Raw genomic sequence first — 72,089 nt, 5'->3', positions numbered from 1 at the left:
TTAGAAACAATCATTTTAAAAAAAAAAAAAAAAAAAAAAGTTGAATCTTTAGCTGTTAAAAGGCTTTTAAAAGGTTCAATGGCACCCCAGTCGTAGAAACACCCATCCATGCAGTGACATACAGTACAGATGATGACACAGTACTGTTCAGTAAGATCAGACACGATCTTAGACATCAAACGATGTCTATTAAGGAATCTGATCCAGTACGGAAGATAGATAGTGTGTTCTGATTGGCTGAGAGCAGTCCTAACTATAACGCACGCCACGGAAAGGAGCGTACCAGAGGATATTTAAATACATGGGTTCCACGCGAGGTTTTTTCACACGGCGTGTTTGATAATTGATGAAACATAAACAGTTCTTGGTAGGGCACTCAGACTTTTGGAACCTACAGTAAAGTCCCCTAGAGTTATGATGGCCATTAATAGGTTCAGCGTTTTGCCCGGAGCTCTGAGACACTATCCGCTTTCATTATTGGTGTCAGCTCAATTATAGCTCACACCCGAGTGTTTTTCGACCATCTAATAGCATCAATCGACAGGAGTGGCTGACGAGACACCACCCCACACACACACACACACACACACACGTTGGACAGCGGTATGCGTAATGGAGGCGGCATTTGGGGCAGCTGATGTAGCCGAGCCCATTTTCATCAAATATTAATGAAATGGAAGCATACACTCGGGCCGAGCGAACGAGAGAGAGAGAGAGAGAGAGAGAGAGAGAAGTGTGGAATGTGTTTGGAAGTGCTGTGTCTTGATGGCCGTAATTAGGATCTCTCTCCCCAATTAAAAATTCAGCAGCCCCAGTTTATTTGAGAGCATCAGTCTTGCTGCTGCATTTATTTCCTTTTTACAAAGTATTTTCTTTTTACGACGCTAATTGAACCAGGCTTTTTAGTCCCTCGTTCCCGCTCTCCCTCCCACCCACCCTCACTTTCTCTCCATTCCCATCTCTCGCTTTTTTTCCCCCACCATGGCCGTGACGGTCCGAGCCGCAGAGCGAGACGCTGTGCCGTGCCGTGCTGTTCTGCTCGTTTCGCACACACTTGGTTTCTCTTTCATCTTTTGTGTCTTTGCTTTCCTCTCTCGCTTTTGTGTTTGGAGGTTTTGAAGGAAAAAGTCGCCCGTGCGCTGTCTGAGCCTGGTGGTCTTGTAGCCTTGTTCTTCTGAAGATGCTGTGTACGTTGTTTCATGTTCCTTTCGGGGATTCAGCATCCTCACAGTGATGAGAAAACATGGAATTCTTTTTTTTATTATTATTTTATTTGACACAAATTGCTTCACAGGCCACGAGGGAAGTGGGAAAATAAGGCATAAGAAATTGGGCCATAAGTTCTTGAGCTGCTAGAACAGCTTTAGAGCGCTTTGAGATTCTACACGAGTCTCTGGAATGGTTCTGGAGTGGTTCTTCCAAAAGATCTTCTTCCTTAGGTGATCATTTGGGTTGACATCTGGTGAATGTGCAGGCCATAGCATATAAATTTACATCATTTTCATCCTGCACAAACCATTCAGTGAGTCCTTGTGCCCTGTAGAAGGGGGCGGAGTCATCCTGGAACAGACCACTCCCATTAGGATAAAGGAAGTTAGTCTGAAGAACTAAGGAGACACACGGACACAAACCAGGCCAGTAAAATGTCCCGTTCCCCGGGATAGGCTCCAGGCTCCAGTTTGGGGTTACCTTTTAATGCTTAACCATTTGTGATTAGTTTACGGCTATAAATACGATCATTTTTGGTGATAAAAAAGACAAAAACAAGTGGTGGTATTTTGTTTCATATTAGCACTTCACATTAGCACTTAGCGCAATGCACTCTGGACAAATGAGACGTGTTTTGCGCAGAAAAAAAAAATGCAAAGCTTTTTAACTTGCACCTTTAAGACATGTCGTCACTTCACCAATCAGAGCAGAGTTAATAAAATGAAAAATCTACTCAAGTCTTTCTTGATGAGCTTAGCATTACGCTAAATAATCGACGTAAATGTATGTGATTAGCCACAGCAGAGGATCTACTATGGATGGTTCACGCTTAATAAAACCTCGTCGCTGCTGTTTTTCATGCATTGATCGGTTCTACTCAAAAAAGTGCTCGGTCCGATCTGAAATACACAACTGGGTCTGTATCTGGGCCACAATCTGGCAGGTGATGACCCCTGATCTACAGTATAAGAGAGCCACAGCGGGGGGGGTTTCCTTTAATATGTCAATAAGTGGTCTCTAACTTTCTCTAATAACAATTGCTAATAACTAATAAAAAAAATTGGAATAAATGTGTCCTGTATGGACTCTGACGACGGACTGAGTGCTCTTTAACAGCTGCTTAGCCTGAAATCGTGCTTGCTAGGATTCATCCATGACTCCTGTTTATCCAGCACAACTATACTCACTGTCAGAGGTTTACGCATCATCCTCATTCGAGTCGACGGACCAGCTGACTGCATGCCGTGCCACCTCTTTTTTATGGAATCGTTCATCATCGGTATATCCGAGTCAGGATATTTTGCATTAAATCTTGTGTGTACATTATAAAATTAGGACGTCCTCCTGTTTTGGATCTTTTTTTTTCTTTCTTTTTTGATGAAACGCAAAGGCCGACACAGCCACTGGTCGATGATACGATGTCGAAGGGGTGAAAAGGTCAACCTGTAATGGTTGGACGCAAAATGTAAAAAAAAAAAAAAGTTTGTGTGTGAAATTTCAGTGAAAATGCGACTGGGCCTTTAAAGGTGCAGAGAGAGAGAGAGAGAGAGAGAGAGAGAGAGAGAGAGAGAGTCTGTCTCATCTTCTGTCTGTGTAGAATGTAAGAAGGACTGAAATGCAGTTATTAGCCTCTTCAAGTCCCCTCTGTGGCCAGAATCATATCTCTATATCCCTTGCTTACTTTGTCTCTCTCTCTCTCTCTCTCTCTCTCTCTCTCTCTCTCCCTCTCTCTCTCTCCCCCGAGTGTAACTGTATCTGTGTGTAACAGGAGATTCAGTCTCTGTTCTCCTTTGCTGTCACACTCCTCTTATCTCACACTGCACCATCTCACATCTCTGTGTGTGTGTGTGTGTGTGTGTGTGTGTGTGCATCTGTGCATCTGTGTCAGTGTATATGAGTGTATAAATACTTTTCTGTTTGTGTGCTTTCATTCATTCACATGAATGTGTGTGTGGCAGGAGTTAATCGTTTGACAACACTGGTAATCGCAATACAGAAATACACAATGATGCACGCACACACACACACACACACACACACACACACACTCAAATAGGTTCAGTTCTTTCAACTATGACTGCTTTCATATGCCTCTCTCGCTCTTTCTCACACACACACACACATACACAGACACACACAGAGAATAGAAGCATGTCAGACGGCACAGGTTCAGTGAGACAGAGGACGGGAGCACCTCTTTGATGTCATTCAGCCAACAACAACAAAAAAAAACAACACACACACACACACACACACACACACACACATATATATAAGGCAGATGGAGGTGTGTGTTGTTATGCACTGTAGTGTCTCTCTAACTCTCCATCTTTAAAAGCCTACCTTTAGCTCGGCTGCTATCAGAGCTAGCGTGTCGGCGTCATCTTCACCGTTGAGGTCGCTATCAAAGTGAACACTTTGTTTAATTTCATACTTTGTTTAAGAAAGTTAAAGTTGCTAACAACTCAGCTAGCTGTTCATTATTTAAATTTTTGCAAGTGTTTATATTTTCCTTGGTGTAATGCTAAGCAGCTAGCTATACATTCATTCATGGAGTTATTAATTATAGCTAGCTGCTTATGTTTAGTTAGATATCATGATGTAACGATAATTATTGTTTAATAGCAGTCTAACCCAAACTATCTGTGCTGTTATCCAACGGTTATTCATTTTTATTTGTTTCACGACTGAGTTAGTAGCTGTCATTTCAGTGGTGTGAGATTTGGGTTTGGGTGGTGTGAGGTTTGGGTTTGGGTGGTGTGAGGTTTGGGTGGTGTGGGGTTTGGGTTAGGGTGGTGTGAGGTTTGGGTTTGGGTGGTGCGAGGTTTGGGTTTGGGTGGTGCGAGATTTGGGTTTGGGTGGTGTGAGGTTTGGGTTTGGGTGGTGTGAGATTTGGGTTTGGGTGGTGTGAGGTTTGGGTGGTGTGGGGTTTGGGTTTGGGTGGTGCGAGGTTTGGGTTTGGGTGGTGTGAGGTTTGGGTGGTGTGGGGTTTGGGTTTGGGTGGTGCGAGGTTTGGGTTTGGGTGGTGTGAGGTTTGGGTTTGGGTGGTGTGAGGTTTGGGTTAGGGTGGTGTGAGGTTTGGGTTTGGGTGGTGCGAGGTTTGGGTTTGGGTGGTGTGAGATTTGGGTTTGGGTGGTGTGAGGTTTGGGTGATGTGGGGTTTGGGTTTGGGTGGTGCGAGGTTTGGGTTTGGGTGGTGTGAGATTTGGGTTTGGGTGGTGTGAGGTTTGGGTTTGGGTGGTGTGAGGTTTGGGTGGTGTGGGGTTTGGGTTAGGGTGGTGTGAGGTTTGGGTTTGGGTGGTGTGAGATTTGGGTTTGGGTGGTGTGAGGTTTGGGTTTGGGTGGTGTGAGGTTTGGGTTTGGGTGGTGTGAGATTTGGGTTTGGGTGGTGTGAGGTTTGGGTTTGGGTGGTGTGAGGTTTGGGTTTGGGTGGTGTGAGATTTGGGTTTGGGTGGTGTGAGGTTTGGGTTTGGGTGGTGTGAGGTTTGGGTTTGGGTGGTGTGAGGTTTGGGTTAGGGTGGTGTGAGGTTTGGGTTTGGGTGGTGCGAGGTTTGGGTTTGGGTGGTGTGAGGTTTGGGTTTGGGTGGTGTGAGGTTTGGGTTAGGGTGGTGTGAGGTTTGGGTTTGGGTGGTGCGAGGTTTGGGTTTGGGTGGTGCGAGATTTGGGTTTGGGTGGTGTGAGGTTTGGGTTTGGGTGGTGTGAGGTTTGGGTTAGGGTGGTGTGAGGTTTGGGTTTGGGTGGTGCGAGGTTTGGGTTTGGGTGGTGTGAGAGAGTGAGACAGGTTTAGATTAGAGATGCACCGATATTAAATTTCTCAGCCGATACCGATAACCGATACCGATAGTTCTGCCTTTTATGCCTTCTTTTAAATTAAAAATAATTCATTCCACAATTCTGAAGGAAATGCAAATAAAAACAAGAAGAGGCATTATCTTTACACGCAGCACGAAATCGAGGTGTTTTCCCGCCCTCTTTTGATTGACAGGATATAATCTGCTCTGATCATTGGATGTTTTTAAACTATCCGCTGATGGCGTGAAAAATTGCCTTTATCGGCCGATACATTGGTGGATCTCTAGTTTAGATGGCAAGACAGAGAGAGTGAGACTGGTTTGGTGATGTAAGAGAGTGTGACAGGTTTAGATGGTGAGACAGAGAGAGTGAGACTGGTTTGGTGATGTAAGAGAGTGTGACAGGTTTAGATGGTGAGACAGAGAGAGTGAGACTGGTTTGGTGATGTAAGAGAGTGTGACAGGTTTAGATGGTGAGACAGAGAGAGTGAGACTGGTTTGGTGATGTAAGAGAGTGTGACAGGTTTAGATGGTGAGACAGAGAGAGTGAGACTGGTTTGATAAGAGTGAGAGAGTGAGACAGGTTTCACTGGTAGTACAGAGAGAGTGAGATCGATTTAGATGGTAGTACAGAGAGAGTGAGATTAGTTTGATGGTGGGAGAGAGTGAGACAGGTTAGATGGCAGGAAAGAGAGAGTGAGACTGGTTTGGTGGTTTGAAAGAGTGACAGCACATGTCGATACCACACACACACAAACACACACACACACATTTTAACTTTATTGAAGTAAAGTTAATAACATAACATGAGTGTGTGACCATTCGAGACTAATTAAAGTCATCACACAGAAGTGTGTGTGTGTGTGTGTGTGTGTGTGTGTGTGTGTGTCCATCACTGCTGTCTTTATTGGTCAATTAACCAAACAGTCTCACTCAATATGGCCGCCTTACTACAGTATAAAAGTGTGATTTCTCTCTCTCTCTCTCTCTCTCTCTCCCTCTCTCTCTCTCTCTCCCCACAGTTCATCATCAGGTAATTAGTATTTTCATTAACTCCACTCACTGATGGCTCTGATCTTTTCATTTTCCCTCCATGAGTCCTCAGTATGGAGAGGCTTCCATAATTAATGTGATTAATGCTGTGAACAGGGGTCTGGGAGATATTTATCTTTCTCTGTCTGTCTGTCTGTCTGTCTGTCTGTCTGTCTCTCTCTCTCTCTCTCTCTCTCTCCCTAATGACTATTGTATATCTGACACACACAAAAACCAATCTATTGTATATTTAAAATTTCAGACGGCCATGATATTTTATATACAGTAATGATAATGCTTTGGGAAAAAAAAAACATTCTTCATCTCCACACTCATCAGGCATTATTTAAGGACAGCTAACACATATTTTGGTTCCGTTCTCTAAACAGGAAGTAGGAATAAATCTTAGATCGTTAAGGCTGCGGTTCACTCTGAAGTGATCATGACTATCATGTTCATCAGGAATAGATGGACTAAGTAACTCCACCACTGTCACCAGCTTCAGGTAGGAGCTGCTGTTCACTTTTTATGGCATTTTGGCAGACGGCCTTATCCAGAGCGACTTACATTTATCTCATTTATAAACTTTGGTTTAATCTAGATTTAAGATTAATCCTTATTGGTGCAACCCAATAAGCGCTAAAAAATCATGAAAGCTGCATTTGCTGGAGCGCAGCACTTTCAGCTGCTTATATTTATAAGTTAATCGCAGCAAATATAATGTTTCTTTCTTGGACTTGGACTATTATTAAACCTACCTGTTGTCACAGCCACTTATTGTCTCACTCTCTCTGTCTGCGATTTAAACCTGTCTCACTCTCTCTGTCTTACCATCTAAACCTGTCTCACTCTCTCACACTACCAAACCAGTCTCGCTCTCGCCGTACTACCATCGAAACCTGTCTCACTCTAACACTATCAAACCAGTCTCACTCTCGCCGTACTACCATCGAAACCTGTCTCACTCTAACACTATCAAACCAATCTCATTCTCTTTGTCTTCTCACTCTCTCACACCACCAAACCAGTCTCACGCTCTCTATCTCACCATCTAAACCTGTCTCACTCTCTCACACTACCAAACCAGTCTCTCTTGCCGTACTGCCATCGAAACCTGTCTCACTCTAACACTATCAAACCAATCTCATTCTCTTTGTCTTCTCACTCTCTCACACCACCAAACCAGTCTCACGCTCTCTGTCTCACCATCTAAACCTGTCTCACTCTCTCACACTATCAAACCAGTCTCTCTTGCCGTACTACCATCAAAACCTGTCTCACTCTCTCACACTATCAAACCAATCTCACTCTCTTTGTCTCACTCTCTCACACCACCAAACCAGTCTCACTCTCGCCGTAACTCAGGAGCAAAATGTCCACCGATCGATTGACTATTTTAGAATCATTTCGACTATTTCAGTACTTCCCTAAACATGGCTTCTGTGATGTCTGCATGTCCCCGTGTGAAGTTCCCTGAACAATCCCTCCAGGATTTCATGTTTCCTGCGACCACAGAAATTAGCGCAAAATCCAGCAAGGAGACGTCATCAAAACACTCATTCAGCCGAAGCCCTCTTCAATTCACATGCGTCGAACATGAGCACAGCTAAACGGTCTCATTTACCGACAAACATCGCCGTAAAACCCCGCGCAAAACAATTTCCTACAATGAAATTCCCACCTGACCCAAAGTCTAACTGGCAACAAAGCAATATGAGGACAGAAACATAGATCGAGCAGTACGTACGGTATAACGTGTAAGAAAAAGCGTAAAGGAGGTAGTAAAACACACGTGTATATTCTAATCGTCCTCCATGTTAAACACCGACAGTGCAGCACGGGTACCAATGAGCAAACATCAACCTTTCTCATAGTCACCATAGTCACAGACCCCTCTGTGAGCGTCTGCACTGATATGTAAAGATCATATTACCGCCGTCTTGCTGAATTCATCTGGCATCAAACACACCCATAGTTTTTTGAAAGGTTGAATCAATTCACTCTGAAACGGAGCCTGATGGAGTCCGATCAGCGTCGGTCCCGCTGCAGAATTCGATGCCGCGTAGAGATCAAGCAGAAACACACACCACAAACTACAAAGCCCTATCGAGCACGGCAGGAGGCCAAAGCTATGCACATAAACGATTTTTATCATTAATAACGCCCCATTGATTATTGTTATACTGCTTAAAGGTGAGTAGCAGTGGCTCAGAAAACAGCAGGGGACCAAGCACACAAGCTCGCACGGGTTTCTTCGCCGAGGTGCGATTTACATTTTGGAAAGTGCACCGGTTCCTCTGGGGGAAGTGTATCATTTTCAATCAATGCTGACCCTGGACTTTTGTTGTGCTGGAGAAAGCAAAAAAAAAAAAAAAACGATCCAAGTGCACCACTTTCATGGTTAAACCCGGAGAAAGCTAGGTGCGTTTTTAAAAGCACAGCTCAGAGGCAGTCAGATCATTTAAAGACTGCTCGGAACGTTCAAGCTTACAGTACAGTCTGAAAAATATTACAGTAGCGACACGACCCATGCGTCGGCTCCTATATCCTGCTACTGGAATACACAGGAAAACACAAGCTTGCATATTTGCAGTCTCTCTCTCTCACACACACACACACACTTGCAGCTTCCCTGCAGCTATTGCTACTCTTAGGCAGCTAAATTCTGTAGCTTTTGGAATAAAACGTCTTTGTCAGCAAAGTAAGCAGACAGAGCGCCGCTCATTTACAGCCGAGCGGAGCGAAAGTCGTCCAGCAGGAGCCTCGGCGGAATGAGAGGAAGGAAGGAAGGATGGATAGATGCACTCGTTTATTTCAGGGGGGAAAAACAGCACCCAAAAACATCATGTTATCCCAGAGCTGCTGATAAACTGTATCAAATGAAAACACCATGAACACGCAGAAACAAAGGACTGTAAGGGTTTGAGTTGCTTCCTAGTGGGTTTACAGGATTGCTGAAACAAAAGGAAAAGACGCTGACTGGGGATAAGTGTGTGTCTGATATTATTAGCCTTATATTTCCAGTTGACACATCTTTTAAGCTTTCAAAGCATGCATAGTGCACAGTGTTCACTGTGTGTGAGTGTGTGTGTGTGTGTGTGTGTGTGTGTGTGTGTGTTTGCCCCATTTCATGACAGCCAAGCTTTTCAAAAACAGCAAGCGAACAAAAATAAGAAGCAAAACAAAAGACGGCTCCATATTCGCTGCTCGAGTCATGAAGAATGGTGTAGTTCTTGCTTTACGTGTCAGCCAGCTGAAACTTTTAAACTATGGCATTTACAGCCTGCGCTGAACAAATATCCACTGTTCCACTGTCTTCTTGCAGGTTCTAGCAAATGGATTTAGGTAATGAACTGAAGTTTGGGAGAAAGAAAGACCCTGGGTGGGTTGCACCAATAAGGATTAAGCTTAAATCTAGATTAAATCAAGGTTTAGTTTAATAATTCTGTTGCACCAAACTTTAAACCTTGTTTAAAATAAGCAGTCTTTTAAACATTTAAGCCATCACGTTAATCCTGGATTTAATTTCACAATAAACCTGGATTAACTATAATCTTGTTGCGCCATCGCTTCAAACGCAGATTTTTTGATTTTTGATTTCAATTTTTTTCATTGTCTCCGCCTGTATCGTTTATGCGAATGGGCGGTTAATAACGGCAATTGGTTTCTTTCTTTCATTCAAAGTTTAAAGTTCACGATCCCTTTGTAGTCACTCCAGTGGAAGTGAAAGAGTTACATCGTTGCTGTTTATCCGCGATGCACTGCCGCAATGTCGTCAATGGTGAATCCATCATGAGGGAGAAAATGAATCGTAGACGGAGGTTTTATTTGTTAATCTGTGTTTAAAATTAAGTGGTGCAACACAATTCGATTTATAATAAAGCCCAGATCAACAAATCCTAGGTTAGCTCTAAACTGTGCTTAATTTAATCCTTATTGGTGCAACCCACCCAAGGGCGTAACCATGGTGTGGACACTGGGGGGGGGGGGGGGGGTCCAACGAACTCGGCGGGAGGATATGCAAGTGAATGTAACGTTAATGGTTAAAAACTGGAACTGACGTTAGCCTAGCCTACTTCGTGGATGTGCAAATATCAAAAGTTAATTGACGTTCTTAAGAACAAACCAAGCCATGGTATGATGCCTTCTATACTAAGCTAAGGTTACCTACTATTTAGGTATCTAGTTACTTCCTGTCGGAATAAAAGCTCGTATGTTCTGATGCACTTTTCTACGCTTGGCTGCTGTCTCTATTTCTCACAGACTGAGCGGCTAAAATATATCAACGAACTTGCGTTGAGTATGGGCGCAACCAAGTGTACAATTGGAGGGGGGGCACACACCTATTTTACTTAACAAACAGAAATATATTAAAAAGGAATAGATATAAATAAATAGAATAGATGAGGAAAAGACAGATCCATTGGCAGGGTTCATTAAAGGGGGACATATAGAAAATATTTTCTACTGTATATTGGGGGGACAGATTGGTATTTCCTCAACATTGGGGGGACTACGACCCCCCCCAAAGAATGCATGATTACGCCCATGAACCCACCCCATGTCTGAAGCTCCACCGCCGGCTTCCTGGTTATTTATTCCCGTTTCTCTCTTTCCACTTGTGAGCTCTCACATCCATTAACTCCAAAGTGATGCCCTTTTTTACACTCCGCAATCACTCCTGGCATTTAATTAAGGGTGTGGTCTGAAAACCAGATGGATGCGTAGATGGTTAGACAGATGGAGAGAAAGACTGATGGGAGAGACATGACATTGAAAGATGTCCCATCGAAAGAGAGAGACATGGAAATACAGATGAAGGAAAAAGTCATGTGAGCAGGTGGTTTTTACTTTCATGCAAGCGAGCAATTTGATTCAGTATGAAGTTCATGGGAGAAACAAACAGCACAGCCATTAACATGAGAGTTAAGTATTATGTATAAGTATAACATCCTGTATAATGCATTTACATGGTTCATTCATTCATCTTTGGTAACTGCCTGATAAGGGTCAATGAAATGGTGAGGTAAATTAGAAACTGTACAGAATTTAGCAGAGTTTTTTTTTTTTTTTTTTGCCATAAATGCTTGGTTTTACTGCAGCTTTTTTCAAAAATTGTGGAGTTTTTTTGTGCTTGTTCTGCGGAACTCGAATTGGCGAAATTGTTTTGCACTTGTCTTTCTCAGTGATGTTTGTTGGTAAACGAGACCTTTTAGCTGTACTCATGTTTGACGCACGTGACTCGAAGACAGCTTTGGCTAAATGCGCGTCGTGATGACATCACATGACGCGTCTTGGCCCAAATCTGCGGAAAATCTGAGGTAATTTAGAAAAATCACAAGCTCCTCCTGATATTGTGTATTATTATTATTATTATTATTATTATTATGATTGCGGAGGAATATTAATTTCTGTTATCACAAAATCGCGAAATCCTGGATGGACTGATTACACTACTATTATGTTTACATTTTGGGAAATGGAGCCAACTAAATTCCTTTGAGAAAAAAAAAAAAATCATGGGTACAAACAAAAAATAACATTACAACTAACAAACTTAAACTTTGTTGTTGTTGAGACCAATCATGAACCCGAGTGATGTAGCTGAGGAACTGTCACAGCTAGACAGACAGATGCAAATGCAGATAGTGGCATTGTTTTACACCCCTACTTTGGATAGTTCACTAATGAGGTTTTACCGAGAAATTTGTAAACAGCCAAGTTAGCAGTGTGTGTTTAACCTGCTGCATAAGCCTGTCATCCTAACAGTAAAGCTTTTCAAAAACAGGCAAAATGAGACGGAAAACAAAAGACGCGGAAAAGACGGAAAGAGCAAACGACGGCTCAAATTCGCTGCTTGATTCATAAAGAACAAAGTGGAACGGAGGCAACGCCAGGAAATAAAGTGAAACTGTAATGAGACTGAAGATGAGAGCAAAGTGGAGAACAAGGAGTGGGGGAGAGGAGACGAGAGAAAGCGAATGTTCAAGTGATTTGTCTCTTCGCAGTCAAGCGAACAGCAGGCCCAGTTCTCTCATAAAGATAATGCAGGATGGCACATTAAAGAGGGCAGAATTAGCTGGACTGGCCAGAACACTAGCTCCCTCGCACACTCCTCTCAACACACACTCGGCTCGCTGCATAAATTATGGATGATAATTATCGCAGGGTGGGTTACTGCCTGCGATAACAATATATCCTTAAGCAGAGGAAGAGAAGAGAAAGCTCAGGCTTTTCGCTAAAATGTCACCGGAGTGTTTTTACCTCAGCCCGAGAGAAGGCTTGTTGAAAATTATACAGCTCTCGCATCGTATTACAGAAGAGATGGAAATGGAAAGGCTCTTCTAATGAGAGGGGAGTAGGTGACATACATAAGGCGTAGCTGAGTGGTTTTCAGTGCTCGTCTATGTTGTGTGTATGTACCGTTTAAGTGCCAGAGGAGTTTCATGTAAGATCAAGTCTTTACAGCGTGGACCAGCTGAGAAGAGGGATTTTTGCCCACTGATTAACTGACAGACTGACATCGATACAGTTCACCCAAGAATTCTGGAGCAGCGATCAAGAAGACTCCGACAAGAAGACTTACAAAGAACCATATTGTTTTTTTTTTTTTTCCATCCTTATTCCGACAAATATCTCATCGTAAAGCATGTAATTAGTCCCATGTCCAGTGCTAAATTGGATTGTTCACCAGTCGGACACTTGAGATTTGAACTCACAATCTCCATACAAATCGATGAACACTTCTCTCAATATTGTGCAATTCTGGAGCTCCTCGTTCATGTATACACTCACTTCTGCACACCTCTCTCTGATGTTTTGAAGCAAGATATAGACCCGGCAATTACAGCCAGTGTTATTGCAGAGTTTATTTAAACCCTTGTATACACTGGAAAAAAAAGTTCATCGAATTTACTTGATTGAAATGTGTATATCGGCTCGACGTGATCGAAATGAGTTACGTTTACACGTACCGTTTGTTTTAGTGCATATCACCATGAAAATAGCCAGAGTAGCTGGCATGGCGTTAAATCACAAACAAATTAATAAGTGTTAGTACATCCAGCATTATCTGATCACATATGTCCAAAGCCATGAATAATATCCTACTCAGTACTCTTACTGGTGCAAGAATCAGCTGTTACTACTGTTACCATGTAGTAACCATGTTACCACTGCACTATTCTAGCACACACTTTGGTCAGGTCAATTTACTATAATTTACAGTACTATAGTTCTTTATTCCTGTCAGCAGCAACATCCTTACAAGATTTTAGAATGTAAAACGGTTCACGTTAATACTATGTGAATCGATCGCACTCGCTCTACATAATTCAATCTAGTAATTAGAAATTTGTTTAAATTAAGTTCAGTACAAGCATTGAAATCACATGTTGATGAGAAACTTAATATTTTTTATGAAAACTCTACGTAATATGTTCTCTTAAGTCTGACTGAGCACATATTCCTTTTTTTTTTTTTTTGCAGCGTACCCTTGTATATTTACTGATTGGCTATAGGAAATGTCAGTCTTATGGTTCCTGGTCTGGTTTATTGACCAAAAGTACAAAACTCAATAACAAAAGCTGTAAATGTGGCTTGCAAGACTATGGTTGGCTGGGTCTGGGTTGGAAAAAGGTTGGACTGTTTTACATTGAGCCTTTGATGGAGATGATGGGGGCTGGTTCGGCCTGTGTTGGGTTGGATTCAGTCGGTTTGGATTTGGTTTGGATTGAGTTGGTTTGGACAATGTTGATGCCGAAGCCTGAACTGCTCAGTTTTATCCTGTCTCAATTCTGCATCACTCTGGATAAAAGTATCTGCTAAATGAGCAAATGTAGTCAGTTTGGAGTGAGTGGGTTTGGCCTGTGTCGGTTTGGATTGAGAGGGTTTGGCCTGTGTCAGTTTGGATTGAGAGGGTTTGGCCTGTGTTGGTTTGGATTGAGTGGGTTTGGCCTGTGTCGGTTTGGATTGAGAGGGTTTGGCCTGTGTCGGTTTGGATTGAGAGGGTTTGGCCTGTGTCAGTTTGGATTGAGAGGGTTTGGCCTGTGTTGGTTTGGATTGAGTGGGTTTGGCCTGTGTCTGTTTGGATTGAGAGGGTTTGGCCTGTGTCGGTTTGGATTGAGTGGGTTTGGCCTGTGTCGGTTTGGATTGAGAGGGTTTGGCCTGTGTCGGTTTGGATTGAGAGGGTTTGGCCTGTGTCGGTTTGGATTGAGAGGGTTTGGCCTTGTCGGTTTGGATTAAGTGGGTTCGGCCTGTGTCGGGTTTGGATTGAGAGGGTTTGGCCTGTGTCGGTTTGGATTGAGAGGGTTTGGCCTGTGTCGGTTTGGATTGAGTGGGTTTGGCCTGTGTCGGTTTGGATTGAGAGGGTTTGGCCTGTGTCGGTTTGGATTGAGTGGGTTTGGCCTGTGTCGGTTTGGATTGAGAGGGTTTGGCCTGTGTCGGTTTGGATTGAGTGAGTGGGTTTGGCCTGTGTCGGTTTGGATTGAGTGGGTTTGGCCTGTGTTAGTTTTGATTGAGAGGGTTTGGCCTGTGTCGGTTCGGATTGAGAGGGTTTGGCCTGTGTTTCTTTGAATTGAGTGGGTTTGGCCTGTGTTGGTGTGGCTTGAGAGGGTTTGGCCTGTGTGGGTTGGGCTGAGAGGGTTTGGCCTGTGTTAGTTTGGCCTGTGTTGGTTTGCACAGAGATGGGTTGGATTGAGAGATGTTGGATTGAGAATGTTTGGCCTGTGTAGGTTTGGATTGAGTGGGTTTGGTCTGTGTTGGTTTGGATTGAGTGGGTTTGGCCTCTGTCGGTTTGGATTGAGTTGGTTTCGCCTGTGTTAGATTGGATTGAGTGGGCTTGGCCTATGTCAGTTTGGATTGAGTGGGCTTGGCCTGTGTTAGTTTAGATTGAGTGGGTTTGGCCTATGTCGGTTTGGATTGAGTGGGTTTGGCCTGTGTTGGTTTGGATTGAGTGGGTTTGGCCTCTGTTGGTTTGGATTGAGTGGGTTTGGCCTGTGTCGGGTTTGGATTGAGTGGGTTTGGCCTGTGTTGGTTTGGATTGAGAGGGTTTGGCCTGTGTTGGTTTGGATTGAGTGGGTTTGGCCTGTGTGGGTTTGGATTGAGTGGGTTTGGCCTATGACAATTTGGATTGAGATGGTTTGGCCTGTTTTGGTTTGGATTAAGTGAGTTGGGCCTGTGTCACTTTCGAGTGAGAGGGTTTGGCCTCTGTTGGTTTGGATTGAGTGGGTTTGGCCTGTGTTGGTTTGGATTGAGAGGGTTTGGCCTGTGTCGGGTTTGGATTGAGAGGTTTTGGCCTGTGTTAGTTTGGATTGAGTGAGTCTGGCCTGTGTCAGGTTGGATTGAGTGGGTTTGGCCTGTGTTGGTTTGGACTGAGAGAGTTTGGAATGAGTAAATTTGAGCAGATTTGGTTTGAGCTAGATTAGGCACCTTTAGCTTGGTTGTTGTGGATCTGATGGATAGCTTCCATGTCAATCATCTCTGTTCTCCTGTCACAGTCACAGTCAGACCCACCTACTGATCCAAAGCTTCATCTACACACAGCTCACACTCATACATGCAGTTTCTCTCAACCTACTCACAGACATAGAATATATTTCAGTGTGCATGCACACAAACATAGAAACAGAACAGCATGCACAACAGTGAGAGTTCTGTTTGACTTTTTGCCAGGAGATTTTGCCAGGAGGATAAAACAAAAATCTTTTTTATAGGTTCACAGCCTTCTCCAGCTCAACCAGCAGTAATGTGTGTGTGTGTGTGTGTGTGTGTGTGTGTGTGTGTGCGTGTGTGTGTGTGTGTTTGAGAGAGAGAGAGAGAGAGAGAGAGAGAGAGCTCAATGAGAGCGTCCAACCTGTCAGAATGGAAGGCCTAAAGGATTGACAAGTGCTTGTTATGTTGCCTCTTCTTTCACAGACCCTGGTTTTCTGCTCGATGGAGCTGATTTCCACTGTGTTATGGGGCTCTGAGAGCATCCCAGTCACACTGGATTTCTTTTCTCCTGCCCAAATCAATCCATGGTTTAAACAAGCAAACAAAAACAAAACATTACAGTCTTTCAGTCCCTGTTGTTTCACTATCCCTGATGATGTGTCCGAGTCTGAGCTCATTGTGGAATCAGGGAATCGATTGTGGAATTAGTTCTTGGGAGCAGAAAAATAAAGCAGGCAGCAAATCTAGTCCTTCATAACTATTTCTGTATTTTTTCTATTTATCTATTATTTATCCATATGAGGAGATTTTGTGCAGTGTACCTGTTCAAAACATTCCCATGCGGCAACAGAGAGAACAAGTATACACAGGAAACGATAGGTGTCAATACTCGACAATGCTTTTGTTTGTGTATGTTTGCTTGATTCTATCTCGTGCGATTTGTCTGTTTAGGTTAAATTATCATATCACATCACTTGATATCAAGATACCAATATGTTTTTATGAGGCGTGGCACGTGTCATGATGTTTATACTGCAAAAAAAAAAAAAAAAAAATGACATCTTAGCAAGTGAAAATATCTTGCGTAAAGGTGAATGTCCATGATTATTTATTATATTATGAAACAAACTCATTTTTAATGATCTTAATGCTTCATGTTTACATGTACATGCTGAAAAGGATTCTTAAGCCTATTTTTAGTTATTTTTGCTAATTCTAAGATTGAAATTGTCTTGTTCAGACAGTTGGCAGATAATTTTGGCTAATTTCAAGCATTTATTAATAGCATAATGGTATAATAATAATAATAATAATAATAATAATAATAATCTACCAATAGAACAATAAAAAAGAAATTATATTCAAAGCTTGAAATAAAAAAAGTCTACAAACAGACTAAATAATCTTATAATTGTTTTATAAATTCGACTACGTTCAAGATATTTTCATTCGATATCATTTTTGCATCTTAGATACAAGAGCCCGAGCGTTTAAAATAAATAAATAAATTAATTATTTTCAATTTTTTTTTTTTTTTTTTTTTTTTTAATATCTAATATGTAAGGAATAAAGCATTGGGGGTGGAGTTATATTAAAATAATCAGCAGTGAAGCGGTGGGGTGTGGCTCAACATGAAGGGAGCTACGGTTATGATTGTCCTAGAACAGCACTTCCTGATGTGTTTTATTCCTCATATACCACAGCAATTTGCCAAGTGTTCATTTTTTAAAAATTTATTAATGGACAAAATGTTGTAGCCTACTTTTTAAATAAACATCACCACTTCAGTGATTACAACGATTACAGGTTGGGCCGAGATTACTCCTAATCCGATTTGTAATTGGCAAGATTGTCAGATAACAGATCCTTTGGAGTGGTTTAAAACATGTATAGTTTGTGTGTGTGTGTGTGTGTGCGCGCGCGTGTGTGTGAGTTGAGTGTGTGAGGAGTGTAAAGGACTTCTCCTATCGAGAACAAAGTGTGTGTGATGAACAGAAACCCCCTTAAGTCCTCCTCTGCTCTACTTAATCCCTCTATTAGAGACTCTTTCATCACACACACTTCAGGAGTGTCAGGCTGACAGAGGCCTTCTTAAACCACTGCACCACACACACACACACACACACACACCTATTCTCTCTCAGTCACTCAGCCTCCTTTGCAATCTCTCTCCTCACACACACACACACACACACACACACATTCTAATGTCTCGTTCTGTCCTTCATTCTCTATCCATTTGTTTCCTTCGTTACTATCACACACTCCCATTCTCTCCCCATTCTCTCTTCCCTCTATCTCTCTCACACACATACACTCCATCTTTTCTTTTTTTCCTCCTAGTTCTCATTCCATGTCTCTCTCTCTCTCTCTCTCTCTCTCTCTCACACACACACACACACACACACACACACTGAGATGGCTGTCTCCTTTGCTCTGCTGCAGCAGTGTGTGATGCGTCTGTGCGCTGTAGTGCACATGCTTGAGTTCAGTGTGAGTGTCAGTGCTGTGCTCCACCAGTTCGTAGAGAGAGATAGAGAGATATAGAACCAAATGAAAATCCCAAAGTGTGTCAGTGTAGAAGCAGCTCCCATAAAACACACATCACACATCATGTCATAAGTGGATAAATATGTTGTTGGGTTTTTTTTTTTTACATGTTTTGAATTGACACATGGCTCATCTTTACATGTTATAGTTCACACATTTACTCGTGACGTGCATTTGGTTTATTTACAGGTGATTTTTTTTTTTTTGCACACGATTCATTTATTTTCACAGATTCGTTTTGCACATGAAGGCCACGTGGTTTCATTTCTCAGATGTGATTTTTTCTGATGAAAAAGCAAGGAAGGGAGGAAGGAAGGAAAAATAGATAGAAAAATACATAGAACTTTACATAGAAAGAAAGAAAGAAAGAAAGAAAGAAAGAACGAAAATATATATTTTTTTAAATAAAAGCAAAAGAATGAAAGAAAGGAATAGAAAAAGATAAGAAAAGCAATAGACAGATAAAGATCGCAAAACCTAAATAACTAAAACCCGATGAAAGGAAGAATGAAAGAAAGAACACATCCATAAAAAGCTTCTTTAGAAAGCCAAAAAGATTTCTTCTGTGGCATGTAAAAAGTGTGTGAGTTTAATTAGGATTCTGTAATAAACTGAGATGAGAATTTTGACAGCTACAAGATGAGGTGGCCTTCTGTACACAGGTAACAATTCCTGAATCCGTAAAAATTTCTGAATCTGTAACATTTCCTGAATCTGTATCACTTCCTGAAGCTTCAACACTTCCTCAATCTGTAACACTTCCTGAATCCGTATCATTTCCTGAATGTGTAAAACTTCCTGAAGCTGTATCACTTCCTGAAGCTGTATCACTTCCTGAATCTGTAACATTTCCTGAATCTGTATCACTTCCTGAAGCTTCAACACTTCCTGAATCCGTAACATTTCCTGAATCTGTAACACTTCCTGAATCTGTAACCCTTCTCAAATCTGTAACACTTCCTGAATTCGTAACATTTCCTGAATGTGTAAAACTTCCTGAAGCTGTATCACTTCCTGAAGCTGTATCACTTCCTGAATCTGTAACACTTCCTGAATCCGTAACATTTCCTGAATCTGTAAAACTTCCTGAAGCCGTATCACTTCCTGAATATCTAACACTTCTCAAATTTGTAACACTTCCTGAATCCGTAACATTTCCTGAATCTGTAAAACTTCCTGAATCTGTAAAACTTCCTGAAGCTGTATCACTTCCTGAATCTGTAACACTTCCTGAATCCGTAACATTTCCTAAATCTGTAAAACTTCCTGAAGCCGTATCACTTCCTAAATCTCTAACACTTCCTGAATTTGTAACATTTCCTGAAGCTGTAACACTTCCTGAATCAGTGACATTTCCTGAATTTGTAACACTTCCTAAAGCTGTAACACTTCCTGAATCAGTGCAACTTTTTTGTTATGAGAATTTTGACTGCTACAAGATGAGGTACCTTTTTGTACACAGCTAACAATTCCCGAATCTGTAACTTTTCCTGAATCTGTAACCTTTCCTGATGCTACTTCCTGAAGCTGGGTTCACAGGACAAGTACTGACTGGAAAAGTTTTGAGTTTTTTCACTCATACCTAGCCAAAAAATATGACTCTGTGATATGAAGCTGATATGAAGCTGTGAGAGAGACAGCCATGTCCACCATGGTCCTCCACAACCCTCCAAATTTTCAAACCCTCCAGATTTTTTCTCACTCCATGGCTCAGAGGGCAAGAAAGCGCCATAATCGGGAGGGAGAATTAGCAAAGTGTTAAATAATACGCCTGGCTGATATGTCATTACCCATAAACTTGACCTGCGCTGACCTTTTCTCTTCTCCCTGTGGGACTGGAGAGCTTGTGCTCGAGTGGTTTCATGAAAAACTCATCATCTGTTCATCACACAGATCAAACAGCGCAGCCGGCTGCAATTATCGGAGCGGGTAGATCGGACGAGCCTCGGACGGACCAGGCGTCCGAAGATAATAATCTGGAGATTAGAAAAGAAAACTTGTGAATGACACACCCCCCTCAATTCCAGTTCACCGGTTTGATCTCGAAAGCTGAAGTGATGTTGTAATTTTATTTGTAATTGCTCATGACTTCTTTGGCCGAGGCAGCAAATCCATTTCTAGCTCGGAGCATTCAAGGAAGAAAAAGTGTGTGTGTGTTGGGGGGGGGGGGGGGACGACGCAAATCAAGAAAAAATAAATCAGTTTCCTGAATGAGTGTTGTGATTAATTTGTTTTTTGTTTTTTTTTCCTGCCGTTATCAAAAGAACCGGTATTCAATCAGATTTCTTCTGTTCTGCTCACGGCGATCTTACAGCACTGTTCATAAATCGTAGAAGTACAAAGAGTTTTTCCTCACAGAGATGTATTTGCATTGCTGATATCTTCTCCTTCAGATTCCGATTGAATGGTGCGTCCCGTAATTAAACGGAACGCGATGAAGACACGACGCGGTCCCTCTTATAGAAACAGCGTATTGAAGTCAACAAGTGAACTGTTCTGTGGGTCAAACCAATTTCCTTTGCTTTTCCTCTCTTTACCAATAAAATGTCAGTGAGAGAAGTTACAGAGCACTCCGAGAAGTTCTCCCTGAGAAACAGAAACTGTGCTCCATTCTAGACGTCCAGGTCTCACTGGGGAGTTTAACTGAAACGAAACAGGCATTGTGTCCAGGACGCTCTGTACTGCCATAAGTAACGAATAAAACACTTGGTGTCATGCGGTTATAGGAAAACAATCAATGGCAGGGTGGTGTGATGCGACATGATACGATGCTAAGAGTTACCGTCACCGTACCAAAGTGGATTCTTTTCCAATAAGTTTGTCCTGAAGTATTTTATTCCTCTTATACCACAGCACGTCGTCAACGATGACTTATTTTTTTTTCCATTTATTTATTACATTTTGTGGAACTCCTTATCACTTCCTATACTTATTCTTGTCACTTATTCCTCGTCATCACTTGCTATATTATTAGCACAATGCTTAAGCAGCTATAACGTCATAACAGTTGTTCCCTCGTCGACTTTCACGGTTTTTTTCTCTCTCTCTCTCTCTCTCTTTGGAAATAAATAATAGAATAGAATAGAATAGAATAGAATAGAATAAATAAATAAAAACTAGCTTGTCATTTTATCAAGAAACGACAAAGCACAAAGTACTCCGTCGTGGAGATGTTCCGTGACGGAAAACTTCACCGCGACTGTTACAAAGCGCTCACGCTGGAGACTCCTTCCATCATACACGTTAAAGAAATGTCTCCTTACAGAAAAATTCATATTCAAATTCATGTATATGTCTGACCAAGCAGATTTAGTAGTTGTGAGATGACTTTCATTACCCAAGGATGGATCCTAAACTAGCATCAGCTATTAGTTCTGCTGCTGTATGCAAACAGAATGCTGGTTACTGAATAATATACCCCCAGCTATGGCTAACTATCAAGGAGCTGGTAAATGATTAACGTGATGACATGAAGTAAGGTTGCGTTTTGCGATTTCGCGCTAGTTCAATTTAACCAAGGAATGATTTCTGACAATGTACAAAGAAGAAATGTGTGGTGGCCTGGAGAAAACTCATCGCACTGTAAAAGTTTGAACTTTAATCCTATAAATACTGGACTTTCCTGAACTGGAATATCTCTCTCTCTCTCTCTCTCTCTCTCTCTCTCTCTCTTTTGCATCTACAGCTAGTATTTGAATGTCTGGTTACCTCCGAAAGTGAAAAAGGTCTATTCATTCTAACAAACTGAATTGATTAAGCTTATGTCCGTTTTGGGGCGAGGGAGGGGGAAGGGGGGTTGCATGGTGGCTTTGTGGTTAGGACATTTGCCTCATATCTCTGGGATTGGGGGCTTGATTCCCGCCTCCGCCCTGCTTGCACCGAGCTTGCACGTTCTCCTCGTGCTTTGGGGGTTTCCTCCAGGCACTCCGGTTTCCTCCCGCAGTCCAAAGACATGTGCTGTAGGTTGATTGGCATCTCTAAATTGTCTGAGAATTGTGTGTGAATGTGTGTGTGATTGTGCCCTGTGATGGTTTGGGACCCCGTCCACGGTGTCCAATTTCCATGGGATAGGTTCCATGCTCCCCGTGACCCTCAGTAGGTTAAATGATGCAGAAGATGGATGGATGGATGGATGGATGTACATTTTGGCTTTGGCACATACTGTAGCTGTCCAACAAATTGATCAAAGAGTGACATTCTCTATAAGAAGAAACCACACTTAGCTAGCAATGTTTTAGACATTTTTATACAGACTGTCTGTTTGACCACCTTGTTTGTTCAATTTTTCATGTCATTTTTGATGAAATATATTTACGCTTTCTTAAAATTGACGCGTCAAATGATGTTATAACTAGAAACGCTCCCTGCAGTCCCTCGTTTTTGTTCTAGATGTATCATCTTCTTCAGCTGCCAGAATTCAACCACAGTGGCATCTGACCTTTTTTTTTTATCTCAGACGCCGTACAAGACAAGACACTTTATAAGCAACTACTTGTCCTCCATGATTGTCAGAACTTTCTTTGCTTACCCTGAGAATTATTCATGCCCTACACTTCAGCCAAAACGAAAAGGCCAGCCATCTTTAAACTAGAACGACTTCTATCTTTATCTATCCAAAAAAAAAAAAAAAAAAAAAAAAATGGCTGCCTACCTAGGGAACTGCCTTCCAGTTGGGGCATAGCGATTGCTTAATGACTCTGTCTACATCATTACAAAAACACTCACACTCAACCAGGTAACACTGACATGGATCCCGCAGAGAGTGGGGATTAAAAAATACAAGAGGAGAAGGATGGATGATTTATTATCAAGCACAAATGCGACTCTAAAATGATTATAGCCGGCAGGCCGTGCATCACTCAGGTGGACGGAGGCGAAATAAATAGCCGCCGTGAGACGTTTAATACAGCACTGAATAGAATAACAGTTCTGAATGTCCACAAAGTGGACCGGAATGAGATTAGGATGTCCCCGATGGGCCTGAATGAAAAGCGTAATGGATTGTGGAACTGCTCGGACACGATAACACTTCTCAGACCCGCGGACGCCAATCGATGGAGGACAAATATTACATATTACCTCAACTTACAGATAGTTACTTTATAAAGGATCCTATTTTCGCCATTTTTGTGCTTGAAGATGGAAGAAGTGTTCAATTTCGGTTATAAAAATAAGCAATCGATATTTCTCTGGACGGCTCCTGTAATCCACACCAAACTGCTGGGTGTTATAGCCCAATACGGAGGTTCCCTACCGGCCAGGGCCAGATGGACCATGGGAAATCTCTGGAGGCCCAGACATGTATAATACAGCCGGGCTACAATAGAGGCAATAAAAACGACTCCCGAGGGAGAGTGAGTTAGAGTTTCGACTCCACAGACCTAGCTATGTCTGTACTGACGGACGTCCGAGAGGAAGTTTGCGTCCTAGCGCTGAATGTGACTTAGCAATGCTTTAATAGAGCAGCACAGTTATTTTTAAAATCTGTATTCTCTTCATCTCAGTGCCATGAACGAGCCCCATAAGGTCTGAATTTCAGATAAATGATTTATGATTTCTGTTAGATACATTTCTAAAAGTTGGTCCATGTCATAGAGCCAGAAGGTTCACACTTTTTTATGGCATGATGACAATGAAGAGCAGTATTAAATATTATAAACTATCCTTATAGTTATATAACTATATTATATAGTTGTAAAAAATTTTATTATGTAATTATTACAGTTGTGTGACTAATTTACATTTAAATGCCCTTTATTTTACATTTAATTTAAAAAAAAATCATAATTTATTAATGAATTATATTAATTACATTTATTCATGGGCAGATGTTTTTATTCAACGTGGCTTATAATTGATATTAAAAGACAATAACTGACTGGATATGAAATGGATATGAAATGATGGCTTTCACGGTAAGTTTATCTCTTAATTTCGATGGAAAGTGTTTCAAATGTATTTCAAAATTTGTTGGAGGTGCATTTCAAACAGTGTGACTGGTTTGGGTTCAGTGGGATGAGAATTTGTTTGTTTGTTTGTTTGTTTGTTTGTTTGTTGAATGCATTTTTGAGAACCACCAAATTTAGAAAAAGAAACCAGTTCACAGCAGAATTGTGGTGCTTTGAATCGTCCATTTGATGAACTTGCAAAAGGGTAAGGTGAGTGTGTTTCTTTCTGTCTGTCTTTTGAGACACACACACACACACACACACACACAGAATACACACTTGGCCGGCATCACCATTGTCACCCTGGTTTGATTCCATGGAGGTCGTTAAAGGGTGAGAGGGAGGGATCTGATAATGTGTGAATAATGTTAGGGGCGTGTGTGTGTGTGTGTGTGTGTGTGTGTGTGTGTGTGTGTGTGTGAGTGAGAGAGAGAGAAGGACTGGGGTGGTGGAGTGTCTGCTGGCAGCCCTCATCAATATTTTATTTGCCACTCAGACAAATGAAACACGAGCCACCCGGAACAAGGGGACCTTGTGACACTTCAAAGTGAAACCCCCTACAGGCGGCTGCGCTATTGAAGCGCCGGGCCTCATTAACCCTTAAACAGGCCTGGCATGAGGCACCTAATTACCCCAGCACCAGCTAACTGCCCCCTCACACACACCCCGACCCACACCCCTCCCATTCCGCCCTCATCTGGGGCGGTAAGACATTTCCGGGCTCTTCTGAGTGTGAGGCTTAATTGAAAAACCAGATCGCACCTCTTTGCTGTAATTAACCGCCGTGTGACGCCCCTCATTAATATCATTATGAACCTATGGATGGGGGGGCCAATGGGGCAACATGTAAGAGAAGGTAGTGTGTATAAGAATTGCGATGGCGGATTTTAATTACAGAGTCCCAAGTACAATTTGTGCAAACTTGCAATTTGTGCAGACTTGTCCTGTGCTTTGTTAACGGCTCAGCGAGTTAATTATGGAAATGAACTCCGCCCCCCCCCAAGCAGCCTGGCAGCTCATTAATGGGATTAAAAGTGTAGAAGATAGATTTCTGGTTTCAGTGCACCCTCATCTATTTCCCCTTACTTGAATCCCCATTTTTTCTCCTCTTTTACCTGTCACTGCTTCCTGTTTATTGACCCACCCTCCCTGGTTTTCCCTTTATCTACTTCCTGTTTATTTTTGGAGCCCGTGATTTTATGTGCAAGCATTCAAATACTTTGGAACTTCATCATTTTCTAACAACAACAAAAAAAGCACAACTGTCCCAGGAGTTCAGAATCACATCCGACGAAGCATCAAGGTGCGTTCAATGGACTCAACCAGTTGCCGTCAGACGTCACATAATTAGTTGACTGGAGTTGACCTGTGCATAATTAAAGACGTTCATTCAATATACATAAATACACATGTTCGAGGAAGGCCCCGGAGTTTGTTAGAGAACACACCTGAACAAACAGCATCAAGAAGACCAAGGTGCTATCAAAGCAATTCCGGGACAAAGTGCCCGAAAAGTATCATTTTGGTTATAAACAATATCCCAAGCTATGAACATTCCAATGAGCAGCATTAAATCCATGATTAAAAATAGAAAGAATATAGCACAGGTATGACTAGAGGAGGCCTTTCTCAAAATTTCAAAGAGAAGCAAAAATGACATGGTTGTAACTCTTAGCAGCATGATGCTACCGCCATCATGCTTCACTGTACTGATGGTACGGATGGGCGTTATGCAAACATTTAAGAATTGTGCAAGCTGATTGTTTCAACCACTTTAATATTATGGGCTATTCTGTGTAGATTAATGACATATAATCCCAATTAAATCCATTTCAGTTTTTATTTTCATTTTTATTTTAAGAGGGTTAATACTTATGCAAGGTGCTGTAGATACACACTGATGGACTGTAGTAACTAATAAAGTGGCAACTCACTAACCACCTTTTGGGCAATAATATCATATTTAATAACAAAATTATATATATTTTTTCTCATGTTATTATTCACCATTCTGGACTGTCCAGGGAAGTTAAGGTAAACGGACAAGCCTAAAAGATTATTATTATTATTATTATTTTCCCTCCATATATTCACAGTCTTGTTGCTGTGTTTGAGTCGATTTGCTGTCCAGCCCTACCTCTGGGAAATTTGTACAAACAAGCTTGCCAGTTTATTAGGTATACCAAACTTGTAATGTTTTAATCGGCTAACTAAGGAACGGCTAAACTGACAAGTGTATAAATGGATGACACTCTTCCACTCAAAATGTCTCACAAACAAAGCTAGATCAAAACAAACACAGAGGACGACAGACAAACGTGGTCAACTGTATTTCACACATCACATCAAGATAGCTGTTTTCACCCAAGACATTCAGCATGCCGTACCATCCCCTTCACTGGGCAGCTGTGGATCAGGTGGTAGAGTGGGTTGTCCACTAATCGTAGGGTTGGCGGTTCGATTCCCGGCCCACGTGACTCCACATGCCGACGTGTCCTTGGCCAAGACACTGAACCCCAAGTTGCTCCCGCTGGCAAGTTAGCGCCGTGCATGGCAGCTCTTCTACCATTGGTGTGTGTGTGAATGAGACACAAGACACTTTGGAAAAAGCCCTATATAAGTGCAGACTAAGAATGGATTTTATTAACCACCATTATAAAATCGGGACACCATTTGCAAACATAAAGGCAGGGGGGCATAGTGGTGTATTGGTTAGTATATTTGCCTTGCAACTTTGGAGTTTGGGGTTCAAATCCCACCTCTGCCCCTCAGTGGAAGTTTTCTACAGGGCAGTGGTTAAGACGTCAGATTTCTGACCGTAAGATCCAAATCCCAACATTACCAAGCTCCATTAAGCAGTCTCTCAATTAACCCTCAACTGCTCAAATATATAAACGAATATTAGCAAAATCAGTGCCAAAATCAGCCCAGTTATCCTGTAATGATCCAGGCGTTAACAAACTCTAACTATAACCTTCAGTCAATGAGGAAAGAATGTAATAAGGACCAATAGTGCATTTCCAGCATATGTGTGCAATACTCTCCGTACAGTGATGACTGTAAAGGCCGGAGTCCAAAGTGAGCCTCGCAGAGCAAATTAGAAAAACAATCTCCAATGCGGATTCATTTTTTCCCACATTAATATTTGATCGAGCGAGATTACAGCGGCCGCTCGTTTGCATTCAAATAGAGGCGCGATGCTTTGTTCCTTTCCACGAGCTTTATTAACCGAGACACCGCACGGGCTAACAACACACGACACCGACATCTGCATCGATTTTTAAACCTTCAGTTTGTCCTCTATTAATACGGGGATACCATTTCAGCCCGTCTGAGACCACTGAGAGGAACGAAATGTCTTATTTCTTCATGAGCGTTCTTCATTAATTAGTTCATTAGTATGGGCGTAAAACAATGTTTTTATTGGTTGAAAGCTGTCATGTTTGAAACCTTTTCGTGTGAGGACACTTTTTGTGCTCCAAGTTTTTTTAAATGAAACGCATTTTGATAAAAATGTGAGTTGTTTGGGTTTTTTTTTTTTTTAAACTTCATGCTATCTGGCGTGAAAGTGCTATACAAAATTTAATAGATTTTACATTCATGTAATCATTTTTCACACAGGGAAACTATAGATCTGGCTCAGTGGTGAAACACACACCGTGTTTATGTGCTCTGATCTGTACAGGATGGGTTTAATCATCTTCTGTTCATGATGTACACACACACACTCTAATCTCATGGAATGACTACACTGGCGGTGTGTAATGAGGTTACGAGTCCGAGTGGGTCGCACCTTCATCCCGCTCTGATGATCTGTTTAAACAGAGTTTATTCGAAGAGCCGTGACAAGGACGAACCAATTTCGCACACCATTTTCTGTGCAAATTTGTCCAGTCACGTCCGCGATATTGAGTGTGATCCTTACAGGTCAAGGTTAAACGTTTTCACCTTCAACAATCATCACCAAAAACCTGATAATCTCATCTGATTGAGGTTGAACGGACGGTTCATTAAATTCAACTACAGCACCGTCGAGTCCGAAACGCAGCGCTAACAACCAGTTCCAACAATTATCAAAGTCTCATAGCACAGCGTTGCTGAATGCTCCATTCTGATTGGTCAGTAGGTGTTGATTCATTCACCATAACAGCAGTTCTGACAGTAGTTTTAATACATTATCATTTCTGTATTTCCAGCTTACTTATGGACATGTATAGTGGATGGTCGAGTTAAATTATTATTATTTTTTTTTAAACACGAGAGTAAATGTTGATATGTAGAAGTTTTATCGGAGGAGATTTTTATTTAACTTTTATTTTTGGAAGGAGCCTCCAGTGTCGATGCTTTGGAGGTAAAGATGTCGCTTTGTAAGTTTTCCGTGAGAAAACAACGTCCAAAGTTTGTAGCTAGTATAGCATAAGTCGTAACAGGAACTAACTTGTTTCATTGACGTTCGACGACGTCAAACTTAACTATAAACGGTTCAAATATACAGTACGACATGTCGTTCTTTCACGAATGAAAGCACTCCATCACATGATATTATTTTTAAAATAAAATATCCACTTCGGACGCTTCACACCATCTCGGCGTGGATTCATTTCCTATAACAACACATGCCCAAGTGTTTCATTCCTGTTTTATTTAATAAACGTAATTGTATAACAGGCTAAAACCCAAGGCTGTGTAGAATTACACAAATAATTATGTATAAGGCTCTGCATTATCATCATTACTTTTAATTTATTCAACAGTTCTGTGTGTTTTGGGTGGTTTTCATGCCAAACCAATAAATCAGATATAATAACCAGTGTTAACCAGTGAAAGAGGTAATTAAGCAATTAATTAGGGTTTATAATCTTGAGGAATTGTCTTAATATTTAATTATGCAATGCCGCATTAATTAGGTCATTACACAAATAGGCAGGATGGCTAATTCATTGTTTATAAGGGTTTTCCAGTGCAGCTAATCATTTAAACTCAACAAATCAACCACTGGTTATTCCCATGAATATGACTGGAGCTTAGGTTTGTTTTAGCTTTAGCTTGGCATTCAGTTCCTTGTGTTTTACCTCCCGAAATATATTTGCATAATGACGTTACTTCGCATACAACGAGCTAATTAGTTGCTACACAAAATGGCTTCCTGTTCTTTCTCGCCAAGAACTGGGTGGGAAAAAAAAAAAGTTTAGAGACAATGGTCCTAATAAAAATGGAAAATGCTCGCATTTAAAGAGTGGGTTTCCTTTCTTTCTTTCTTTCTTTCTTTCTTCACTATTATCTGGGATTGGCTGAATCTCTTTTAAAATCTGAAACCATTCTTAAGACCTTTTTACTATATAGTTAAATATTTTGAATGTGTCATTCAAAGGTAAAACAAATAATAATATAATGAAACACCACACGAACATGTTTTCAGTTATTTCAGTAATTATTCCGTTTATTTCAGTTACACTAAAACCCCGAACAGTGAAATTTTGACTTTGTTCCGTTTCTTTGGTCAAAACATCCATGTTTGTGCATTTAGACTTCAGCAGATAGCTGACAGCAACAACTTAGAAAACAATAAGCATTGCTGTTGCTATAGCTACCGGTGGCCCACGTGGGTACTGTAGTAATACAGGTATAGACGAGCAGGTAAAGAACCTGTGAAATTAGACAGAACCATACAGGTAGAACATTGCTCCGCCAATCAGGTGGTGTGGGCCGGATACACTGGGATATAATTGTTATTTAAACACATTTAATATGAAGATATCCCATAATGCACCTGGCAGCTGGAGAGTTAGTGTAAGTAAGGCGCAGAAAGGCGTGTGTGTGTGTGTGTGTGTGTGTGTGTGTGTGTGTTTGTGTTGGAGTGTGTATTAGTGAAGGAAGGCGTATGCTTATGTGAAGCACATGTGTGTGATCAGAGAAGACCCATATGTTCATTAACTACGATCATGGCCAGACACACACACTCAGGAAATGTGTAGCTGCAGGGTGAATGGGGGCAGGACACTCAGCTTTACCCTATGTCTCTTTCTGTTCTCTCTGTCTCTTTCTGTTCTCTCTCTCTCTCTCTCTCTCTCTCTCTCTCTCTCTCTCTCTTTCCCCCCCTTTCCATAGCCTGCAGCTCTCTCCATCAGCACATTGATTTCCATGTAAGTCTAATTACTGCTCATAATCTATTCATTCTATTCATACACAGACACACACGCACACACACACACACACACACACACACCTACAAACACATGCACACACACATACACATATACAAGCAGGCATGTATGTCCACACATACACTCACACTCATACTCCTACATAATAAACTCACAGATCATTCGTTTTATATCAGGTTTGAATTTTCACACGAGGGGTTTTAGCTTTAACGTTATGCTTTGGAGGTATTTTGGTTATGAAGTATCAGGAAGTGTGTATGTGTGTGTTTATGATCCACTGCTTTGCGATACATCAAGAGACATTTAGATTATGATGTAATGTACTGAGGGGTTTGGTTATGATGTAATGTACTGAGGGGTTTGGTTATGATGTAATGTACTGAGGGGTTTGGTTATGACGTAATGTACTGAGGGGTTTGGTTATGATGTAATGTACTGAGGGGTTTGGTTATGATGTAATGTACTGAGGGGTTTGGTTATGATGTAATGTACTGAGGGGTTTTGGTAATGATGTAATGTACTGGGAGGGGTTTGGTTATGACGTAATGTACTGAGGGGTTTGGTTATGATGTAATGTACTGGGAGGAGTTTTGGTAATGATGTATTGTACTGGGAGGGGTTTTGGTAATGATGTAATGTACTGGGAGGAGTTTTGGTAATGATGTATTGTACTGGGAGGGGTTTGGTTATGATGTAATGTACTGAGGGGTTTGGTTATGATGTAATGTACTGAGGAGTTTTGGTTATGATGTAATGTACTGGGAGGGGTTTGGTTATGATGTAATGTACTGAGGAGTTTTGGTTATGATGTAATGTACTGGGAGGGGTTTGGTTATGATGTAATGTACTGAGGGGTTTGGTTATGATGTAATGTACTGAGGGGTTTGGTTATGATGTAATGTACTGAGGAGTTTTGGTTATGATGTAATGTACTGAGGGGTTTGGTTATGATGTAATGTACTGAGGAGTTTTGGTTATGATGTAATGTACTGGGAGGGGTTTGGTTATGATGTAATGTACTGAGGGGTTTGGTTATGATGTAATGTACTGAGGGGTTTGGTTATGATGTAATGTACTGAGGAGTTTTGGTTATGATGTAATGTACTGAGGGGTTTGGTTATGATGTAATGTACTGGGAGGGGTTTGGTTATGATGTAATGTACTGGGAGGGGTTTTGGTTATGATGTAATGTACTGGGAGGGGTTTGGTTATGATGTAATGTACTGGGAGGGGTTTTGGTAATGATGTAATGTACTGAGAGGGGTTTGGTTATGATGTAATGTACTGGGAAGGGTTTGGTTAGGATGTAATGTACTGGGAGGGGTTTTGGTAATGATGTAATGTACTGAGAGGGGTTTGGTTATGACGTAATATATTGGGAGGGATGTTGAGAGTCAAAGCTTGCTTTGGAGCAATGGATGTATTTCCCCTTTTATAATTTCATACCATCCAGAGTGGTTTGAGTGATGTTTGGATGTATGTTTCTTTAGCATTCCCACCCACCCTACCACTTAATCATACACACATACACACAGAGATCTAGATCTGTCATATATGACCATGTCTTCCTGTCTGTCCTTTATTCAAATCAAACCATTATTCTCATATCTCTGTCTACTTTTCTCTCTTTGTCTTCCTCTGTGTGTGTGTGTGTGTGTGTGTGTGTGCGTGCGTATGTGTGCGTGTGCATGTGTATGGCTTATTGAATGGTTGCAGTTGTGGAATCATGTTCCGGGTTGTTGTTGCGTTGAAAATTGGATGATATGGAGTACACACACACACACACTCACTCACACACACACACCCTGGATCACATAGCCTGGTTAATGTATTATTTAGCAGTCATTCACACTGCTGCTATTGATCACCTGCATTCAGCACCTGTAGGAGCAAGTGGCTTACAGCTACAACTATTCCATATACTTTATGCTTTTTAAACATGTTCCTGTATGTCTTTTTGGAACTTCAAAGGAATACTATTAGAGATACTACTCATAGTTATTAAATTGTCAGTCTACGTGTTGTGTACTGAAAGGAAAAGACACTGAAAAGTGATATACCATGCCAGACAATGTCAGTGCTAAAAAAGATAGAAATGTATAGCATTGTATAGTTTACTATAGTGCTTTTAACAATGATTAATACTACTTGGTACTACTGGAAAGGGACATATGCAAGCAAAAACATCAAATGTCATGATTTCCTGACACACAGTATGTTCAGAATATTGATATTTATGCCACAGTGCTGTAACAACTTGCTAACAACATACATGGTGGATGTCCCATCATCTAAAACCTAATAATCAATGGATTAAATATTATATGACCTTTTTAAATGAGGGGACATTTATGTAACATTTACGGGAAATAGTGTCAGTCCTTGTGTAACAGTCAGAGGTAGAGCTGAATCTTCAGGTTTTCAGACACAGCAAAGTCTTCAGGACATTGCAGTTGATGGTTTTAAAGCAGTGCTGTTGTTGTTTTTTTGTCTTATTAACTTCAAGAGAGAGATAAAAGCGAGGTGGTGAGGGAACGTCTGTTTATAGCGGCGATAATGTAAGTAAGAACAGGAACAAAAAATGTCTGTGGACATTTCACAACACTCAATAGTTGGGATGTTGCTATGGCATTAGAGGAATAAAACACTACCGGACACGCTGTTATAGGTAAATAATCAACTTCTGGATGGTAACAGTGACTCTGCATCATATCTATTTAATTACATTTATCCATAAACAACAGAGGAACAAGTTCATAATGTGATAGAAATGGTCAAGAAAGAAAGACTATCAAAGCTTTATTTCTCTGTGCTATAGAATTAAAGCTGACACGACTCGATTTGGTGACACCAAGCAGCGAAAGAAGGATGGATGTATAGAGAGACGGACAGACAGACAGACGTGCTGCTGATTGGTCAGCTGCAGTAACGACCAGTTGAACTTCAACATTCCTGTCATTCCTTCTGTGTATTTTAATATTAAAAGGTTTCTCAGCATGGACACACAGCACAACTTTTTTTTTTTTTTTTTTTTACACTAAAACATCATGTCAAAGAGTGCGTAAATAGAAGAGTATAGAAGTGTGCGATTTGAGAGACAGATTAGGATTCATCGTGCGTCAGACCTCCGATTCCTGGAGTTCACCTTTAATGAGCTTTAATCATCTTCTCTCCGTGTCAGCATGACACTCGACACCGGGGGCTCAGAGGCAACGAACTGGGGAGACAGAAAAAGCAAAGAGCAACTCTTATATCCCTTTTTTTAATCATCGCACTCACTTCAAAAAGCTAGTAATAACTTAGTAATAGAGTAGCAGGATTTCATAAATAGATCGAGAATAGAAAGAGAGCGCTGTCTGAATTGGTTCTAATGTATAATTAAAACATTACACTTTGGGTCCTCTCTTCTACTCGAGTCGGCGGAAGAAAGAGATTCCGCTTCAGTACGGACTTACGACTGTTTTTGTCCGTTTTCACAGATAACAGCATGTCATCCGGAGTCGGAAACAACGTGTGCAGTTTATACAGTACTAACTTGGTACTATAAGAGTGAGTAATATGGAAAAATATGGAAAACATATCATAGTTGACGTAATCCACAGTATGTATAGGTAAGGGATAATCCACGTCTAGGTGTGCTTTAGACGATTTTAATGCACGACGTGGAGGAAAAGTGCTACCCGGAGTGCATTTGAATCGCGTAACGCAGACCTAACCGTGGATTAGCACGCTTATCCCGTGGTCAATTGCTAGCACTGACAAGTTAAAACCGTCATTGATGTTGGCAGTGCAAAATTTGACTGAAAGGATAAAAATAACGGTTAACTTTCATTAGTTATTTTATTTTCGTTAGATCTAGACTTCTATCCATCCATCCATCCATCTTCTATACCGCTTTATCCTTTTCAGGGTCACGGGGGAACCTGGAGCCTATCCCAGGGAGCATCGGGCACAAGGCGGGGTACACCCTGGACAGGGTGCCAATCCATCACAGGGCACACAATCATACACACTCACACACCCATTCATACACTACGGACACTTTAGACACGCCAATCAGCCTACCATGCACATCTTTGGACCGATGGAGTACCCAGAGGAAACCCCCGCAGCACGGGGAGAACATGCAAACTCCACCCACACAGGGACACGGTGGGAATCGAACCCCCGACCCTGAAGGTGTGAGGCGAACGTGCTAACCACTAATCTAGACTTCTACTCACTTTAAATTATACACAGAGATAAGTGCGATAAGATTACATTTATTTGAATGGATTACGGTAAATATTAGCGAGAGAGAGAGAGAGAGAGAGAGAGATTGTGTGTGTGTGAATTACCTGCGTCTGTGCCGCATCTCTACTAATAATGACGCTGTGAGTTTAACCACTGTATGTAACTATGGTTACAGTTGTTTATAGGCAGCGGATTAATTTAGAACGGTGATTAAAATGATTGGAACGACCTGTGCTTTATACAGTTTGAACGCACACCTTCCAGCCAATTAGAATTGAGTATTCAGACAGACCGTGGTAAAATATTTATACAACAGCACTGTATCAAATCTGCTTCTTTTTTTTCTTTTTTCTTTTTTTTTTTGTAAAAGCAGTTCTGAAAGTAGTTCCGGCTGTAATTCAAATCACTTGTTAATTTTAATGCTGTTTGTTATCGTTTCTATAGTAACAACTCATTCACACACAGAGACTTGTATGGTGTATTCTACAATAGTAATCCATGATTAATAATAAGCAGAATTTTTTTTTTTATTTTAAATGTTCTGTTATTTAACAAAGAAAATCTTTGGTGTAGTGAAGCTTTCTCTAATGAGTTATTTTGACATTTATGGACGCAGTCTGTAGGGGAGTTTACACTTCCTGGTTCGTCTGTTTATAGCTGCTATAGAATAAGTGATAATAGGAACCTGTCACAACATTAAATATGACTATAAAGAATAAAGAGATAAATAGTATGGTAGGTCTTTCTATAATGAATTAACAAGGGTAATCATTGAAAATTGCGGTGGTCTAAGAGGAACTGAACACTTCAGGGTGTGCTGTTATGGGAAAACAATCAACTTCAGGGTGGTAAGTTAAAACTTTGGTAAGAAAAGTGGCAGTAATTCACATTCAGTTAATTGGACAGTGTGGCAGCCTCGTTATTTCAATTATTATTTCAATTAATTATTATAATACCCCGTTGTTTCAGTGAGGTAACCATAGCGACAGTAGTAATGACAGCAGATTATACTCACATGCTATCGTAAATAGAAAAAAGACACGTGCCTCATATTGTCTCATATTTAAAATTATGTGAGGACGGTTGATTGTTGTCTACCGTGGGAAAGACTTTTCAGTCTCTTTGCATGAAACCTGCAATTAATTTATCACAAAGTCAATATCATATCATCATATCATCATAACTTCACACGCCTAGCACGTCTTAGGTTTGTGGAAGTGTTCGTTTAAAGTTGGGCACTAGATATCAGAAGGTTGTGGGTTCAAATCTCAGGACTGCCAGTGAATTTAGTGCAGAGTGATGTAATCCTGCTTGAGGAATATGAATGGAGGAGTGCTGGGAGGTCTAAAGGGTCAGACAGACAGAAATCCTATTGCACCTGTTAGCTCACACACACACACACACACGCCCGCACGCGCACATACAAACAAGCTGTCAGAGTGTTGGTCTGATGAGAGAAGGAGGAAATGACCAAGAATGAAGTTGAGTGGAGAGTTTCACCCTGTTGCAAAGGTTGCGTGTGTGTGAGAGAGAGAGAGAGAGAGGTGGACAGAGAGTGAGCTGTGGAAAGATGTACATAGAGAAAGATCCTGTAATTGAATCTTGTAGATGTTATTACACTCTTGATCCAGGACACACACACACAAAGGAGTCAGAGTAAGTCACATGATCATGTGTTATGAAGTCATCAATGTAATTCCATGCTTTTGCTGATGAGATTTATTTTCAGAAATGTCACATCGTCTGTGAGAGCTCTTTGATTATTTCTCCCTCTCTCTCAAAAGAAACTTTTGCTCTAGAAAGATCACAAAGGCAGGTGGTCCCTAGACTGTGTGTTCTTATTTCCTATGTCTCTAGTTTACAAGTGTTCACTAGTTTACAGGTGTTCATTAGTTTACAGGGGTTCCCTAGTTTATAGGTGTTCATAGGTTTACAAGTGTCGATTAGTTTACATGGGTTCACTAGTTTACAAGTGTTCACTAGTTTACAGATGTTCATTAGTTTACAAGTGTTCACTAGTTTACAGATGTTCCCTAGTTTACAGAAGTTCATTAGTTTACAGGGGTTCCCCAGTTTACAAGTGTTCATTAGTTTGCAAGGGTTCCCTAGTTTCCAACTGTTCACTAGTTTACAGGTGTTCATAGGTTTACAAGTGTTCACTAGTTTACAAGTGTTCATTAGTTTACAGGTGTTCATAGGTTTACAGGGGTTCCCTCGTTTACAAGTGTTCACTAGTTTACTGGTGTTCACTAGTTTACAGGTGTTCACTAGTTTACAAGTGTTCACTAGTTTACAGGTGTTCACTAGTTTACAGGGTTCCCTCGTTTACAAGTGTTCACTAGTTTACAAGTGTTCATTAGTTTACAGGTGTTCATAGGTTTACAGGGGTTCCCTAGTTTACAAGTGTTCACTAATTTACAGGTGTTCATAGGTTTACAAGTGTCCATTAGTTTACAGGTGTTCACTAGTTTACAGGGGTTCCCTCGTTTACAAGTGTTCACTAGTTTACAGGTGTTCATAGGTTTACAAGTGTCCATTAGTTTACAGGTGTTCACTAGTTTACAGGGGTTCCCTCGTTTACAAGTGTCCATTAGTTTACAGGTGTTCACTAGTTTACAGGTGTTCCTTAGTTTACAAGTGTTCAGTAGTTTACAGCGGATTCCTAGTTTACAAGTGTTCACTAATTTACAGATGATCCCTAGTTTATAGGTGTTCCCTAATTTATAGGTGTTCCTTAGTTTACAAGTGTTCACTAATTTACAGATGATCCTTAGTTTACAGGTGTTCACTAGTTTACAGGTGTTCACTAGTTTACAGTGTCCCTATTGTACATGTTCTCGAGTATACAAGTGTCCCCTACTTTACAGGTGTTCCCTGGTTTGCAGGTGTTCTCTAGTTTATTTTAAATGTTCAGTGGTTTAGAGATGTCCCTTAGTTTACAGGTGTTCTCTAGTTTACATAGTTTACAGGTATTCAAAAGTATTCGGTGTCTCTATTTTGCAGGTGTTCCCTAGTTGACAACTGTTCACTATTCCTCAGTGTCCATATTTTACAAATGTTCTCTAGTTTACAGGTGGTCCTTAGTTTACAAATATTTACTAGTATTCAGTGTCACTATTTTGCAAGTGTTGACTAGTTTACAAGTATTCCCTCATTTACAGATGTTCATTGATTTACAGTGTCCCTGTTTTACGTGTCCCCTAGTGTTCGGTGTCCATGTTTCACAAGCGGGCCCTAGTCTACAGGTGTTCATTGGTTTTCAGTGTTCTTAGTTAACAAGTTTTCACTAGATTCAGTGTCCATAGTATCCTTAGTTTAGGGAACACTAGTAAAATATGGACACTGAATGCTAGGGTTTCCTAGTTCCGTTGTTTCCTAGTTCCGTTGTTTCCTGGTTTTCAATAACCATAATTTACTTGTCCTTCAATTCCAGGTGTTTCCTAGTTGTTGATGTCTTACCTTGCAACATGTATGTACTTGATCTTCATTAAGATTTTTTGGATAGTTAAAGATTCATTGCCTCCAAAGGGCCTTCTACATGGAGCCTGTTCTGAAAAACCCTGACTTACAGGGTTCTGTTTGAAACCTCTAATGTTTCCCCCACACGAAGAACATCTGAAGAACCTTTAAGGGCGATGCGAGGTGCGAGATGTGAAGGATGTGAGATGATGTATTTAGCAGGATGTGTTTGGAGCCTGAAGTTGCTTCATTAGTGCAAATGTTATTACCAGGTTTTCACACAGTATCAGGGTTTTACACTCATTGACACTGGGTAAAGGAGGAAGTGACCATAAATGTGTATCCATGACTAAACCCATAAACCCATGTCCTGATATAAAACCCTAAATCTCTCTCTCTCTCTCTCTCTCTCTCTCTCTCTCTCTTTCTGTACCTGTCTGTCTCTCAGGCAGTAGATGAGTTGAGCTAACCCATCTGACCACACTGTTTCCTGTCTCCGCTGCACCACACGCCTCATGAAATATTTAATGTGCTCCACACTGACCTCTCTTTCTCTCTCCTCTCTCCCTCCCTCACTCTAGTCTTCCTTCTCCCTTTTCCACTCATCCATTCCTGTCAAGTTCACTCCACTTCTTTTCCTCTGTGTTTTGCTTCTCTTGCTCACTCATTCTCTCTCTCTCTCTCTCTCTCTCTCTCTCCCTCTCTCTCTCCCTCTCTCATTTTTCATTGATTCATGTCCACCCCATTCATTCTCTTTTTTCCATTCACATCAAGTCCACTGTGATGTCCTTTCTTCATCACTCCTGTTTTCCTGATTCATCCCTCATCTACTCTCTACTCTCTTCCTGTTTTAATTCCTCCACCTCATAATTTCTCTCCTCTGTTTTCCTGTGAAGTTCAGTCCACTCCTCTTTCTTCTATCATTACTGCTTTCCTCTGTTGTCTCTCTCTCTCTCTCAATCTCTCTCTCTCTCTCTCTCTCTCTCTCTCTCTCTCTTGTTTCATTCCATCATCTTTTTCTCAACATCCTCGACTTCACTTCCACATTTCTCCTTTCTACATTCTTCCTCCTCTATTTTTCTTCTCCTCTCCCATGCCGTTATACCTCCTCCGTCTTTCCTCTCCTCCCCCTCTGTTTTTTTGCGTGAGGCTCTGAATTGGAGCGGATCTGCGCCGCTGTCCTGTTTAATCAACACTGATGAATATTTGATGGTGTGGTGAGAGCAGGCCAGCCTTTCTCATTATCACACACTGAGAGAGAGAGAGAGAGAGAGAGAGAGAGAGAGAGAGAGGCAGATGCAGAAAGATGGGGGTATACACACTTTTGCTAGCTACACTTGCATACGTACACATATGTACACTAGGGGTGTGATATGACAAAAATCTATAAAATGATAGACACGAAACACATTTTCACAATATTATATTTATCAGTATAATTAGTTTTGCTTAAAACAGCAGCACTGTTTTATGAAAAGTGCTCTGATGTTTACAGTGACATCATCATGTGGGAGGAGCTAAGTTTCTTCTGATTACCTAGAAAATCATTCATATATGTTGTTTCAATAATGATTACTTTAGCCTTTTAGAGTGAATTGTAGCTATATCCCTTTGAAGGACAGACAGTATATATATATACTGTCAACTGCCCAACAGTGGCAGCTTGGTGGTGTTGGAGGTTGAACCCCCAACCCTCTGATCAGTAACCCCAGAGCCTTGAGCCACCATTGCCCAATCATTGGTTGGGATGGATGGATGGATGGATGATGAGTGGATGGATGGCTGTATAGATGGATGAATGATTGTGTGGATGCACACATAGATATTTGGATGGATGGGTGGATGGATGGATGGATGGATAGATGGATGGATGAATAGGCGGGTGGGTGGGCGGTCAGATAAATGCATTAATGGATGGAAGGTAGATAGATGGGTAGATAAATGTATCAATGATGGATGGATGGAAGGATGGAATGGTGGGTGGGTGAATAAATGTGCTCATGGATGGATGGATGGATGGATGGAAGAGTGAGTTGATAAATACATCAACAGATGGATGCATGGATGGAAGGTTAATAGATGGATGGAGCACACATGGATGGATGGAAGGATGATGTATGGTTGGCTGAATGAAGCATACATTGATAGATGGATGGATGGATGATTGATTGAACACAAAAATATCTTCATATAGAAAAATATCATTCATACACTAATTAATATATGAATGATGGCTGGATGGATGGACGGATGGATGGACGGATGGATGATTGGATCAGTAGTCATATGGGAATGTGCAACAATAAAATGGATGGATGGATGGAAGGATGGCTGGATGTATGGATGGAAGGACGATGTATGGATGGATGAAACATACATGGATGGAAGGATGGATTGAACCCAAACATATCTTCATACAGAAACAATATACACACATACTATACTCACAAAATCATATATACAGGAACAAAGCCAAACACACATAAAAGTACACACACACACACCTCTTCATGTGTTTGAAGGCTGTGTATAAATCCCCTGAATCTGATCTCTACACTCACTCAGACTCAGCACAAGCTGTGCTGCAGATGAGTTTGTGATGATGTGTGATGTCAGAGATGATGTTTAGGATCTGGCTCATACATTATGTATCACATTATCACCCTCTTCCCCAGTGCTTGTTGACTCTCAGATCGATAAGCTGTTCAGTGGGAGAAATGATCAGCTGACGATGTTTCCCACGGCAACGCTGATGTAATATCATTTACACGCAGCTTGTGTGTTTGCTTTAGGAACAAGTTCATGCTAACGTTATGTAAGAATGATGTCATTATGCCACAGCAGTCTGCGTGTACATGAGCCACTGAAGAAATACATATAGGTGTGACGATGAGGTGTCCACATATTTTTGGCAATCTAAACCGTAGTATAAACTAAGTGTGTACTTCCAATAGCCAATGCAAAGCAGAAAATCTAATCCAGGAATACAAGCAAAAATTAGATCTGAAATTGTATTAATTTGATATATTTTTTCCAAATTAAAGGTTTTAAATGTATAAGGAATAAAACACTTGTTGCTTAGGAAACGATTTTTTATAACCCTGAAGTTGATTATTTTCCTATAAGAGCACATATAACTTTATTCCTCATATACCATGGCAATTTTCCAACAATTAATTTTTTTTAATTAAAGAACGACACTTTATATCCATTCATAGTTTTATATAATATTGCTGTGGACCATCTGAAAAAGAAGCTACTTCCCATTATCACTTATATTACAGCATCTATAAACAGTCGTTCTCTCACCAGCTTCTCTTCTTTTCTCTCTCTTGACGTTAATAAGACAAAAAAAATTCTAAATGCAGCTTGTCATGTTACAGAGAAACCACAAAGCGTAAACTCCTCTGTCCTGAACGCTTGCTCATATCGGAAAACTTACTGACAGTCAGTGCGTTTACATGGACAACGATAATCCGATATGAACCCGATTAAGACGATACTCTGATTAAGAAACTAGCACGTAAACAGCGATTATTGATGACCTTAATCTGATTAAACTCATACTCGAAGTAAACACAAATGGAATTAAGACGTGTGGAGTGTTCCTGTTTTAGTCGCATAATCGACGTGCGTTACAGACATGTACACACCTTAATCACACTATTAACATCTTCTGGGAGTTTTCACCGCATTGTGCGACAGGACACGTACACACACGGCAGCGCTCAACCGTTTGACGGCCAACAAGAGAGCACGGCTGCGTCCGAATAGTATATAGTAGGTTAAATACACGTATCTCGGCTACTATATAGTAGGTAAGTACGCGGTTTGGGACGCAGCCCACGGCTTCAAGCGGTCGTCTATTTGAACGTACGGCACGACAAATAATTAACCGCACTTGAAGCGTTCGTAAAATTAAAAATAAAAACACCCAAAACTGTATACGGTTCCATAACGAAGACCAACTGTACGTCGATACGTGAAATTCTGTAGGGACGTCGGACGGCGTGGCGCGGTGACGTAATGACATGTGCCGTTAATCGCTCCATGTACTATAACATGTAAAACAGGAACATGAAAGGAGTATTCTAAAAGCGATTCATGTAAACACCTTAATCAGAATATTGTCTTATTCAGAATAAGCTCAATAATTAGATTACTGCTGTCCATGTAAACGTAGTCAATGTTACAAAGCACTGACACTATAGACTTATTCAATAAATGTTGAAGAAATATCTCCTTACAGAAAAGCTCACCATATTAACACGTATTGCACGTGTATTTTTAATCTGTTTATATCGAGAGTCCTCCGTACAAGTCCTTGTATATGCTGTTACTATAGAAACAATAACATATTACAATAAGCACATTAATATAAACCTGTGATTTGATTCGCAGCCGGAACTACTCTCAGAGATAGAGCATGAATCAACATCTTCTGCTTAATAATAATAATAATAATAATAATAATAATAATAATAATAATAAAGAATTACAGCAAATGAAACAAAACACAGTGCACCGTCTTTCAAAACAGTTACAATTTATTTTATTTTATTTATTGAGTTGAATGCTGCCATTCATTACCGTTATGTTGACCAGATGTAAATGGTAAATGTGGCTGTCCTGCATCGTCCTCCAGTAATCCTCCAACGACTTCTACCGAAACATTTCTGGTTTTTTTCATGGTGGTATGAGTGACAGCTCATGAACTCCTGGGGGAAAAAATACAACCAGCTACATTTGCACTGTTAAACGTTAAAATGAACACAAAATGACTTGCGGGTTTGTGGTGTGTGACCACAGGCTGCTGCTCACGTCTTTGAGTCTCTATTAGTTTTATAATAGCCAGCTAACTGTTAGCAATAAAGTTTTATGAATATGAGTTAAATCCACTTAGAAATCTTGAACAGGGTAGTTCACACACACACACACACACACACACGTGGCAGAGACGTCCATTTTTTTCCATATCTGGGCTCAAACACAAGCCCACGTTCCCATATATGGCCACACACACACACACACACACACAACGTTCATGTTAGAGCCCAGGATGTACAGTAAATTGTCCATGTGCACCGCCTTTGTGATTTCCTTTCAGCTAATATGACTCTGTGACACACATCCACCTGATACACCGCAGTCTCTCGTCTTCATCAGACTCCTCGAGCACAAACAAAATCATTCAGCAGTTTCCACAGAAAACCGTGTGTCCGGTTTTGTTTGGTTATTTCCGCCATGAAGACGAACGCCGCACTGACTGACTCCAATCTCTCTCTTGTTTTACCCCCACTTTGCTCCATGTTTCGTGTGGTTTATAACTGCGTCTGTGTCCCGGAGCTGCTTGGGTAAAGATCTCAGTGCTTTGGGGAGAAGAAGGCACGAGCGATGGAGACCGCAGGCGGAATGAGGATAATGATGAGGGGCGAGCGTGTTCAATAGGGAGGTCAAAGAGACACGACGCCCAGGGCCTTCAGAGAGCTAAAGAGACAGAACAAATGAGAGGAAGGGGTTTGGCATTTATCTAGCCGAATACACACACACACACACACACACACACACACACACTGACGGCTGACGGGCTGCAGGGAGGGGAATGATGCACAGGCACCTGCTGTAACAACACACTGCTTCTACGATGGTCTCTATTCATTTCTTTTAAAATAGTTAGTTTTTATGTGGGGGGGCGGGGGTGGGGGCGGGGCTTGGGGGTTGCGCTTGATCTCTTTGTATGTTGGATTGTGTTGGTTAAATAACCTGATCTGCGAATGACAAGATCGTTCAGTGAACTTTTATCACAGGTTTAAATGAAGGCGCTGGTTCGGATATGTTATTGTTTCCATAGCAACAACTCAATCGCAGAGACTTCTATGGCAGACGCTTCATTCTGCGTGTTGATGATCGTTGATATAGTGAAGCTTTCTGTTAAAGAGACCTCTACATAGCATTTATGGAAGGAGTCTCCAGTATCAGTGCTTCGTAACAGTCCGTAGGTTTTCCAATGTTTCTCGGTAACATGAATACTTCAAGAGAGAGAGAAAAGAAAGGTGAAGGAACGGCAAAACAGTAAGCAATAACAGGACCATGAATCAGTCTTGTGGATGTTCCTTAGCATTAAACGTAACTATACGTGGTTAAAAGTTGTCGTTCAGTTAATAATAAATGTAATTGTTGACAAGTTGCTGTGCGATAAGAGGAATGAAACACTCTGGGGTCGTGCCGTTATTAGAAAACAATCAACTCTGCATTGCATCAGGCCTCATCATGCCAACGTATCTTGGATTCCAATAACAGCGCATCTTTAAGTGTTTTATTCCTCACACACTGACCTTATAACAACAAAAGCATGTCATTCTGCTAAAGTCCCATTTAAGTCATTAATGTCTTGATGAAAAGAGCATTTTTCAGACTAGCATGCTATTTTTAAGGCTTAAGCTCGAACATATAGACTGGGCTTAACACACACATCCCACTAATCCGGCACGTTTTCAGGGTTTTATAGGTCATATTATAAATGCACCCCATGTGCTTGCATCTGCATGGGCCATTTTGAAGGGCACTTTAAAGATCTTAACCTTCATTTCACTCTAGCAGGGGGCCACGTCAGTAAATACATGCTCCTTCCTACAGGGGTCAAACCCGGCTTATCAAATATTTTTCGACCAAAATGATGGATTTATTAAACAAATACGTTTTGCGGCTGACTCCGAAGCCCCTTGTGATTGAAATTTGCTGCTGTGTCAACCGGAGCTTGGGCGGAGATTACTGAGCAAATACGAGCTGGAGATGAACACAGATCCAGAGGAGACACTCGACACGCCCTTATTTAAAACCCCACCCGTCACAGGGTCCTTCAATGAGGAGAGAGCAGAAGGGACAGAGAGGAATAATGATAATAATAATAATAATAATAATAATAATATGGTGATGATGATTGTAATGACAATTGTGATGATGATGAAGATGACTGTGCAGTGATAGTAATGATAATGACAATGATGGTGGTAATGAGGATGATGGTAATGACTGCGATGTCGGTGATGACACAGTTGGTGAGGAAAATGATGATGGTGGTCATAGTTGATGTGATAGACATAAGAGAACAGTGCAGTGATGGTGGTGGTGATGATGAGAATGTTCATAATAATGAGGATAATAATAATGATGATGATGATGGTTGCGGTTGATGTGATGGTGATGAGAATGTTGTTAATAACGAGGATAGCAATGGTAATGAGAAGGACAGTGATGATGATGATGATGATGAGGGTGAGCGTGATGATGGTGGTGGTGGTGATGATGATGATGGTGGTGGTGGTGATGATGGTGGTGCTGGTGGTGGTGGTGATGATGATGATGATGATGATGATGATGGTGGTGGTGGTGGTGATGGTGATGATGATGATGATGTTTGTGGTTGATGAAACGTTGATGAGAATTTTGATAATAATGAGATTAGCAATGGTAATGAGAATGAAAGTGATGACGATGATGATGGTGATGATGATGGTGACGGTGGTGGTGGTGGTGATGGTGCTGATGATGATGATGGTGGTGGTGATGGTGATAGTGATGGTGGTGATGGTGATGATGGTGGTGGTGGTGATGGTAATGATGGTGGTGGTGGTGATGGTAATGATGGTGATGGTGATAGTGATGGTGATGATGATGGTCATGGTTGATGAGATGGTGGTGAGCATTTTGATAATAATGAGATTAGCAACGTTAAGGAAGAAGACAGTGATGGTGGTACAAATGTTGATAACGTTTCTGATAATGTTAATAATAATGATAAAAGCGATGACAATGATATGAATGATGCTGGCAATAAAAGAGATTATGAATGTGGTTGCTGTAGGTGATGTGATGATGATGATGATGGTCATGGTTGATGTGATGGTGATGAAAATGACAGTTGATGAGAATATTGGCATTAATAATGAGGATAACAATGGTAATAATGATGACGGTGATGATGATGAGGGAAACATTTCACGTTTGTAGGAAATAATCACATGACATATTTGTATGCAATACAAATATAATTATAATTATCTTTGGCATGATTGCACATGGACCCTAGAAAAGCCTGTCTCAAAATGACATGACATGACATGACATGACAATTAAAGTATTAAAGCACTGTCATGTTTTTGCTTGAGAAAAAAAAAAAAAAACATGGTAGAAATGAGAAAAAATGGATAGAAATTCTTTGACAATTCCCAGTGGGAGTGAAAGATTTGTTCATAAAGCAGCATATATAAGATAATGACGGCACAGCAGTCAAAATCAACCTTTGTTTTGTTTTGTTTTGTTTTGTTATCATTTTTTTTATTTTTATGAGATGTTTAAAACGTCACTGGGATGATTTGAGTGCAAAGACTGGTCAAAGTTTAACATCTCAGTGGAAATTAGACATTAGGATTGAACACGTGGCAGGAGACTGTTATTGATTTGCATACTGTACAGGCTACCATAGGATAGCGGTTTACCAGGGGGAAGTGGGCGGGGCGTCCGTGGTTAAGGCGTTTCCAATTTGCATATTCATAGAATCTGGATTTATCGCTGAGGGTGAAGTGGAAGCGTTTCTGTGCCCTTTGCTGTGAATTTTTTTTTTTTTTTTTTTTTCAAGCAGTTTATTATGCAATATGGGAAAATGTCTAGACTAATATGAGTCAAGTTAGGGGGAGATAAACCCATGAAAGAACTATTATTATTATTATTATTATTATTATTATTATTAAAGAATTTGGACTGTCCTGGTTTTGAACTTTATGAAAGGTTATTGCTGCTGAGTCGATGTTGATGTAAATCTGCTGATTAATAGCTCCATGATGAATAGCTCCATATGGCTGGTGGAGCAGCTGGGGTAGCCGAGGGCTCCCCTCCGGCCAGGGGCAAATCGGGGGGCAAATCAGAGAGGTTTTACTGCCATCACACACTCCGAGCACACAGCGAGCAGACAGACAGCAGAGCTAGCAGAGCTGTCTGTGGGATGTAGAGCTCTCCATAATGCACAAAATAAAGAGCTGAAACACTGCACTGCCAGCAAAACTAGGTTTAGAATTAAAAGCAAGAGGGAGAAGATTAAAAGCCAAATTCAGGGGGACATCCTGGGTTGATCTTCAATTTCCATGGTTGCACAATTTGCTAGAAAAGCTTCAGCTCCACAGAATATAAACAAAATAAATGCCAATCCTTTTTTTTCTTTTTCTTTTTCTTTTTTTTTTTTTTTTTAAGCTATACAGTTAAAATGGCGGTGTTATAATAAAGGTACAATAATAATGTGTCATGTGTAGAGTGGGTTATAAGTGTACCGCGTTTTCCTTTTCAACTTTCGATCACTTTATACAATCAACATTTGTTAGAAGTGTAACCTACAAATCGTCACGTGCATTTATAAACAATAAATGTTAAAAACAAAAATACCAAAAAAACAAACAACAACAAAAAAAAAGCCAAATGAATAATTTCTCGTTTAGATTGAAATGATCCGGATTATTTCTTTTGCTAGGGATGAATAAAAATAAATGTGCTTACTCACACTGCAGCTCCTTTTTTCACGTCGCCGAAAGCCAAACGCGAACAATAACCGCGTCTTGATTTTTCCTTTTTCTCTCCTTCTTTCCTGTCGGTTTCTTTGCTCTCCGGCGCTGCTGCTCTGCTCCGAATAAAAGCCCTTCAGCTCCTTGAAATATTGCATTTTATATCAGCGCCCGTGATTAATATTGCATCACTTACATTTAACATTTATTTTCTTTTTTTTTTCTTTTTTTTTTCTTCTTCTTCTTTTTTCCCTTTAAGGCGGCAACAGAGCTATATAAAACCGGATGCTGGAAGTTAAGTGCGATTTTACGCATATCACCAAAACTCATTTCCACCAGCCAGATGAGAATAAGTACAAAGGTTATAGATTTGTGGGGATTTGTGGGGATTTTTTTTTTGTTGTTTGTTTGTTTGTTTTGTTTTGTTTTTTTAAACCTTTAATTTTAATCTTAGATTGAATTTATTTACGGAATATTTTCGCCAAAGGTTTACCTTCAAATTACCCGAAATTAATAATAATGTGAATTAAAATGGTTTCATTTTAATGTAACCTATCCCCGACAATAATTATTATTATAGGCTAAACATCAACCTCAATGAACTAGTCAAATATTTTAAACATCATATTTATAACAATGGTAATATATTGTTATTTGTATTTTTTTTTTTTTTTTGGAATGAATTATTATTTTTAAATGTAGTCTTCTCATGTGGAATGAGTCTGGATGAAGTGTGGAGATGTGCATGTACACCAGCAGCACATTAGTGCGGATTGTATTGAGTGAGAGGTCGCGGTGTCTTTTTACGCTCCTCTTTAATGCCACTTTGTCTGACATGCTGTAACATCCCATTAGGCCAAGCGTAATCATAATTATAATAATTACTCAGCTTTTTAATTAGCGCCTCTTTGTGTTCGCTTTATTAATTTCCAAATCTCTGAGCATGAATTATTTATAAAAAGCGGTATATCAGGGGTATTCGCGTTTAATGTTGAAGGTAGAATCAACGGCTTACATAGCTGTTTAACGCTTACCTATTATTATTATTATTATGATGATTATTAGTAGTAGTAGTAGTAGTAGTAGTAGAATTGCTGCTTCAGTTGTTAGAGTTATTACCAAAAATTCGACATGTTATTGTCCCATTTCTCTACTTAGCTGCGACTAAATCCCCTCCAAATCAATAATAATAATAATAATAATAATAATAATAATAATAATAATAATAATAATAATAATAGTTATAATAATAGAACCGATTCGTCCTCTGTAATGTGAACGATATATTTTTTAAATTGCCTTCTAGTTGTTTTTTTTATCTTTGAAATTTGTGAAATATGAATGTAATTTTTCCTCCTTTTCCCTCCTAATTTGTCTATTTATCAATATTATAAAAATATGTTTACCTTCATTCAAATGGAGTTAAGGATATAGGCAATAATAATAATAATAATAATAATAATAATAATAATAATAATAATAATAATAATAATGAGCAGCTCTCTGACAGTGCAGGGATTTGAACTCGTAACCTTCAGTAGTGCATCTTGATAAGAACTGTCTGCTGAAAATCACCAGCTGGATGACAAGCTGGACGAGTTAAACTTGTGCATCCAGGTTTTAATTATTAAAAGTGAACTGTGGACATTATTATTATTTCAAAGTACTCTTTGTCTTTGTTTGATGCACACAAAAAAGTTTTATATATGGATTTGTATATACGTAAGTGGCATTAGGAGGATTGTACCTGGTGGACACACAACAAAATGTATAATGACAATAATAATAATAATAATAATAATAATAATAATAATAATAATAATCAGTCGTGTTGTTTCTCATTTGTCATTAATTTATTGAGAAGTGAACGGGCTCGCGGAGTGGATTTGGCTTTACAGAACAGAAGGGGCGATTGATGGATGGATTGATAGATGGATGAGGGGATGGATGGATGGATGGATGGATGGGAAGAAGGAGGGACTCAGAGCGCGCGCGCGACTCACCTCGGCCGCCGTCTGTAAACATATGTGCACAAAATAAATCACTACTTACACAACTTTCTCTTCTCTTCTCTTATTTTTTTTTCTTGACAATTATAACACGACAAAACGAACAGTTTGTGTGTGTGTGTGTGTGTGTGTGTGTGTGTGGCATTAAACAGTGACACCATCCACAAGGCTAACAGCAGGTCCTCTAATGCGGTAGTGCTTCAGTCGGTATTACTTTAATAATGCATAGAATGTTTGCACTGCAAACCAAAGTGTACAAATTCAAAAGAAATAAAGAAATAAATAAAAAAAAAGACAATTATATATAGATAGATTTTTTTTTCTCGCTATTATTATTATTATCCTTCATTTTGCTCCATCGGGATGGAGATGTGATCGTCTGACACATGCGAAGTTGTTATAGAGCCATCATGAAATAATACCAGTGACAGATTAATAAATTAAATATATAAAATAAATTTGAAAAAAAAAAAGAGGAAAAAATGGAAATCCAAGGTGAGCAGGTGTCATCTGTATGTTTATATATATACAAAAAGCATTTCAGTAGAGCTAATCAATTCGAATAATAATAATAATAATAATAATAATAATAATAATAATAATAATAATTTCAGTGCAATATTAAAAAAAAAAAATCCAAGTGGTGGTTGCCAGCTCTATTACAGACTCAACCATTAAACAGGGATTTTGTATCCTTTCTTCTTTGTTTTCTTTTTCTTTTTTTTTTTTCTTTTTTTTCAAAATTTGACTGCTTTTCCATCCGAAATGACTTTTTAAAGCTCCCGATTACAAACACACAAACCAGGAAACAAATTATAACCCGTAAATAGAATTATCTAAACAAATCAACTGATAAGAACTAAAACAGGACCACGAGTTTACAGTATGAGGTAATCCTTCCATGGCTATTTCATCATTGCAAATAAAAGTGTGTTTAATTAAAGGGAAATAAATAAATAAATAAATAAATAAATAAATAAATAAATAAACCCGAATTTCTGTGTTCTTGCGATGTTTCTGAGGAAGAAGGCATTATTAAGTGTTCTCCGCAAGTCTGGATTACCTGGAGTTTGCATACTTCACCAGCATCATGGGAAAATAAATATATAAATAAATAAATGATAAATATCATCATCTTAAATGAATTCAGGGCGCGAGAAGGGTCACGTAAAGTCTTATCCACAATAATAAAGTAATAAATCTGATTGATCATGAAAAACCCCACCGGGTCGGAACAGACCTACAAATTGTAGATCCCTTGGTCCAAAAATTGTCCTCGTCCTCCTCCTCATCATCATCATCACCATCATCATCACTGTCCTCATCTTCACCATCATCACCATCACCATCATCATCAGTGCGTCGCTGAAAATTTCAACCGTTTCTGTTTTTGTCTTTGGTTGCAAAACCAGACGCGCACCACGTTCTTTTTGAGGTCCAGTTTCTCGGCGATGGCCGCGATTTTCTCGCTGGAAGGTCGCGGCTGAACGGCGAAGTACGCCTCGAGAGAGCGCTTCTCGGGCGCGGCGATGGACGTGCGCTTGCGCTTCTTCTCGGCGCCGTTAAACAGCTCGGGTTTGTTCGTTTTCTCGCGCTGCGCGCCCTCGGCCTCCTCCAGCCAGGCCTGGAGAATGGGTTTGAGCGCGATCATGTTGTTGTGTGACAGTGTTAGAGACTCGAACCTACATATGGTGCTCTGACTGAGCGAGCCCACGCCGGGGATTTTCAGGTTGGCCAGGGCGCCGCCCACGTCCGCCTGGGTGACCCCGAGTTTGATCCGCCGTTGTTTAAAGCGCTCGGCGAACGCCTCCAGCTCGCGCGGGTCCGTATCCGAGTCGGGCAAAGACGGAATTCCGTTGGGAACGAGGCCGGAGGCGCCCTGGGCGCTGCCGGGGTGGCTGGGTAAAAGCCCCGGATGCGGGTGGTGCGGGTGGTGATGGTGTCCGAGCGTGGAGTTGATGTTCATAGCGGCCTGATGCGAGAGATGGCTCAAGCCGTGCATGTGTGAGTGCGGATGCGCCGAGGTCGAGATCAGTCCGCCGCCTCCACCACCTCCTCCGCCGCCTCCACCTCCTCCACCGCCGCCTCCTCCAGCTCCTCCGCCGGCCTCGTGCGCGCTCATCAGGGTGAGTGAAGGTGAGCTGATGTGCTCCATCAGGTCCGGTGGATCCAGGTTCTGATGGTGGTGGTGGTGATGGTGGTGGTGGTGCGGGTGGTGCGGCGGCGCGATGGGCACCGTGGACGTGGACGAGCACGGCACGCTGTTCATCGTGTGGTACGTGGCGTCGGGTTTGAACGGGTGCGCTTTGCCCTGCGACACCGCCATGTCCACGGCCGCCAGGGCCTCGGCGCGCGCCAGCAGGGTCTCGTCCAGGCTCGCGAAGATGTTGCTCTGTAGCTGCAAAACGGACAGCAGAGTGAGGACAGTTCAGTTTAGTCAAATATGACCAGTAGGCTAATATTGTCATCATATTAATACCTGAGAGTACTTGCAAAACCAAAAAGCGTAACAATCATGTTGTGGTTTAATAATAATAATAATAATAATAATAATAATAATAATAATAATAATAATAATAACTTACACTAAAAATAGAAATAATCCACAAAATAACATCATGCATTCAGTTGCATGCACGAAGAACAAATACAGTATGTTCACTGCAACATGGAATTTCTTCAGAAAAAAAAGAGAGAGAAGTTGGTAGTGTTTTGTTGTTGTTGTTGTTGTTGTTTGTTTTTACCTGTGGAGTTTGCAGACACGCTCTCCGGATCGCTTCCGAGCTCGAGTGTAAAGTGGTGTATTTGTGTTCGGGTAAACTCGGGTGCATGGCGAAATGAGGCTGTTTGCTGTTCATGGACATCATGATGGTGTTTCTGTTTGTGTTTTTCCGCAAAAGCGTCCGGCTTTCGTCGAGAAAAAAAATAATAAAATAAATAAAGTGCACAGCAGAGGAGGAGAAATAAATAATAAATAAATACGGATTTTAAATTCAAACTAATGCAGGCTAAGAGAACATAAATAAATAAAGATGTAAATAAAGTGGACGATGCTGCTCCGGGTCCAGGGTTGCGGTGTGTGTGTGTGTGTGTGTGTGTTTGTGTATATGTGTGTGTGTGTGTGTGTGTGTGTGTGTGCGCGCGCGCGTGTGTGTGTGTGTGTGTGTGTGTGTAGTCTCAGGTCGCGATGGTGTGAAGTTTAGGAGATCTGAGAGCCCGGTGCAGAGAGGAGATGCCTTGCAGTGTCTCGGTGGCGCTTATCTGTCTCCCTGCACGCGCTGCGCTGCGCTCTTACACCTGAGTCCCCTCTCAAAATCTCGTCCAGTAAGAGCTCGCGTTCTCTCGCGAGACTTCGAGCGGCCACTGCCTGAGGCTACGGCTATGACCAAAGCCCGCGCGCGCTGCCGAGCTTAATCTACTGCTGTCGGAATTACCGTAAATACGAGTTACGAGCGCTACAAAGTCGTAAAATACCACAGGAGGAGGAGGAATATCTGGAGATATAGGATACAGTAGCCTATATTATATTTCTGAGTTGTGACGTGTTAAATATAATGTATCCATTTTTTTAAGGGGGGGGGGCGCTAATTAAATCACGTTTGTTGTTGTTAATTTAAAAATTGACAGTATTTATCCAAATAAGTTGATCTAAATGTCTTTTTCTTATTATTATTTCAGCTGCAACAAGGCTTAACTGTGGTCCTACACTGAGTCGTTCTTGGTGTAAAGTGGTTTTACATTTACATTTATATTACATTTAGCTGAAGCTTTTATCCAAAGCGACTTACAAATGAGGAAACCTCATACACCAATGTTTTTTCACTAAGACCTGGCATAAAATACAGTCTAAGTCTAATTATAGTCTAATATAGTCCTAAGCAGGAGATTTAAAATCAGATAACTGCTGTAAAGTCCACCGCAGATCCAGACAGGAGAGGAGTGTTCAACTATAAACTATAAAACTTCACTGTAAAACTACAGCCAATCATAGCCTGGTTGTTCTATCCATCCATCCATCTTCTATACCGCTTTATCTTTTTCAGGGTCACGGGGAACCTGGAGCCTATCCCAGGGAGCATCGGGCACAAGACGGGGTACATCCTGGACAGGGTGCCAATCCATCACAGGGCACAATCACATACACACTCACACACCCATTCATACACTACGGACACTTTGGACACGCCAATCAGCCTACCATGCATGTCTTTGGACTGGGGGAGGAAACCGGAGTACCCGGAGGAAACCCCCGCAGCACGGGGAGAACATGCAAACGCCGCACACACAGGGACACGGTGGGAATCGAACCCCTGACCCTGGAGGTGTGAGGCGAACCTAGCCTGGTTGTTTTAGTTTTTAAACAATAGGCCTACATTTGCATCCATAACACCACCACTGAATTACTGAAAGATGTTACTATGAAGGTCATATTTTGGCTTACGTGTTCAAGCTTTAAGCTTAAAACATTCAGTTCGGTTTTATTTGTATTCCACTTTTAACAATGGACATTGTCGCAAAGCAGCTTTATAGAAATCTGGATATAGAGTTTAAATGTATGAACTTATCCCTAATGAGCAAGGCAGAGGTGACGGTGGTGAGGAAAAACTCCCTGAGAAGACATGAGGAAGAAACCTTGAGAGGAACCAGACTCAAAAGGGAACCCGTCCTCATCTGGGTGACAGCGGATAGTGCGATTATAAATCGTTTCTCTTCTTATGGAATTCAATTTGTAGGCTACCAAAAGTATTGAACGTGGCTTTTCAAGAAACGAATAAAAATGTACAGCGAGAAAGAAGAAAAACATTCTGAAACTGAAAAACAGTGAGCTCATTGGCAAAAACGTAACATGGTCTTCAAATCATTTTCTATATAAATAAATAAATAGAATAATTCTTTGTTAATGGTTTTCTTTGTGAATCTTCCTTTTCACTGATCAGGGTTTATGAATGCGCTGCCGGAGTTTTCATTTACGCTTTTCAAACTTTTCGCTAACGCTCCTCAAGTTTACGTCCACCATTTTGGCTCAAATCTCACATGTGAGCGGGGCTTAACAGCACTTTACTCTTATTGGTTAGTGAGATTTGGATCGACAGCTCCCTGGCCAGGAAGTAGAAATTCCTTTGGCGTGAATTTTGGAGAACGTTCTGGATGCGGTTCTCTGTATAGTTATAGGCCTAGTGTTTGTACTTTGTAGTGAAAATTACTTACTTACTTAATCAGTATATTAGCATCATTGTCATCATCATCATCATCATCATCATCATCCTCCTCACCTGGTCACTAGAGCTGTTGATCCCAATCTCACTAACCAATGAGAGTAAATTGCTGTTAAGCCCCGCCCACACCTGTGCTAACTGTGTAAACAAGAACTTGAGCATGAGCATCAGAGTCAGTTCTGAATTCATTAGAGTTTTAACGTTAAGTCCGTCATCTCAAACTAAATTGATTAACTGGTCAATGACGGAGACTTGAGCGCAAGCCGTTCTTCGCAATTGCAGTCGTAAATCTATCCAAGGAAGAACATCCACAGCCATCTTTATGGTTCGTGTGTAGTACCATCCACAGTCATCTCATGATGATCACATGGCTGTCCATGTGAAGCCATCCTCAGCAGCGAGGTATTTATCATACAATTGTCCTGACAGGTTGTAAACCAAATTTTCACTAAGACCAGGCATGAAAAAAGGCCTATATATTATTTATTTAAAATCAGATAACTGTAAAGCTGATAAGTTTATCTACACTGACAAAAATGACATACATTTACATGCAATTTTATGCAACATTATAGAAATAAATAAATAAGCTTATCAGCTTAGCCTATCATTCTTATATACCTTGTAAAATGTTGCCGGTAGCTATAACATCACTGTTTATTATAACATAGATATCATTTTTAAAATGATGTCGTTTCAGCTAGCTGTGTATTTTTTATCGTTATAGTGACTGGCGATATGATCGAAGGAAATCTAGTCTCGATGCAAAATTTGCACACAGTATATTTAATAATGGTTCATCATCACAATTAATGTAAATCCATGCATATTGTGTGCAATTTATCACTTTGTTTCGAACATGCGGTCGTTATTCAGCTAAGTAATCAGTAAGAGAGGTAAGACGGAATCGTCTCATGTTTTTTACTCGCGCCAATGCAGTTTAATGAAAAGTAAGCGTGTATGGTTATAAAGCATTAAAGGTCAGCTGTAACACAACACGGCTGTTTTAAAAGGCACTCTGTAGAAGGGTTTAATCTTTAGCGCAGCATTTCGTCGACCATTTTTCCATTAATACCATTCGTTTATCTTTGTAGAACTATATAGAACTGTACTTCAGTTCATTCGCTCGATCGAGCCGTTTATATTATTGTCATTATGATACCATATCTGTTTTAGAGTCATAAATGTCGGTACAACGATAGAAACTGTGAGTATTTTACAGTTACGGTGTGTAAATGTTCAAGCACAGATCTCGGCTTGTGTCTTGAGATCGTAAACGATTGCAAGATGTCGAGCTTTGTGCGGGAGGAAAATCAGTACACAGAATTATTCATACTATTACTTATTATCATATATAATTATTCTTTTTTTTTTTTTTTTTTGTAGAATTTACAATTCAACGACCTTCCGAAACCATTCATTATTTATTTTACTGTCTTTCTTTTACTGTCAGCTTTTCCATCAGCAGAAACATTGTGCTAGCATCAAACTAACACTTATTTTGTTTAATTTTATTAAGTTCTAGCAAAATCTGGTGGATTTATTTGTAAGTTTGGGCATGTATTAAGAAGATTCATATTTATGTGTATTGTTTATTTATTACAGTGATATCAATCTAATTCATAAATGCTGATGTTTAGGCCACTTAAGATTAGCTAACTAACGCTTCGTGGCCTAGTTCTGCTACAGCTAAAGCCTTATTATCGCATAAAAAAACCTGTAAGTGTTGACAGCATATTTGTCATATGATTTAATCGCCTTCAAAATGTTATCTAAATCTCCAAACCCTCATTTTTCTCACTGCCAAATGTTTCTAAAACAGGTCTTTTTCAAATGACAAATAATCCCAGATTCATAAACTGACAAGTTCATTATGATGAGCTTTTATTCAGGAGTCCCAGCTCCAGGAGTTCAGTAGTAATGGCTACTGAAATGAATAACATTGACATTACTGGTCATGGTACACTAGTTTCGCTGCTTTTAAGAGCTTCTGCCAAAAGCCTGCATGGTCGCTGTCATTTATCAGCGTGATTTATTATGCAAATGTAACCATATCATGTATATTTCACCAACCTTCAATCACTGCATGAAATTTTAATAGACTGACCGTGATGTGTTTGTGAAATGAAGTGTCAATTCATTTGCTTAAGAGCAGTGATTTTCAATCCTCAGGAACTACAGCTAGTCCATAATTTTATTTTATCCTGTTTTTACTTCATCCATCTCATGAAAATATAAACGTTCTAGTCCAGGCCTCTTAATGACCCTCTACCTAGGGGTCCTGAGTACTCAGTTCTGCTATTCCCCTTGTGCATTACTGTATAGGTCTTTAGAGAACCATCATTTAAAGAACCCAAAAATGGTTCTTCACAGCAGTGGCACAAGGAACCATGTTCTCTAAGAAAAAAAAAAAAAAAAACCTCTTACTTAGTGCTTTAAGTAACCAAAGTAAGGTTCTTAAGAGTGATGCCAGGAGAACCTTTTCTAGTCCCACAAGGAACCTGTTAAGTGATCACCAAGATCACATTGTTTCCTCATTCTCATGTTTGATGCTAGATTAACTGAAGCTCTCGACTTGTATCTGCATGATGTCATTTATTGTGCTGCTGCCACATGATTGGCTCGCTGGATAATTGCATGATTGTGCAGGTGCTCCTTATAAAGCGGCTGGTGTGTGTATTATCCCAATTTCAGTTCCAGGTTGTAACACTACAAAATGTAGCAAAAGTTCAAGGGGGTGAATACTTATGCAAGGCACTGCACCTTTAACGTGGTCATGAATATTTTACTGTTGAAAAATGGGTCTGTATCACCCTGAAGAATCATACGATAAGAGACACACTCCGTCCCACTCATGCTAAGAAATACAGTGGATATTTAAAAAAAAAAAAAAAAAAAAGTCTACACACCCCTGTTAAAATGGCCGGTTTTTGTGATGTAAAAAAAAAAAAAAAAGAAAAAAGAAAGAAAAAGAAACTGTGATAAATTATGTCCGAACTTTTTCCTACCCTCAACGTGAAATAACAATTAAGTGAATAACAATTAGAAGCATTTTAGGGGAAAATACGGGAAATAAAGAAGTTACAATAACCTGCGTGCATAAGTGTGCGCACCCTTTTACAGCCGGGGATGTGGCTGTGTTCAGGATTCAATTCAACATCATGTTCAAAAGTAATTATCATACAGCTGTCATCAATGAAATTATTCTGATTCACCCCAAATAAAGACCAGCTGTTTCTGTAGGACTTTCTTCACATCTTCTTGGTTTCATCTGACTCCTGAAGCCATGGTCTGCAAAAAGCTTACCAAGCATGCATGGTATTGAAAATCACTTACTGAAAGGTATCGATCAGGAGAGGGGTATAAAAGAATTTCCAAAACATTCAATTTACCATGGAACACCATGAAGGCCATCATCAACAAGTGGAGAAAACGGAGCATCACAGTGACATCACCAAGAACAGGACGTCCCTCCAACATTTACAAAAGGACAAGATAAAATCTTACCAGGGAGGCTGCCAGGAGACCTACAGCAACAATAAAGGAGCTGCAGGAATATCTGACAAGTACTGATTACTCCCTGCATGTCACAACAATCTCTCATATTCTTCACATGTCTGGGATATCTGGGGTAGACCGGCTAGAGGGAAGTCCTTTCTCACAAAAACCATCCAAGCTCAACTAAATAACCCCAAACCATGTGGCAAAATGTCTTATGGTCCGATGAGAACAATTCCAAAAGATATGTTTGGTGCAAAAAAAAAAAATCACCATATCACCAAAAGAACACCATTCCCACAGTGAAGCGTGGTAGTGGCAGCATCATCTTTTCTTCAATCAGCACTGGGGGTTTTATCAAGGTGGAGCGAATCATGAATAGCTACAAATCCCAGTCGATTTTAGCGCAAAACCTTAAGGAGTCTGCTAGTAAGCGAAAATTGAAAACGAATTTCAGCTTTCAGCGTGACAATGACCCAAAGCGTACATCCAATTCGACAACGGAACGGCTTAACCCAAAGAATATCAGTGTTGTTGAATGGTCTAGCCAGAACCCAGACCTGAATCCAAATACAAATCTGTGGGGTGATCTGAAGCAGGCTGTGCACAGGAGATGCCCTTACAATCTCATGGCGCTGGAATGAATGTGTTTAGCAAGAAACAGTGGGGAAATATTACCAAGTCACGATGTGCCACGCTGATAGACTCTTACCCAAAAAGACTGAGACAAGAACCTGACATTTTAACAGGGGTGTGTAGACTTTTTTATACCCACTCTACATGTCCAAATGTCACATCGATATATCACAAGGAATTACACAAAACCGTCTTGGTTGAGCGTTTGCTGTTCTTCTACTAAAGAATATAAACCAGACACTGAAATGTATTTTATATACCAACCGAAATGGAATTTCCATTATTAAGACCATGCATCCTAAAATTTAAGTCAGAAATGTATACAGTGTATTGTGCGCGTGTCCCCCCCGCCCCAAAAAAAACACTCAAGTTCTAATATTGTATGATTTACTTTGTTTTCTACTCATTCCACTGTCAGGCTTCTTATCAAATACGAAGTTCCTCACAAAATAAACAGGGCTATGTACAATCTGCCGGAGCGCTGGATATTAGATCACTTTGTTTAGCGGACGTCTGACAGCGCCGTGCGAAGCGTTTTCAGAACGCAGCGCTCAGCTGAAAACCTTTTATTGTCTTTCATTGTAAAAAATGTCAACTCAGAATAAAAAGCCATGTAGATTCTGGTTCAGGTCCTGTTAGCGACCAGACGGTTGTTGGTTTCAATCCCATGAACGCCATTGCCTACGTTTACATGCGAGTCCTCACCCCAATCCGAATGAATCCATGGATGAATGTATGGATTAGCAGGTCGTAGGTAACTGAGCAGTCAGTCAGTAAACCGGTGGGTCTCAAAGATTTCAGCCTTTAATCTGCGCAACGCTATGCATCGTTGATTTCTTAGAACTGGAAAACTTTTCAAAAGCATCAGGTTGACAACGTGGCAGCCACTTTTTCATTTCTGAAGTAATTCATTACAGGTAATTAATTCAATTAAATTAAGTAATTATGGTATTATGTTCTTACATGCTGTAGTTTAATAATCAAAGTAAAGATGGAACCGATCCGATACCCCGGATCAGTATTGAGCCCGACAAAAAATGGTGGATCAGATAAAAAGAAGGGGGAAAATGGAGAAGATTGGAATTGGAATTATTGTAAACGTTTATATCTAAAGAGATTTGATCGTATTTGTTTGCCGAGATTTACACCATAGGGGCGCACGGTGGCTTAGTGGTTAGCACCATTCATGGGGAACCTGGAGCCTATCCCAGGGAGCATCGGGCACAAGGCGGGGTACATCCTGGACAGGGTGCCAATCCTACTCACACACCCATTCATACACTACGGACAATTTGAACATGACAACCAGCCTACCATGCATGTCTTTGGACTTGGGGAGGAAACCCCCGCAGCACGGGGAGAACATGCAAACTCCGCACAGGGCCACAGTGGGAATCGAACCCCCGGTCCTGGGGGTGTGAGGCGAACGTGCTAACCACTAAGCTGAGATTTATCTTTACTGAGATTTATTTTTATGTGAAAGCTGTTATTTTGTGCCATTTTTCTCGAGTCATGTTTTTAGCTATGAATTTCTGCCTGTATTATTTTATAAGTGCTTCGGTTAAAAATTCATTTTAAAGCTTAGTAGTTTTTAAATGGAGAAATAAATGAATAACCCGGCTAATCCCCGGTATCAGTCTCGGAAAAGGAAATAGCGGTATTGCGCAATCTGTCAATAAAAGATTGATATAAAGGAATGTTTAAAGTTTTTCCCTCGGGAGAGACTTTGTCGTCGTCAGAGGTGTCACTTCTGAGAAATTTCTGTGGTTTTGATTTCACCGTGAAATTACTTCACCGTTTGTCATCCAGAGACAGCATGTACTGCCTGGTTTAGACTATACTACATACTTTTACAACATATATTTGATTGAAAACATATCATCAGGTTTTGTATTCAAATTATGCACACACACACACACACAAAAAAAAAACCAAACCTGGTTGTCAGGGGCAACTTGGAAACCGATTACAATTGAACCTGTCCATGTCGTAAAGCTGATTTGAACAAAAGTCATAAAAATCACTGATATTAATGTGATACTACTCACACTGTTTCATCAAACATTTTATTTAGTACAAGTTTCGACGGTGGATGATTTACAAAAATTTAATCTTGAGGTGTAATAACAACTTCCACAGTTGGCTAAAAAGATATAGCAGTAAAATCATTTACAACATGGTGGCCTGGACTACTGTAGGATTAACATGAGAGACTAGGAACTCTCATTATTTAACATGAACAGAGCTGCCATTAGGGGAGGATGATACAGCGCAAAAAATATACCAAACTACTAAAAAAATATATAATAATAATAATAATACCAAAAGAACAGGAGGAAATAAATAGATTTAAACAGATACTTGTTACCTGAGAGAGTAGAGTCGGTCACTGGCATAAAAGAATCTTGAGGTAACTTGAGAAAAACATTACACAGTGTTTAAAAGCAAATAAAATAACCTAAAAATGAAAATAACTGCACTATAAACCTAAACTGGCACTAATCTCATCCCTGGAGGCTCCGCCCACTAGATACAGAGCTCACGTTCTTCCTTTGTACACTTTTCTGGCCACATGCTTCAGAATACTGAATGCTGCGATCTGATTGGCTCTCTGCTTTCCCATGTATAGACACTTCCAGGAGAACACAATGAGCATTTCCGACTGAAAAGGGGCTCCCAGAAAAACTCCCGCCGTTAAAAATGATTAGTGGTGAGAAGACTAGAGGAGATCGTGCGTGTTTGATGATGAGCTAGTGGGAGAAAGTCTGTGATTGGTCGTGTGCTAATCAATGACAAATTACCTGATTCTGTAAAAGTAGGATGTATTTATAAAGAATCAGTCTGACTAAACGATCCCAGATCGGAGAGCCTCGTGTCTCATGTTAGCTGGCTAACTAGCGTTGGCATTGATGATTATGAATATTAAATCCTGTAAGAAATCCTGGCAGGTTAGCAAACTGAAGATTATGAACAGTTCTTATAAATTGTTAAGAGTTCAGATTATGAACGTGACAGAAATCCTGTCGTGTTAGCTCATCTAACAAAATATTCGACATGCATACATGAATACAGAGTGAGTCATGCTGTACAGATTGGAGGGAACTTGTTTTGGTTTTTTTTTCCCCCAGGTGTGAAACTATTTAATCCTGGACAGTTTGGAGGGACTGGACGTCGCTAAGCTAATGGGACGTTTCCGCTTCACAGATTCACAGAAGGTCTCCGGTACATCTGCGGCGCCATGCTGCTGCTCTCCGGCTGATTCGGGATCAACATGGACGACCAGATCTGATAACGACACGGCATCAAAGTCAGGCGGTAACCGAGGCGTGTGAACGCGAGAGCCTTCACCTTCGGCCATCATGGAGTCCAGCTCAGAGACGATGTCGAGGAACGCCGCGTCCATACGAGCTTCCTCTGCTAAGGAGACGCCCTCGCTGACGTTCTGCTCGTGGAAAGTACTGGAACAAGGCTCCTCCCACCTGCTCCACACACTCGGACTGGCTGAATTTACTGAGGTTTTCGGCTCTAATAGACTGTTGCTGACTTTAGGAGAAGTGTGTTCCACTGAGGAAAATCCTGTGAAGCTGCTCGAGCTGCCACAGTCATCAAAGCTGAGCCTCCTCAGATAGGGGAGGCGGTTACAGCCGGGCTTTTTCTCACGCCGCACCACAGGGCTTTTCAGACTTAAACGGCCAAGTGCTGAGGAGGGAGTAGGGGGAGTTGAGGGCAGGGCAAAGTTCACCATAGGGTCCTTGTGAGAACCTGAAGCTTCATCAGAGGGAGGAATATGCAGGAAACCATGATTGTGTGAAGGATCTACAGACGTATCGTCCAGGCTTGAGCTCCTACCGTCTACAGCTCCGTCCTGCCTCTGCTCAGAGGAAGAGCTCTGCGATGGAGCCCCGCTCTGGAGGTTCGACACTTGGGACTCCAGCTCCTCGATATAAGCATCGCTTCGCTCCAGAGCCTTCTTCAGCTGCGTCATCTCTCGCTCGTGCTGTGAGATCTTAGCCTCCAACGCTGCTACAGTGTACCTGCCAAACCTGAGACAGGAGAAAAATTATTAAAAATTAAGAAAGAAAAATATAAAGGGAATGTGAAAGTAAGAAAAAGCCAGAAAGAAATCATTGACAAGGAATTAAGGAAGGAATTTAAGAAATTTAAGGAAGGAAGGAAGGAGGGGAAAAATAGCAAGAAAGCAAACAAATGTATAGGTAAGAAAAGAATTAATAGAGAATAGATTTAATAAAGAAAGAAAGAAAGAAAGAAAGAAGGTGAGTGAGAATGTGTGTGAGAGAGCGAGTGAGTCAGAGTGAGAGTGTGAGAATGATAGTGAGAGAGTGAGAATGAGAATATGTGAGAGAGTGAAAGAGTGTGAGAATGAGAGAGTGTGAGAATGAGAGAGTGTGAGAATGAGAGAGTGTGATAATGAGAATGAGAGAATGAGAGTGAGAATGAGACAGTGAGAGTGAGAGAGTGAGAATGAGAGTAAGAGAGTGAGAATGAGAGAGTGAGACAGTGAGGATGAGAGAGTGAGAATGAGAGAGTGAGACAGTGGGACAGAGAGTGAGAATGAGAGAGTGAGACAGTGAGAATGAGAGAGTGAGAATGAGAGAGCGAGAGAGTGAAAGAGTGAGACAGAGTGAGACAGTGAGAATGAGACAGTGAGAATGAGAGAGTGAGACAGTGAGAATGAGAGAGTGAGACAGTGAGAGTGAGAGAGTGAGAATGAGAGAGTGAGACAGTGAGACAGAGAGTGAGAATGAGAGAGTGAGATAGTGAGAATGAGAGAGTGAGACAGTGGGACAGAGAGTGAGACAGTGGGACAGAGAGTGAGACAGTGGGACAGAGAGTGAGAATGAGAGAGTGAGACAGTGAGAATGAGAGAGTGAGAATGAGAGAGCGAGAGAGTGAAAGAGTGAGACAGAGTGAGACAGTGAGAATGAGACAGTGAGAATGAGAGAGTGAGACAGTGAGAATGAGAGAGTGAGACAGTGAGAGTGAGAGAGTGAGAATGAGAGAGTGAGACAGTGAGACAGAGAGTGAGAATGAGAGAGTGAGATAGTGAGAATGAGAGAGTGAGACAGTGAGAATGAGAGTGAGACAGTGAGAATGAGAGAGTGAGACAGTGAGAATGAGAGAGTGAGACAGTGAGAATGAGAGAGTGAGACAGTGAGAATGACAGAATGAGAGTGAAAGAATGGGAGAGAGAGAGTGAGAGAGAGTGAGAGAGTGTATCTGCACTCAGGTGAGTGATCGTTACTGATGTGTAGCTTTAATGGAATCTCAGATTTAAAACACAATATTGCGTCATATCACTGTACAGACACAGAAGCTGAGAGTTTCAGTGATACAATAATAAACATCAGCATGTGCTGGGATTAAACACACCGAACCGCGAGCAGGCTGCTGGGGGGGGTGTGTGTGTGTGTGTGTGTGTGTGTGTGTGTGTGTGTGTAACAGACGTCAGTGTGTTACACCGTCAGTGAGCTAGTGCTTACTTCTGAGGAGATCTGCTCTCCACCTCGGCTCTCAGGCGCAGGTTTTCCTGGACGAGGTCGACGTTCTGGGAGCGCAGAGTCTTGTTAGCCTGAGGGGGAAAAACCATGAGAGTTTGCCTTCAAACCAGTGGCCTTTTGATTAAGCAGCTCAGGAGCTGAGAGAACACACAAGCCTCAGAGACGCGGGTAAGAGCGGCCATTTTCCACAGAGACAGGGTCAGGCCCGGTTCACACACTGCAAACACACACGGCTAACTACAGTGCACCTCCTGAAGGCAATGCTGCACTCACACACTGCGGACAAGCACACAGGGTAACAGTTTTAAACTAGAACAAAAGAAAGAAGGAAGAAACTGAGAAGGAGAAAGAAAAAAATGACTACAAATAAAAAAGAAAGAGAATGAGGGAAAATGAAGAAAAGAAAAAGAACAAACAATGAAAAACTAAATAAATGAGTGTTTTAGCTCTCGAATGATGTGGTGAAGGTGTAAATGTTCACACATGAAAGAAAGAAAGAAAGAAAGAACGAACAATTCAGAGTTTTTAAATAAGAAACAAAAGAAAGAATTAGGAAATAAAAGGAAAATATTTATTTAAATGAGAGGGAAAAAAACAAAAATAGTAAAAGAGAATAAGAAAAAAAAGATAAAATGAACAAAAAACTAACAAAACAAAAGAATACGTTAGCCCTGAAAAGCTCTGGTGAAGGTGTAAATGTTGATAATTGAAGAGATATTGAAGGAGAGAGAGAGAGAGAGAGAGAGAGAGAGATCCATGACAGCTAGCAGTTTCCAAACATTGTCAAAATAAAAAACAAAAACATATTTTTTTTAATGAAACCTACAAGTGAAAAAGAAATAAAGAGAAAGAGAAAAAAACTAATTAAAGAAAAAAAAACACAAAAAAATCAGAGATGTTAGGCCTCAAAAGCTGTGGTAGATGGGAGGGATGGGAGAGAGAGAGAGAGAACAAGAGAGAGAGAGAGAGAACAGAAAGAACAGCGAGAGAGACAGAACAGAGAGAGACAGAACAGAGAGTGAGACAGAAGAGAGAGAGAGAGAGAGAGAGAGAGAGAGAGAGAGCAGGAGAGACAGAGAGAGAGACAGAAAAGAGAAAAAACAGAGAGAGAGAGAGAGAGAGAGAGAGAAAACAGACAGAGAGAGAGAAAACAGAGAGAAAACAGAGAGGGAGAGAGAAAACAGAGAGGGAGAGAGAAAACAGATAGAGAGAGAGAGAGAAAGAACAGGAGAGAAAACAGAGAGAGAGAAAACAGATAGAGAGAGAGAGAAAGAGTGAGCGAGAGAGAGAGAGAGAACAGAAAGAACAGAGAGAGAGAGAGAGAGAGAGAGAGAACAGGGAGAGAAAGAGAAAGAGAGAGAGAAAGAAAGAAAATCAGTCATAAAAGTATACATTTTCACAGTCAGATAAAGAAAGAAAGAAAGAAAGAAAGAACAAAAGCAGCGGTCATGAACGGATGGACAGTGGACGGAAATCGTACGTCTCTCAGCTTGTCCACGTCCTCCTGCACTCTCTGATAGAGCTCAGTGGCAGCTCGCAGCTTATTGGCCGTTTCCTCCAGGAGGGCGGAGCCAGGCGGGGTGTCGCTAGGAGAGCTCAGGGTGGCAGCGGGCTTCAGTGAGGCCTTCAGCTGTGACTCCAGACTCACGCTTCTGCTCTTCAGCTCTTCATTCTCCTTCAGCAGAGTCTCCAGTTCATCCTGTAACGAACGTGATGAAACCCACACACACACACACACACCACATCGTAAATAAATAAACATGACGCTGGCGCTTCATTCTGTACGGCCTCATCCATCTGCTAGTGACTGGAGCGAAACATTTCTACAAACGCATGCGCACGTAGAGACGAAAGGAGCTCACACCACAGCCCTGCGGACTTCTCGAATCTGATTGGTCAGGGGGCGTCGATTGACATTCTATAACAGCAGCTCTGACTGGAACACAGCTACAAATCACAGGCTTAAATTAACGTGCGTTATCGTCGCCATAGTAACAGCTCATTCACAGGGACCAGTATACTGGATGCTCCACATAATCTAAAACTAACAATAAATGGACATGTTTTGTTTGTTTGCTTTTAGAATAATTCATATTGTGAAGTGTTTTGTAATTTCTTTACGGAAGTGGAGTCTCCAGTTTTCTACGATGGGAAAGTCCGAGGCATTTCTTCTTCTTGTCTTTTTTTTCAGTAACATAAACTGCATTGTTTTTTTGGTTTATTAAGGCTGTTATCATGTAACTGTGATATCGGGAATTTGTTTTGCAGACATAACAATAAAATATTGTTATATATATATATATATAAGCTGTGCTTGATATGTCCTTGTAGAATATTGATCATGAGAATGAGTCTTTATTAATCACGTAGACATTACAGCACAGTGGAATTCTTTTCTTCGCATACCCCAGGATGCCATTAAGTTGGGGGTCAGAGCGCAGGGTCAGCCATGATACAGCGCCCCCTGGAGCAGAGAGAGTTAAGGGCCTTGCTCAAGGGCCCAACAGTGGCAGATTGGCGGTGCTGGGGCTTGAACCCCCGACCTTCCGATCAGTAACCCCAAGCCTTAACCGCCAAGCCATCAGTTGATCATTGGAAAATTGCTGCGGTGTAAGAGGAACAAGTCGCTTCGTGTCACCCTGGCGTTGATTATTTTCCTGGAAAAAGCAGTGTTTCATTCCTAACACACAGCTCTGACCTCGTATTCTCGCAGCAGTAATTCCCCTCGCGTCTTCCTCAGATGCTTCCTGACCGAAAGGCTTTCCCTGGACTCGCTCTCGTTCGTGGCTCCTGTTATCAAGAACAGCACGGGTCCGAGAGTTAAAGAGGCGAAAGAAAAAAAAAGTACACGTGCACAGCTTCAGATGTCTAATCAGTTTAAATGATGCAACGTGTAAGCAAAATGACCCAGCTGTGTCTGGCACAGTGCGGGGATTTCATCGTAACCCCAGTGACCCTCTTTGTTTTGAAGGGAAATATTATTAGATAGATTTAATTATTGGTGATGACGTGTTGATATGATGACAGTCTAGGATAAGGAACTGTTACATGGATGACGTTATACAGCAGGGATACAGACCCATGGTTCTCAACGTGGCTGTTGTGGAACCGCAGGGACGTAGAGTTCGAGTGTCCGAAATTCTATCATAATTATTTTTAGTGTTACTAAAACTACTATCATTGATGTCGTTTCAGCTGTCATAGTTATTGTATCATTGTTATTATAGTATTATATAATACTACTGTAGGTCTGGAATTTTCAGAAAAACTAGGAAACGTTCTGTTCACAAGATAGGAATTTTGAACCTATATTCGAACACCGTGCAACTAGTTTAGGTTCTTATCGTTCTCATATATAATAAATAGGATGGTGTATATAGGTGCATCTCAAAAAATTTTAATATCGTGGGAAAGTTCATCTGTTTCCGTAATTTAATTCGAAAAGTCGAACTTTCATAGATTCTAGATTCATTACGCAAAGTGATATATTTCAAGCCTTTTTAGCTTTGTTTTAATTTTGATGATTACGGCTTACAGCTCACGGAATTCACAAATCCAGTATCTCAAAATATTAGAATGAAGAATTTATAGTACAGAAATGTCGACCTTGTGAAAAGTATGTTAATTTATGCACTGATACTCGGTCAGGGTTTTAATCCTTCTGCATGAATTACTGCATCGATGCGGCGTGGCATGGAGACGATCAGCCTGTGGCACTGCTGAGGTGTTCTGGAAGCCCAGGTTGCTTTGATAGCGGTCTTCAGCTCGTCTGTATTGTCGGGTCTGGTGTCTCTCGTAGATTCTCTATGGGGTTCGGGTCAGGCGAGTCGGCTGGCCAATCAAGCACAGTAACACCACGGTCAGCAAACCAGTTACTAGTAGTTTTGGCACTGTGGGCAGGTGCCGAGTCCTGCTGGAAATCAGCATCTCCATAAAGATCGTCAGCAGATGGAAGCATGAAGCGCTCTGAAATCTCCTGGTAGACGCTGCATCGACTCTCGACTTGAGAAAACACAGTGGACCGACACCAGCAGATGACTTGGCAACCCAAATCATCACTGACTGTGGAAACTTCACACTGGACTTCAAGTAGCTTGGATTCTGTTCCTCTCCACTTGTCCTCCAGACTCTGGAACCTTGATTTCCAAATGAAATGCAACATTTACTTTCATCTGAGAAGAGGACTTTGGATCACTGAGTAACGGTGTTTTGAGTTAAATCGCTGATTAGAGATCTTCTCAGGTCGACATTTCTGTATTATAAATTCTTTATTCTAATATTTTGAGATACTGGATTTGTGATTTTCATGAGCTGTAAGCCGTATTCATTAAGATTAAAACAAAAAAGGCTTGAAATATTTCACTTTATGTGTAACGAATCTAGAATATACGAAAGTTCCACTTTTTGAATAAAATTACGGGAAAAAATGAACTTTTCCCACAATATAAAATTTTTTTGACATGCACCTGTATTTGCGTAAATAGATGGCTTATATTTCTTATTCTTCATAACAGGTTTACGTTCAGTCCCTGAACGTGTCTAGAGATTGACAAATCTCCTCAACACTCAAATAAACACTGAGCGTCTGAGCAGCAGTCGAGGCTCCTCCTGACTCTTACCGATGATTTCTCGGCACGGGTTTTCAGGTGTGATGGGAACTCTGCAGGTGGGACACTGACTGCACTTCTGAAGCCAAAGCTCGATGCAGGCTGCGCAGAACACATGGTGGTTACAGCAGATCATCGGCTTACGGACCTGCGCGTACACGACAAGACAAAAGGTCAGTGTGATGAGGGCTTACAGAATAGAGAGGATTTGGTCAGGGACATAATGCAAATATGGATGACGCTAAGACGGTCCTGGCACATTATCAGAATCTGGTAACTTTCTGAGCAGAGGAAGAAAAACAAAATGTCTTCATATATTTTTAAGGACACTGTAACTGTAATGAAATCCTTTTTGAACGAATAACCAGTATTCTTGATCTTTAACGTGGTGCTATTACTTTAAGTCACTGAAGTTATTGTCACACACTGAACAGGACGTTACACCAGTGACACATTTCCATCAAAGACGTAGTTTCCAAGACGCCATCAACAGCACTCAACACACAAAGCATTTATCACACCAGCATCAATAAATTATTCTATTAAATCCTTTTTTCTTTTATTTCTGTAAAAATTCTTTTACAGGGAGATTGATAAGCGTAACTCTAATGGTACATCTAAAATACAAGCCAACTGAATAACTTGTAGACTGTAGAGGGAAACTAGAGTACCAGAGTGTAAGAGGTGCTGGTTGAAATAGCCACTTGTTCCTCTGAACTGTGACCCTGGAAGCACTTATAAACAACTTTTTGACATTTCAAAATACAAGTTTTAAAAACTAAAAGGTGCATTAGGTAAGATTAGTCTCTATTTGTTTGGTTTTTTCAAGATTAGGTCTCTAGGCTAGATGGGTTCGATATCTGAATGATTCCCTTCCATGTTCATGAAGCTCTGCCTGCAGGATCTTAGGTGGCCTGTATAGTGTCTATAAAAATGATTGACAGGAGGCACTTCCCAACACAAACCAGCATGGTTTGTGGACTGGAAGTCAGTTTTCCAAATGGGTTTTCCCAGTGGTTAAACCTTTTCTAAGGCCACAGCTTTATCCACTGTTTTTTCTGTGTATTTTTTTTATTTTTTTTAATCACGTTCTACTTCTAATCTTCCAGGTTATTTGTACAAGTAAGGAATTTAAAAAATTAATATCGTACCTTTAAATGATTTATATTATTAAAAACTTATTTGACAGACCTCATACTTTCTTCAGCATATGACATTTAAATTCTTTTTCCATTAAAGCATTTTTATTGCTTTATGAACCTTTAAAGTAACCCGATGATGTCTCTTCTTGTGCGGCTTTTTTTCTTTTTAAAAAAATTTTTTAAACTATGTCATGACCAATAGGTTAAGAGACAGGTTTTTCACCATAGTTTTAGAATGACTCTTCTACCCAAGCATTTTCAGGTCAGTACTCTGTCTTACTTTGTGTTGTGTTAGTAGGAATAATATATTGGAGTGCAAAAGTGAAGTGCGCATGCGCAGAAAGCATTGGGCCGTCGGGATAGTTAGAGTAAATTTGTCCGAACAGGACATTAATTCAGAATTAGAAAACAATGTGAGAAATATGTGTTTACACTGAAATTTAATACTAGATATGGAAATATACATAAATATAAAATTACAGGCGCAAAATTCAGTGTAGATTTGTGCCGTGAATTAACATATGTAACATTAAGCATGATTAAAGAGTAACAAACTAACAAGACAAACAAATACATAAATAAACAAGAAAAAAATTAATCAATTTTCAGAATATCAGTGCAGACATGCAAATTATTTTCGTTACATCTGGGATATTGCAAACAATATTCAAATATTTTAGCGTTAAATCAGATCTTAAATTATATATATATATATATATATATATATATATTTTTTTTTTTTTACTTATTTATTTATTTTTACATTTTAACAGAAATAGTTTGCGTTAACCAAAACAAATTCAGCCTGTGAAATATATTTACTGAAATATAGAAATGTAAAGTAAATGATAGTTTTCTGCAAAAGTAAACACAATAAACAGGAAATAAGCCGGCTGGCTAACTAACGTGTTTTTAGTCCTATTTAATAAGTTCTTCTTTAATAAACCTTACCTTTCCGAGGCAAATCTGACAAGATATGGGTAATGTCAGAGACAGGGTCACGTTCTGGACGTTTTGAGCCATTTCTGAATGTAAGACAAAACATTAACGTTCCTCTGGTCCAAACAAAACAAAAACAAAACTCCCTCCTCTACAGAGCAGCGGCTACAACTACGGCGAGTCAGAAGGACCAAACCACGTGAGAGCGGATTCGCGAATCAGCGTATTGAGAGAAAATGAGAGAGATGCGCATGCGCACTGAGATAGCATTCGTTGCGATTTTAATTTGGGTTTGTTTGATGGTTCTGCCATGTTTTCTGCCCGGACTCTTTGTATTTTCCAGTGTATTTTGGTTTAGTTTTGACAGATAAATACTATATGGTATGTTGAGGGATCTTCAAACATGTAGAACTTTAGAAGGATAAACGTTTTACGGTTGCAGAAGCACAACGTTCAGAGAAATTAGTCTAATTATTGCAAACTTTCAAATGTTGAATGATTAATACAGAAACACTACCTCCTCTTGCTGTATGTGTATCTAATTTTAGAATTTGCACGTGGTTTGCCTGCTTATTTTTATATTAATTCATTCAGGGTCGTGATGGATCACCAGTCCATCACAGGACACCATGCAGATGCACGCTGACATGTAGGGGAAATTTTACACTCACTCGTTCACTTTCAGTATCAGTCAGTACCGGTTTTGGTGGGTTTTACCGGTTGTAGGCTGGGAATTACAAGTTGTACCTTCGCCTCGAATGCAACATTGGCCAATCCTCATACTAGCGTAATTTTTGGGAAGTGGGAAGAAACCGGCGAATTCAGAGGAAAATCAGTGGGGCACACGGTGAATATGTGAAACTCCACACAAGCAATCACCCTATCTCAGGATAAACCTGGGGGCACTGTGCCTTGACTCACAAAGCTCGTGTGGAATTCACAAAATCAACGATTACACAACTAGTGGAAAAGTTGCCTTTTTGCAATGGTGATACGTGAGTGCAGAAAAGTACACTACCCATCAAAAGTTTAGACAAACTCATTCTTTGTTTTTATTTCCCCCATATTTTGAATAATAATAAAGTCATCAAAACTATGGAATAACACAAATGGAACTATGGGAATTATGTTGTGATAAAAAAAAAAATCCCAAAT

At 40.6% G+C, this 72,089-nt stretch overlaps 2 protein-coding genes across 4 annotated transcripts; both read right to left on the bottom strand.

The window, feature by feature from the left end:
- Positions 1-49,381: 49,381 nt before the first annotated feature.
- On the bottom strand, positions 49,382-52,891 carry pou4f1 (POU class 4 homeobox 1). Its single transcript, XM_053636703.1, has 2 exons — positions 52,122-52,891; positions 49,382-51,775 (listed from the first exon to the last, which is right to left on the bottom strand). The coding sequence occupies exons 1-2, from the start codon at positions 52,242-52,244 to the stop codon at positions 50,732-50,734; spliced, it is 1,167 nt and encodes a 388-aa protein (XP_053492678.1). The 5' UTR covers positions 52,245-52,891; the 3' UTR covers positions 49,382-50,731.
- Positions 52,892-60,153: 7,262 nt separating this feature from the next.
- Positions 60,154-71,081, bottom strand: obi1 (ORC ubiquitin ligase 1). Of its 3 annotated transcripts, XM_053636699.1 has the most exons (6): positions 70,947-71,078; positions 68,866-69,001; positions 66,945-67,036; positions 65,727-65,945; positions 64,229-64,317; positions 60,154-62,770 (listed from the first exon to the last, which is right to left on the bottom strand). In XM_053636699.1, exons 1-6 carry the CDS (start codon positions 71,016-71,018, stop codon positions 61,864-61,866), a joined length of 1,515 nt encoding a protein of 504 aa, XP_053492674.1. In that variant the 5' UTR covers positions 71,019-71,078; the 3' UTR covers positions 60,154-61,863. The 3 variants fall into 3 exon arrangements, with proteins under 3 accessions (XP_053492674.1, XP_053492676.1, XP_053492677.1); XM_053636701.1 differs by lacking the exon at positions 66,945-67,036 and having other exon boundaries at positions 70,947-71,081; XM_053636702.1 differs by lacking the exons at positions 66,945-67,036; positions 70,947-71,078 and having other exon boundaries at positions 68,866-69,008.
- Between the last annotated feature and the right edge of the window lie 1,008 nt (positions 71,082-72,089).

This window comes from Ictalurus furcatus, chromosome 11 (genome assembly GCF_023375685.1).
Source record: "Ictalurus furcatus strain D&B chromosome 11, Billie_1.0, whole genome shotgun sequence".
Lineage (NCBI taxonomy): Eukaryota > Metazoa > Chordata > Actinopteri > Siluriformes > Ictaluridae > Ictalurus > Ictalurus furcatus.
Note: the sequence above shows the minus strand (reverse complement) of the source record. Positions and strands in the feature narration are given on the sequence as shown.

Bases quoted from the DNA above. Each gene is read 5' to 3' on its own strand.
- pou4f1 (XM_053636703.1), bottom strand. From the start codon at position 52,244: ATGATGTCCATGAACAGCAAACAGCCTCATTTCGCCATGCACCCGAGT. The intron at 51,776-52,121 runs GTAAAAACAAAC...TCCGTTTTGCAG, and splicing joins CGTGTCTGCAAACTCCACAG to CTACAGAGCAACATCTTCGC.
- obi1 (XM_053636699.1), bottom strand. From the start codon at position 71,018: ATGGCTCAAAACGTCCAGAACGTGACCCTGTCTCTGACATTACCCATA. The intron at 64,318-65,726 runs GTACGATTTCCG...TTTCCCCCTCAG, and splicing joins ACGTGGACAAGCTGAGAGAC to GCTAACAAGACTCTGCGCTC. The intron at 62,771-64,228 runs GTAAGCACTAGC...CTCCTGTCTCAG, and splicing joins GAGAGCAGATCTCCTCAGAA to GTTTGGCAGGTACACTGTAG.